The sequence below is a fragment of the Microcaecilia unicolor genome, chromosome 4 (genome assembly GCF_901765095.1).
Source record: "Microcaecilia unicolor chromosome 4, aMicUni1.1, whole genome shotgun sequence".
NCBI lineage: Eukaryota > Metazoa > Chordata > Amphibia > Gymnophiona > Siphonopidae > Microcaecilia > Microcaecilia unicolor.
Window position 1 is genome coordinate 24,580,517 of NC_044034.1, and position 50,778 is coordinate 24,631,294.

At 42.6% G+C, this 50,778-nt stretch overlaps 1 protein-coding gene across 1 annotated transcript; it reads left to right on the forward strand.

Annotated features, from left to right (window-relative positions):
- The first annotated feature begins 344 nt into the window (after positions 1 to 344).
- Positions 345 to 47,776, forward strand: DGAT2 (diacylglycerol O-acyltransferase 2). Its single transcript, XM_030200045.1, has 8 exons — positions 345 to 536; positions 23,726 to 23,854; positions 26,658 to 26,765; positions 28,918 to 28,988; positions 39,784 to 39,988; positions 42,369 to 42,543; positions 44,476 to 44,678; positions 45,887 to 47,776. Exons 1-8 carry the CDS (start codon positions 497 to 499, stop codon positions 46,039 to 46,041), a joined length of 1,086 nt encoding a protein of 361 aa, XP_030055905.1. The 5' UTR covers positions 345 to 496; the 3' UTR covers positions 46,042 to 47,776.
- Positions 47,777 to 50,778: the final 3,002 nt, after the last annotated feature.

Below are 50,778 nucleotides of genomic sequence, written 5' to 3' on the forward strand. Positions count from 1 at the left end.
ACTTTTTTTTGTATCTGAAAGAACCGTGTTTGGTGCGCGGGGGCAGTCTCGAGCCGTAAGAAGCCACAGCCCCGAAAAAAAAAAAATGAAGCGTTCAGTAGCCCATTTGGCACTGGGAACGGAGAGGGAGCTTCAAATAGAAAATTAAAAAAACAAAATACTGATAAACCCCCAGAGCCTTTTTTCAGATTCACGCCCAGCAGCCGGCGCAGGCTGTTCGTCTTCGTGCCGCCTCCGCCGTCCCCTTCAGAGCCCCGCCCCGCCCTGCTGCACCGTGTGGCTTCCTCCTCCCTCCTCCCCTGGCGGCTCTATAACTGCCAAGCGACAGCCAGAGCGCCCTCCAAACCAAACCGTTGGCGGGTGAGGAGGGCGCGCGCGCGCGGTGGTGCTGCTGCTGGAGCCTGTGGTAACTAGCGGCGCGCGCGACTGAAGAGCGAGAGCCTCAGCCCAGCTGCACGTTCTTCTCCCCCAGCGCGAGCGCCTCCAGCCAGCCGCCATGAAGACCCTGATCGCCGCCTATTCGGGCGTTCTGCGAGGTGAGTGAGCCCGGCGTTGATGGAGACGGGAGGGAGTGAAGGAACTGCGAGTCCATGATGATGTATCTCTTTGGACATCTGTCTTTGTGTTATCTCTGAATAAATACTTCTTTAAAAGAAAAAAAAAATTTACTTTCCCCTGAGTGGGGAAACGGGTTGTGTATCCGGGGCGGCAGGAGAGACATTCAAGTCTCTGCGAGAGAACAGAGACCCCCCCAGCCCGGCAGATGTAACGGGATAGGTTGCTTGATAAACATTTTTTTTTTCTATTATTGTAAAAAAAAAAAAAGTCGTGCTGTTTTTTTTTTTTAATTTGGGGTGTCGGGGTATAATGGAAGTATCAAGTTTTTTTTTCCTTTAGTGAGTGCGCGTGCCTCCTGAACCCCGCCCCCCCCCCCCATCCCCAAGAAGCTCCAGCCACATGGGTTCAAAGAAGTGTTGTTATTGCTTGCATTGCAAGGTGCACTTTGATCCTCTAGTGGAGATCTGGCCCTTGGTTTGTGTATTTCATTCTGTTGTCTAAAATTGAATGAGGAGCAAAGATGAGATTCGCTTAAGGCATAGGAGCACACCCCCCCCCCCCCCCCCCCCCCCCCCAATATTGAACAAACGCCTTGCTTGTTTCCAGGGAGAGAGAATTTCTGTTGGGTATAGCATTCTCAGTCTTTTTGGTTATCAATAGAAATCAAACAAAATAAAACATGGAAAAGAAAATAAGATGATACCTTTTTTTATTGGACATAACTTAATACATTTCTTGATTAGCTTTCGAAAGTTGCCCTTCTTCCTCAGATCGGAAATAAGCAAATGTGCTAGCTGACAGTGTATATAAGTGAAAACATTCAAGCATTACTATGACAGTAAAATAGATACCATTGGAGATTCTACATGGAATGTTGCTACTATTGGAGATTCTACATGGAATGTTGCTATTCCATGTAGAAGGCTGCGCAGGCTTCTGTTTCTGTGAGTCTGACGTCCTGCACGTATGTGCAGGACGTCAGACTCACAGAAGCAGAAGCCTGCGCGGCCACATTGGTGATCTACAAGGGCCGACTTCTACATGGAATGTTGCTAGTGGAATAGCAACATTCCATGTAGAATCTATAGAAATCGAACAAAATAAAACATGGAAAAGAAAATAAGATGATACCTTTTTTTATTGGACATAACTTAATACATTTCTTGATTAGCTTTCGAAGGTTGCCCTTCTTTGTCAGATCGGTCAGTCTTTTTGAAAAGTTGGCTGCCATGACTCAAGGCATTGTACAGCAGGTGTGTAGGTTGGCCTAAAATTTATAATTTACCGCTGTTGCTTATTTTGATAAGTCCATTGTGATAAAATATATATATATATATTAAAAAAAACTTCGTTCTTGCTTTCATTGAATGCAATATGTATAGACAACTTAAGGTGAGCTTGGAAATGTTTTGACCAAGATAGTGGTACCCAAAACAAATGAGTATTTCTCTTCCACCTTCTGCTGTACTTGAGGATCTTCTGTTTATGTATGCATTGTACAGAATTTAGTCCTACTACTACTACTTAACATTTCTAAAGCGCTACTAGGGTTACGCTGTACAATTTAACAGAGAAGGACAATCCCTGCTCAAAGGATCTTACAATCTAAAGGACAAAGTGTGCAGTCAGTCAAATTGAGGCAGTCTAGATTTCCTGAATAGTGTATAATGGTTTGTTGCCGAAAGCAACATTGAAGACAGCTGCTACTTTTTATCTTGGGTATCTCCTTGTGGGGTTCCTCAAAGCTCTCCCATCGCCCCACTTTTTTGTATAATTTATGGGTTCTCTAGGCCAACTTTATTAACAGCTGGTGAGATTGTTGTGCTATGCAGACAATGTTTTGTTTTTCTGTTCCCTGTTGGACAAGTTGTAGACGCTGTATCCTCTAAAATCGGTGGTTGTATAAAAAGACTAACATTGGTCTGTAAGGGCTAAATTAAAATTTAATGCTGTTAAGACCAAGATATTATGGTTTTCGATGGATTTAATTAAGATTCCCCAGACTATTGTGGGTGATGATGGGTGTCAGTTTAGTTTAGAAAGAACGTTTATTGTTTTGGGAATGGTATTAGATTTATATGATGGTGGAACCACAGATAAATAGTTTGGTTAGAAAAGCATATTTTAAATTAAACACTTATGTTTATTAAGATCTTACTTTTTAGACAGTCATTTTAAGATTATTGTGCAGTTAATGATTTTATCTTTACTAGACTATGACAACTCACTATATCTGAGTCTTTCTTCTGAATAGAATGCAGCCATTAGGCTAATTTCAGAAAAGTTTGCTGGAAACAATTCATTGGTTGCCTGTGGAATCTCAGGTTGTTTTTAAGACAACTTTGTTTAGCTTTTAAGTTTTTTGAATGGTTTGTGTTCTGAAAGTGGGTCCCAATTGGTGAATGTTTTGATTTCAGAGATGGTCTCCATAGAATGTAATTGCTTGCTGCTGGCTTTTCGTTCAACTAAGAATATTCAGTTTAAGGCTGCTTATGCTCGATTGTTCCAATAACGAACAGCGAAAAAGAGAAATTTATCTCCAGTGTGGATTATGTTTAATGGGAAATTTATATTATGTTTCATAAAGCTTTGAAAACATACTTGTTTACCAGGGATATTAATTTTTCCTTTATGTGATGAAATATGTTTTTGTACTTGTATCATTTATGATATTCTGTTATTTTACTAGTACTACTATTTAGCATTTCTATAGCGCTACAAGGCGTACGCAGCGCTGCACAAACATAGAAGAAAGACAGTCCCTGCTCAAAGAGCTTACAATCTAATAGACAAAAAATAAAGTAATCAAATCAATTAATGTGTACAGGAAAGAGGAGAGGAGGTTACAAGTGGTTACATTGACTGTTTATATTGACTGTAACGCGCCTTGAATCTAACTTGGAGTTGGTGAGAGATAAATCCTTGATAATATAACATTTCCACCTGATTTAAGTTTCTAACTTGGGACCTGATGATCAATTCCCCGTGCTATTCCGGAACAACGTGAGGAATTAATTCCCAAATGATCAATGCTAATAACATGCAAACTTAGGCGTGTTATTAGCATTAATCATCGGAGGAAGTGCAAGAGGATTGTGCCTCAGACACAATTCTCCCGCCCTTGTTTGATAGGTCAGGGCTGTCAGACATTCCAAGGGGCTACCCATGGACCCCCCCCCCCCCCCCCCCCACCCCCAAAAGCAAGACCGTGGTGTCCTAGTACCCTCCACTCCTCTCCCTGGACACCAACATTGGGGGGCTGGAGGTCTGGTGGACCTCCAGCCCCCCCTAACACCCCCCAACAGAAAAGGACTGAAGCCCCCACCTGGTGGTCTAGCCCCTCCCTCCTTGCTCAACCCCCCTTTTACCGTTAGATGATGGAGGAGGGAGTAGCATGGTATGGAAGCACTGCTCAGCACATCCCAGGATGCACTGGGCAGGGTGCTGCCATTTTGGAGACTGCGCTGGAAGGAGGAGGGATTGCTACTCCTCCTTCGTCATCTAAAGGTACAGGGGGGTTTGGGGCCACTAGGCCACCAGGTGGGGGCAGGAGGTTTACCGGACCTCCAGCTCTCTTCCATCGGGGGCAGGTGCGCGCTTGCACCCTCTGCAGGGCCTTTTGTCTGGGTGAGGGGTTGGGGGTCCACTGGACCCCCAGGATTGGTGGCAGCCCAGGCTAACAGTAACAGCTCGGACTGCCTGACCTGGACGGGGGGAGGGGGCGGAAGATAACCTAAACCCTAACGCCAGTTCTGAGCTGATGTAGGGTTAAGGCATTATTCTGCCCATTTGATCAGAGTGCAGTGTTCTGATCATATGGGCGGAATACCAAAGAGGTCATTTAAGTATAAATTAGCTCTGTGGTATTCCTTGCGTGCTTGCACCAGACCTCTAATCTGCACTGGGTAAATGCAGGCATTAAGCTGGCACTAGTGGCCTCTGGCACCTGCATTTACTTTTGATCATTGGGTCCATAGGTAGAGCCATCCTGGCATCAAGTGTCTCATGCTTTCATTTGTAACTTATATAGAGACTCCCCCTTCCCTCTTGTTTCCATCCCCCACCTCAGAAAGGAGGTATATCAAGTCCCATTTCCCTTCCTCCCTTCCCTTAAGTCCCCTATTTCCCTTAAGCCTCTCGTCGTCCTCCTTCTCCTCCACTGCTAACTCCAGGCTTCGCTCCTTTTCTCTCGTTGCACCTTATGCCTGGAATAGACTTCCTGGACCTATACGTCTAGCTCCATCTCTACCTGTTTTCAAATCTATGCTGAAAACCCACCTTTTCACTGCTACTTTTAGCTCCTAGCCACAATGGCCCTCCCCTTCTCCCTTCCTCCCTTCTCACCCATTACTTCCCTCACCCGTAACTGTCTTGTTTATCTCAGGTGTTCAGTGCTGCGTGCGTCTGGTAGCGCTATACAAATGCTAATAATAATTCCACTGACAACTCTTAGCCTGGGAAAACAGCAATTATGGGGCTGAAACCTGGCCACTAGGTGTTTATCATTGTGCAGTAATTGATTCCTTCCTCCTCAAGGATTGTTAACATTGCTTCCACAGTATCCCCAACTTTTCTACCTCAGATGATGGGAGGCTCACCTGACCCAGCAACTGACAAGATAACTTCTATAGTTAGGTTGCCCTGAAAACCAGATTTTGTTGGGTATTCAACTTGGGTTTGCTATAGATGCAACTTATGGTGCTTTCACAGTAGATCCAGTCGAAATCTGATATGTGGAGGATGCTGTAGCAGGTTGAATCTGCTCAAATTCTGATGTATATATGATTCTGCAAATTAATATTTTTTTTTTACCAAACTAATTTGAAATGATGCACTTTCTTGGAGGTCTCTTAAAAGATTTTTTTAATTTTATGTGACAGAAGTTTGCTCCCCTGCATTCCATCCTTGCCTTCCCAACTGGTTATAGGAACTATAGTTTAGCAAATTTTATTTCAAAGCCAGTATTTTTGATGTTAAATTTCTGTGAAGCCAAGTATGTTCAGTTATCTTTTTTTTTTTTTCTAAAAACTCTAGAATTTAGATTCTGATATTAAAATGAAATGTTTTGCTAAAATTCTACGTAAAACTTCCTGGAGCAAGAGTTGCTTAAGTAGAATGTTTCTAGGTCCTCAGTTTGAGGAAAAAGCATCTATTGCTGTCAAGCTTCAGGACTTACTGTTTTTGTTTTGTTTTTCCTTTTGTAAATATATAACAAGTCTGTTGCATGTGGATCTGTTCTGTTGCAATGCATATATGCAAGTACTTTTTCCTGATAAGTATTTGAGATGTTACTGATTATTTGCATGTGTATTAGCACAAACCAGGTTGCACTTTGAGACTAAGAATTCATTCTATTAAGTAAGCTTATAGGTAGTGCTACTGGTGAGCTTGTGAAGGACAGGTGCTGGTCTTTTCTATATGTAAGAGTATTTCATGTGTATTTCCAGTGTACATCGGTGATTTTTCATCACAAGAATGCACGTGTCTTTTGCATGAGTAGACAGCAGGCCCTACCTTTAGATTGTAAGCTCTCTTGAGCAGACACTGTCCTTCCCCATGTTTAAACTTGTACAGCGCTGCGTAACCCTGGCAGCGCTATGGAAATGCTAAGTAGTAGTAGGTATTGCCTGTTGACTTTGTAACACATTAGTCTCCCCCCCCCCCCCCCCCCAACCAGCCCCTCTCCCTCTGGATGTCTAGTAAGTGGCACATCTGCTTAGGGGAGGAGAGGAGTAGCCTAATGTTTAATTCCCTGGTCTGGGAACCTGGGGTACTGGGTTTGTTTACAAGTCCAGCTCCTTATGACTCTGGGTAGTCACTTAACCCTCCTTTGCCTCGAGTAGGTTGTGAGCCAGCTTGTATATTATTATTAACATTTGTATAGCGCTACCAGATGCTAATATGTAAACCGATTTGGTTGTACCACAAAAAGGAGTTATATCAAAACACATTACCCTTTGTTTAACCCTTGAACAGAGAGAAGCAGCTGTGGTTTGAGTGACTGACTGACTGGCAGTTGCCTACGGAAGGGCTTAGCTACCTTTTTGAATGTGCCTCTTCCCTTCCCCTTTGCTCCAGGTTTCTCAGCCCTTCCCCCACCCTGGATCTTGCATCTCTCCCTTTTTACCCTTCTCCTTTAATCTAGGCTCTCTCCGCTCCCAGTTCCAGCATCTGCCTACCTCCATTCTCCCCTGATCCTCGAAAGGCAGGTTGTGGCAGAGGCAGCTTTAAAGTTTCTCTCTTCTGCCATGTTCTGCCCACAGGAAGTTGCATCTTAGGTGACATAGCAGAGGAAAGGCCGTGCCGGACAGAGAGCAGCCTTCAATGCTGCCTCTGCGTTAGCCACCATCGTTTGGAGGACAGGAGGAGTTGGAATAGAGGTAGGCATATGCTGGACCTGTGTGGGTGCACTGGTGGGGGGGGGGGGGGGGGGAGGGGGAGAAGTTGCCAGACCCGGGTATGAGGGGAGGTGGCTCCTACCAATGGACAGCCCTGGGCCTAATGGTAGGAACCACAAGAAATTGGAGCCCCCTCCCCCCACCAGTGCACCAACACAGGTCCAGAATCTGCCTACTTCAAATTACCACTCCGCCTGTTCTCCAAATGCTGGTGGTTATTGCAGAGGAAAGGCCCTACTGGACAGAGCAACCTTCAGTTCTACCTCTGCCACAACTCGCCAGTGTTTGGAAGATTGGAGGGGGGGGGGGGTGGAGGTAGGCAGATGCTGGACCAGGTGTGGGGGGAAGAGGGGAGAGAGTCTAGATCAAAAGAGAGAAGAGGGAGTGATGCAAGGCCTGGGCAGATGCTGGACTGGGGGGTGGATCAGAAGGAAAAGGCAGAGGCTGGATTGGGGGACAGATGCCAGACTGCAGATGGTAGGGAGGGATCAAGGAGGTACTGGAGGAAGGGAAGATGAGAGAAGCCAGACATGAGGAGGGACAGGGACATGAGATGGCTCGGGAGGGGAGCATAGGGACACAGATGAGAGACACTGGACAGGACAGATACAGTCCACAATCCATCTTTCTTATGTGTCGTAAAGAAATGTCAGAAGGACTGAAGACCCTGGAGAGAGTTAATGAAAAGAGCAGAGACACGCTAGGACCAAAGCAACACTAGGACAAAGATAGGAGAAAAAAGTATTTTTCTTAATTTGTGAATTGTAATATGTCAGGTTTAGGAAATGTGCATCCTCCCTCTTCTCCCCCCCCCCCCCTCCAAACTATGTCCCCATTACCTTGGAAGTGATGATGTTATTGGGGGGTGAGGGGGCATCTCAATTTTTCTGCCCAAGGCCCATTCAATCCTAGCTATGCCACTGTTCCTACGTGATTTACTAACCTTGTGCTGAATTGAAGCAACCTAGAGCTTTTGAGTTCAAGGCAAAAAGCATCAGCAAGGATTAGACGGGTCTCTCGCACTCCTGTCTGGTGCTCTGCAAACAAGTCTGATTTGCAGGATTAAGTAACCAATAGTTACTGATCTGTTAGTGCACAGTTTTTAACTACTTGTTCTGGATATCCTGAGAACCACTTCTTTGCAGCAACCCCCCACCCCCCAATTCCACCTCCCAGCAATGGCATATTCTATAAAAAGCAGTGCTGTGTATTCTATGCATGTACAATAGCTGTGAATATTGGCTAGCTCAGGGCCTCCCAGACTTGAACTAGAGACCTCGCATTTAGTCAGACTTGTAGGATATAATCACTGGAAAAACATAAGCACAATAGCATGAGCTCATGCATATTCATTGTAGATATACTGAAAAACTGGTCCCAGGATAAGTTTGGGAAGCCCTGAGCTATTTTACTTTCTGTAAGAAAACACAATTAAATTTGTATGCCAGTGTAAAACTTTCTTGCCTGATATCCAAAGCAATTTAACTAGACAGGAGAGCCTCTTGTCTGGTTAAATTGCTTCTTCCTACGGCTGAGTTTCAGCTTTAACTGCTTCTGTACCATCTGGTTAGTGCCTGGGTGGTCTGTGGACGGAGCTGGTACTCAACTGGTTAGTGTTGCTATTCATACCACTAACTGGTTAAGAGGTCCAGCTCAAGAGAAAGTGATGCCATGAGCCAACTTTTTTTCCTGAATTGCATCGCTTCCGGCGCCCTCTGTTCCCCCACAGGTTTGGCATCTCTCTTCCCCCAGCCCCCGGTTCCAGTCTTTCCCTCTCATCTGTCTCCCCTTCCTGCTAGTCCGGAAGTGCTCCCTCACCTCTCTCCCTCCCTCATGGTCCTGTGACGTCTACATCCATTGCTGGCAGCAGCATGAGAGGCTGCCTTCGGCCAGCCCCTGGGTCTTCCCTCTGCTGCATCCCACCCACAGGAAATTGCATTAGAGAAAGAAGCACTCAGCAGAGGGAAGACCCAGGAACTGGCTGATGGCAACCAACATAAGACTTTATAGGACCTCCGGGGAGGGAGAGAGGTGAGGGAGCCCTACTAGACCCACAGGAAGGGGAAGAAAAGGCTTAGCCTGCAGACCAGGTGAGGTCAGAGGCTGCGTATTTTGCCATCCTTAATCATCAGTATTCTGGGCCAGAGCCTGCCTCACCTGGTGCAATGGTTAAGTCAGCCCTGCTGGTTAAGCAGCTGAAGTTGGGACAGCAAAAAAAGCTGTCCTAACTTCAGCTGCTGGTGCCTGGTTAACTTCCAGATGTACACTGGACCCTTCCCCCCCTCCCTTTAGTATCATTCGTGTTATAAGGGTCCAGTGGGCTGGAGCAGTGCCCACTTGCTCCTGTCCCTCACAGCTCCAGCCTGAAAATGGCTGCCACAAAATTTAGTGGCAGTCTTGTAGTTTTTCGTTGAGAAGGGAAGCCAGGATGACCTCAGTAATAACAGGGAGAAAATGGGAGAATACCACCTTCTGTCAATTTGGATAGAAAGCATAGATTAGAAACTGGGTGGTAATTAGCAGGAACATTTGTGTCAAAGAGGCCTCTTTCAAAATCGGATGAACTGCCTTTTTCCAAGGTGCTAGAACAGTACCAGAATGGAAACTGATAACCTGGAGTGCTATTGGAACAAGACAGGGCTGCTTCAGCCAGTCTGCTGGGATGGAATCAAGTGCACAGGTTGTTTATGCACGGACAGTAGTGTCTTATCTTAAGGCACAGAGGTAGTTTGAAGGCGTGCCAAGGAGGCATAGGTCAGAGAAGAGACGGCAGTGCCAACAGAATTGGTAACAAGCTGTTAAATGTACCTTGAATATGCCTGGAATAGACTTCTTGAGTCGGTACGTCAAGCTCCATCTCTGGCTGTCTTCAAATCTAGGCTAAAAGCCCACTTTTTTTGATGCTGCTTTTAACTCTTACTTGTTCAGTACCGATGTTTTATTATTCCCACCTTAGTAATTCCCTTATCCCTTATTTGTCCTGTTTGTCCTCATTAGATTGTAAGCTCTGTCGAGCAGAGACTCTGTGTACAGCGCTGCTCTCGTCAAAGCCATTTCTCCTCTCTCCCCTGCCCTCCCCTCAATGTCCAGCAATTCTGACCTCCCCTCCATGTGCAGCGATTCTCCTGTGTCCTGCCGTCCCCTCCATGCCCTGTGATTCTGGCCTCCTCTCCATTTCTAGCGATCCTGCTCTGGCCTCCCCTCCATTTCTAGCGATCCTGCTCTGCCCTGTCGTCCCCTCAGTGTCCTGCGATTCTGGCCTCCCCTCCATGCCCAGCAATTTTCCTCTACCCGGCCCTCTCCTCCATGTCCCATGATTCTCTCCTCTCCCATCCCCTCGTCTAGTGATTGTCCTGTGCCCTGGCCTCGCATCCGTGTCCCGCTTTCCATTGCCTTCACTTGTCGTGTTTGCGTTCGTAACATCCTGACGTCGGCTCGCCTCCATCGTTCCCTTCCCTCACTGTTCCGCCCTCTGACATTATTTCATCTTTACGTGAGGGTGGGACAGTGAGAGGGAATTGAACCCTGGAGGCTTGCTGATGTCACGAACCCAGCCAGCCAGCCATAGAACGTTGACTGTACAAATTGTTATATTAGATAAGTAGTAGTAGAATAGGACACTGAAACTAAATTTAAATTTCAGCCTAGGAGTTTTCTCTTTTGAGCTTGTAGCTTAGCTGCAGCTGAAAACTATTGGGTAACTGTGTGAGCCTTCAATTCAGGGCAGTTATCCAGTGGGTCTCCATGAGCTGTGTTCAACCTTCAGACAGGTGGCTGTTGATAGGAGTGGAATCCTCCTCAGCCGCTGCTGTTGTAGCAATTCATCACATTGATGGTCTTCCTCTGTTACATAGACCTTCAACCTTGCCAAACAGGATGTCTTTCTCTGTCTTTGTCATGACATGTCCAAAGTGAGAACGTCATTTGTCATTTGAGCTTTGAAGGAAAACTTAGATTCGATCTCCAATACCAACTGATTTGTTCTTCAGCCAGAACACAGTATGTCTTCTCCAGCACTATAGTTGGAAGGCATTTGTATTGTGTCTTGCTGTTTCACTGTCGAACTTACATCCATATGACATTATTGAACGTACTATGGCATGAACAAGTTGTCTTCATATGCAAAGAATCTCTGCACGAAGATCTTGTCTAGGTCCTTCATAGCCAGTCTGCTAGACAAGATTTCTTGATGACTTGTTTCATTATTTATTTATTTTGATCCTAGTACGTTGAAGTTTGTCTCTTTGATATTACTTCTCCATCAACAATGAAATTCCACCAGTTGTCAAGGATCTTTGCCTTCACTTTTAACATGCAGGCCCGTTTTTTTGACAATTCCTTGATCTTGACACTCCTATATTTTGGATTGTCATCGTTTTCAGTCTGCAGTGTGGTGGTATTAGCATAGTGAAGGTTGTCTTCTAATTTTCATAGCTTGGGTTTCTTCATATAGTCCTGCTTCTCTGACTTGTTCTCTGTATATAGTGAACAGGTATGTAGAAAGCAGCCTTGTACATATTTGCTGATTTTAAACTGTCCTGTTTTTGTTCTAAAACGTAACTGTTGCTTCTTGATCAGTGTAAAGGTTGTGCATGAGATCTCTTGGGTGTTCTGGTGTACCCGTGCTTAATGTATTCCAGAGTTCTTCATGATTTTACATAGTTGGGCCTTGTGGTAGTCTGTGAAATGCATGTAGATATCCTAGCATTCTTTTCAAGGATCCATCGCGCATCCATGATGCCCCTTGTTCCTCACCCTCTTCCTCAATCCTATCTGAACTTCAGGCAGTCTCAAGCAGAATCTTGTTAGCATGTAGGATCAGGGCCCACTCAAAATTAGCCATATGATTATGTCACCGAGTGGGACCCAATTGGTTTCATTCTGTACTTTCCAAATCTACAAATTAGGTAGTGCTCTATTCAAGGGGTGGACTGACCATTCGGACAGAAGGTGTTCTGTTGGTGATCTAGTGGCCTCTGCAAGGGGGGGGGAGGGGCTACATGTGCTGCCACTATTCCCCCTGCCCGGCACCGCTGTACTTTAAAACTGGCGGCCGAGACTCCCTGCGGAAATCTCGCAAGACTGTACAGACCCGGAATACTTGGCTACCGTTTTGAAAACATGGCAGCACCAACAGGTGAGGGAATAGCAGCAGGCAGGAAAGAACATGCTCCCCTCCCCCCCCCCCCCCCCCCCCCCCCCGCAGAGACCACTAGGGCCCTTCAGGTAGGACTGGGGCAGCGGGGGCATCAGCTGCGGCGGTAGGGGGGTGTCGGGCAGCATCCGGAGGGGCCTGGACCACTTTCAGTCCACCCCTGCTCCATTCAAACAGCACCTTCCCCTCTACCTCCAGATTACACACCAGATGCACAGTCACACTTACACAGAGAGGTCAGGAAATACCATAAGTGATGCCATGTATACTTTTCCCAGTGTTTTTGTAAGTCTGTTCTTTTAAAACTACTGTCTAAACCCTTACAGGATTAACTTTTCTTGCAGCTTTGGACTTTGACCCAAACAGAGTTCAGCTGGAGAGCACACAGCTTGCTGATCTCATGGAGCCTTGCATGTTTAGCTTGGATCAGCAGTTTGGGGATGAAAGGAGTTTACTTTTGTTACTAGTGTTTAATTTTGTAAACATGCTAAACCTTTATTTTATTTGTTCATATACTTGTATCCCACAATTATCCAAAAACGAGTTTTGGTTCAATGTGGCTTACATTTAACAGTTGTTAAGAGATTACATTTACAAGGTTGTATGATGCTGTTTTACAGTGGTTGGCAAGATAACTATTAGTGCGTATGGAATAGTCATTGGGTTTCTTGAGAAAGGTATGTCTTCTTTTCTTAAATGAAAAGATGTGTTACAGTTGGTGGTTGTGTTGTGTATTGTTCCAGAATGATTAGTCCATATTTTACTCATAGAATTTCCTGAAGAGTTAGGTCTTTAGATCTTTTCTGAACTGGAGGTAGTTTGTGATGCTTCTTATGACTATGGGAATTGAGGACTACCATTTTGAGCCAAGGTAGCTAAATCCCGCTGTGTAGGTGGACTTGTATGTTTTTTGCGGTTGGCTGCTTTGTGAATTAGCAGCTACAGGAGGAATACATTGGGCTGCTAATCATCAAGGACCCTGGACACACTAAAGTGAAAAATGATTTTGCAAAAGTATACATCACACATAACCGAATTCTATAAACTTGAACACAAAATTTACGCTTAGTGCGCAAGTGATAGAATATTGTCAGTTTCATAACTTAAAGTTAGGCACGTAACTTTAGGACTTAACGTTGGTAAAGACTTATGAATATAATTGCCAGTAGAATGCATGCTTATTGTACATCATCCTGGCACCTAACTTTGTGACCTTTTGAGAATTACCTCATAGCATGAAATAATAACATAGAAAATGACGGCAGATAAAGACTTGAACAGTCCATCCAGGATGCCCAACAGTCACGCTCATTATCGAGTCATGATTAAACCAATAATGATTGTAATATAAAATACTTAGATCATTGTTTCTTTGACATTTCTGGGACCTAGACCATTGAAGTCCTACCGGCCCTGTCCTTAGGTTACAACTACTAAAGTTGCTGTCAAAGTCCACTCCAGCCTATCCAAATCAGTCTTGTCACTTGCAGGACACAAACTGTAAAAGTCTGCCCGGCACTGTCCTCATGTTCCAATTTACTGGAGTTTGTCGAAGCCCTTTCCAGCCCATCCTAAACCAGATTGCTGTATATGGGACTCAGACCATACAAGCTTGCCCAGCACCTGCCTTAGCTCTTCATAGCCAGAGTTTCCATCTAAGCGCCACTCAATATGCAAACACACATTCAAATATTTGTTTGTTTTCATCTTCTAATTCGAGATCCTCTGTGTTCATCCAATGCCCTGGGACTTTTGTTCCATAGGTTTGAGCTCGGATGATGATTTTGCTATTTTTCATGCAAAGTGAGATTAGTCATGCTACGAAAGGGCACTTGGTGGTAAGCTTCATGTGAAGCATATTGTGTGGGAAAGCTTATATAGATTTTTTTTTTGCATTAATAGACCTTTCCTTAGCATCCCTCCGGACCGGACCAGGATTGGACTGTTGGGTTGTGCCCGCCTACCAGCAGGTGGAGACTGAGAAAAAACTCTGACTCTAGAGAGCCAATAGGAGCCCTGGCCATGTGACCTTAGCCTCAGTATTTTCTCAGTCTCTCAGCAGGTAGGAAGTGAGCCCATTAGTCTCTCTCTCTCTTTTTCTCTATAAGATATTACAGATATATTTATAATACTTCTTCTGTGCCTGGAATCGTAATTAGAGGCTTGACAGGGTTTCTTTTCTTTCTTTGACAGCCTCTGGGGTGTTAAACTCGAGTGTCTCGAGTCCACCCCCCTTCCTCCCCATCTCCCTGGCTTAGCAGGGAAGGGCCGTCCCTTTCTCTGGAAAGGTGTACCGTCTTTGGGAGAGGCAGCCACTTTTAATAGGCAGCTGTTTTTAAAGAATTAAATCAAGTAAAAGAAAATTTAAAAAATTAATTCAAATGAAAGGAATTTAAAGGAAGTAGTTTTTGCTTTCCCCAGTCTTATAACGAGCAGGTAGCTCTTCTGTCTTATTCTGTTTGAAGAGTCTTTATTTTCTTTTCTGGCGGAGCTATTTAAAAAAAAAAAAAAAAGTGAAAAGTCAGCGTCTGTGACTTTAATCGGTGGTTTTTTGTTATCTTCATTATTTTTCCTCTGCTATCCGGCGTTGTTAGCGGCGGTAGTTGTAAAAAAAAAAAAAAAAAAGAGAGGCGCGAACTGTTAAGCGCGTGCTCGCTCTTGGACAGGTCTGTATAGCTTGGGAGCTGTATTGACGGTTCCTGTCGGGCCAGAGGCTAAGCCATGTTTTGTGCGGCATCGGAGGTTATCTGTTTTTCAGCGGCACGGATTTCCTGCTTCTTCGTCGGTCTGGTCAGTGGTTTTCTCCCCCGAACTTTATTCTTCTCATTTTGGCGCGCTTGGCCGCCATTGTTTTGCCTGCAGCTGCAATTTCCCTTGATGCAGCAGCGTTTTTCTGCTTTTACTGTGTTTGGCTGTTTGTGCAATGAAAAGGAGATATTGTTTCTCCGGTAGTTGGGGCAATTGGTAGTATATTTTCCCCGCAATTAATTTTACATGTATTTTTCAAGCTATTAAAAAAAACAAACAAACAAAAAAAATGTTACGATGCGAATGGCGCTCATTTTGTTTTTCCCTCTGTTTTTTCTCTGTCGGGGACTTTTTGGTTGCTAACAATGTTGTGAATTAAAGTGCAGCTCAGTTGGCGATTTCTTTGTTCTTGGCAAGACTCCGATTCAAAGTGCAGCTCAGTCGGGAATTCTCTGTTTTAGACAATGGGGCGAATTAAATTATATCTCAGCTCCAAAATAACCAATCTCCTATTCCTTTCCCTTGTGTGTGATGTTTGGAGGAAAGGTCTTTGCTATTGTCTAGCGCAGTTTTTATGGAGGTCCAGTGTGTGTCACTCTGTGTCTTTCTCATTTCCTGGTGAATAGGACTACATTGTCTAATAGTCAATTGATTAGTACTTTACAAATCTGGCCATAATATCTTAGTTCCTTTCAAGCATTTCCCTTCATGGCTATGATGTTATACAGTGTTTTAAGAACTTAACAAACATTTTCTATGGCATAGGCTATCTGGTTCAGGTGCCATTGTTTGGTACTTTACAATGCTGGACATAAGATCTTAATTCCTTTCAGGAAATTTTCCTCCGTGGCTATGTTCTTATACAGTGTTTTAAGATCTTAACAAACGTTCTCTAGAGCGTAGGCTATATGGTTCAGATGCCATGTGCAATGAAATACATTGTCTGATACTCAATTGTTGCGTACTTTGCAATTCTGGACATAAGGTCTTACTTCCTTTCAGCAATTTTCTTTCATGGCTATGCGTTCTCTTTGGCATAGCAGATGACAGCTGCATAGGCTACATGGTTCAGATGGTTCTCATATTCTAGGAGACTCATATTCTAGGAGCACCCAGTTTTCTCAGATGCATTAGAAGGCATGTTTTATTCACATCTTCTCTACTTTCCAACTGTCTTGGAGTTTCTCATGTGTTATCTTAGTTTTCTTCTAGGACTTACAAGATATATGTCCACTTAGGGAGTAAAGTTATCCGGTCAATTTGCATTCCCACTTAAGGATAGTGGGAGGTCCTCATGCCATTTACTTGTATTTTTGTTTCCTCTATCTATTCAGCCTGGGCACATGGTAAACATTCTGGTTTTGTCCAGTATGACCATCCATAACATCTGCTATCCCTTTCTCTCCCTTACAGATTTTAGGGTCTTGTTTCAAGCTTTCTTGACGTCAGGTACAGTCTTGTCTCCTGTGGCACAAATTCACCACCTTTTCCGTAATAGGTATTTTCCAAGTCTATTCCTTTTCATTTTCATTTTATTCTTCCTCTCTCAAGAGTTTTTTTTCTCTTGGAAGGAGATTCACTCATTTTCTGTGCATTTTTTGCCATAAGGGCATAAGTGTTGCCATAATGGGAAAGGCCAAGAGTCCCCATCCTGTTTTCAGATGGGGTCAATCCAGATTGCAAATACCACATTCATATCTTGTGAGTGTGCATCTGTTCGTCTCTGTACATCTCAGTGAGGAAGGAGGCATGACATGATACGAGGTTTGGGGAGATCTGGTAAAATTAAAGGCCAGTGTGTCTCAGTCCACGCTCAACATATGGTGATCCTTTCATTTTCATTCTATATGTCCTCATTCCAGACCTTCCTTTCAATTGGAAGGGGATTCTTTCACTTCCTGTGCATTTTTGCTATTAGTATACGAGTATGGTCATACGGGGAAAGTCTAAGAGTCCATTAAGCCCAGCATCCTGTTCTCAGTTGTGGTCAATCCAGGTTGCAAGTACCACATTCATTTCTTATGGATGTGGGTAGGTACATCTTAGTACATCTCAGTATAGGAGGAGTAATGTCCGTGATACGAGGATGATAAGGTCCTCATTACCAGTTTTCTTGCCCTGCTCTTCAGTCTCGCGTCGGCTCCGCGCACTTTTTTCTTAAGTTATGGTCGTAGTAGCAGCGGCGCTCATGAAACTACGTCTCGTCATTTCATCCTTTCCATAGATGTCTGGTTCATTACAGACAGTCTTATTGGCAGAGTTGTCAGGTCAAGCAACGGGTGGTGCATTTCGGGCACACCCTAGGTTATGGGGTGCATGTAGCCAGGTCTCTCATTTGAGCTCTCTTTTGAGCTCTCGTGTGATCTCATTAGATTTCATAGCATGTTTCTATTTTTTCTCTCTTTGTTTAGTCAAGTTGGCGCAGACTGTTTTTGTCTTCTCTACAAGCGTCCCACTTTCTGTTTTCTCTGGATGTTCTTGGGCCTTCGGCCATTACGTTGCTCTATTTTGCAGAGTAAAATTTTACTTTCTAGCTCCCAAGAAGGAATTTTTTCTTCATTCGCTTTGGAGTCTCGGTAGTCTTTTTTGGGCAGCTTTTCACTCTGTCAATTTTGTGACCATTGAAGAAAAAAAAAAAAAAAAAAAAAAGAGTTCTCAGTGGATAGTACCTTAAGGGGAGGTCCCAGTTCTACAACTATTTCTTTTCGCTCTGACCTTCCATGTGCCTCGCTTACTCTCTTGCTAAAAAGACTTGTCAGCGGCAGAGATAGATGCCCTCTCGTATCCAGATATTTATCTCTGATGGAAGCCCTCCGCTCAGTTGGCCTCTGTATTCTCACTAGTGGTCTGGTGTTTGAGATTGAGCATTCTTCCTGCAGGTATGCCGGGAGCATATACACAGTGATCAGTTTTTTGATGGCTGCATCTGTGAAAATATATATGTATATTTATAGTTCTACTACATAAGTACATATGTAATTCCACACTGGGAAAAGCTCAAAGGTCCTATTGAGCCCACCTTTCTGTCCACGGCCAATCCAGACCATGAGCACCTGGCTAGATTCCTAAACGTACAAACATTCTATACATGTTGTTCCTGGAACTGTGTAGTGTTTTATGGACTTCTATATGTTTCTAACAGATGAAAGGTACTAACAAGTGTCTACTGTTGATTTATTCCCGTTTTCACTAATTGGGGTCTACGACAAGAGTCTCAGGTGATTGGCTTGCAGAGGCAACAGCTACAGATGATTCTTTCTCTCTCAGTTGAATTGCGCTCTGAGATGTTTTTTTTTTCATGTTGGGTAACTGCAGCGGCTGTCAGTTTATTTGGACCTTCAGTCTAGTTTGCAGCAAGGATTTAGGTACCTTCTTCTTCTGCATACTATTTAACTGCATTCTTGTTTTTACCTATTTAGCTTCTAGTGATCAGGTACTTTCTCACTGACAGGCTTTACATACTTCCAATTTGTTGCTAGGTCAGCAATAGTCTACAATATCTGGAGTATTGTACTTCAGGATTTCGGTTTCCACTTTCTCAGCTGAGGTAGATTCATTGCAGTTTTTTGTTGCCCGGCGGCTCTGCTTCTACCTTTCTCATCCTTCTTTCAGTCGTTTTTTCTCGAGTCTCTCTGTCCTTTGCGCTGCACTGATGCGGTAGGGGACAATATATAGCGGTCACTTGGTAGGGGATAATGTTCAGCGTCGCTTGGACTTTTTTCAGCTTCAGCTTTTTTGCTTTGTAGTCATTCTATTTAGTTTATTGGCGGTTCTTGGATCGTCACGCTTTGGCTTCGTATTCATCCTAGTTTGGGTGTCTTCAGGGACTCTACCACATTCTCAATGTCTGTCCCTCCCGTAAGATTACTGCTTTGGTACTTCCCAACAGTCCAATCCTGGTCCGGTCCGGAGGGATGCTAAGGAAGGAGAAATTAGATCTTACCTGCTAATTTGCTTTCCTTTAGTCCCTCCGGACCGGACCAGGCCCCTCCCATGTTCTATCAACTCTTTAGATTCTTTTATTAAGTTTGGAAGTGTATTCGTTCCTTTACCACAGGTGGAATGTTTAAAAAAAAAAAAAAAAAAGACTTTGCGTGGTCCATACCACTTCTCTGGTGGTTGCTGGTGAGCTCGGTTGCTGGAATATATATAAAACCTTAATGGGTCATACCACTTCTCTGGTGAGAGTTGCTGGTGAGTTCAGTTGCTGGAATATATATAAAGCCTTAAATATGTCATACCACTTCTCTGGTGAGAGTTGCTGGTGAGTTCAGTTGCTGGAATATATATAAAGCCTTAAATATGTCATACCACTTCTCTGCCGAGAGTTGCTGGTGAGTTCAGTTGCTGGAATATATATAAAGCCTTAAATATGTCATACCACTTCTCTGCCGAGAGTTGCTGGTGAGTTCAGTTGCTGGAATATATATAAAGCCTTAAATATGTCATACCACTTCTCTGCCGAGAGTTGCTGGTGAGCTCAGTTGATGGAATATATATGAAACCTTAAGTGAGTCATACCACTTCTCTGGTGAGAGTTGCTGGTGAGCTCAGTTGATGGAATATATATGAAACCTTAAGTGAGTCATACCACTTCTCTGGTGAGAGTTGCTGGTGAGCTCAGTTGATGGAATATATATGAAACCTTAAGTGAGTCATACCACTTCTCTGGTGAGAGTTGCTGGTGAGCTCTAATATGAATGGGCCATGCCACTTCTCTGGTGAGAGTTGCTGGTGAGCTCTAGTACTCGGTTTTGCCAAGGAATTTGTGGCTGCTAGGATTCCATACGGCACAGAAGTTCTTTCTTTCTTTCCTGCTTTGTTATTCAAATACTGAGGCTAAGGTCACATGGCCAGGGCTCCTATTGGCTCTCTAGAGTCAGAGTTTTTTCTCAGTCTCCACCTGCTGGTAGGCGGGCACAACCCAACAGTCCAATCCTGGTCCGGTCCGGAGGGACTAAAGGAAAGCAAATTAGCAGGTAAGATCTAATTTCTCCGCTGTGCACTATGAAATCATGCAAAGAGCTCAATACACAAATGTGAAAGAGCTGGGGTTTTGTTCCCCACCCCACCCCCAAAGTAAGAACTAGCCTGCAAATCCTTTTGCAGGCTCAAGTTGTAGTTTTTTGCAAAAGCTGTAGGAGACAAATAATGGCCACTTTGCAGTGGCACCAACAAAGTAAAGGATCCACTTTCCCAAACTGAAGGCCCCTTAGGAATCCCCGTAGAAGGTGGGGAGACCTCCATTCCCTGGTGACCTAGTAAACCTCATGCCTCTTCCCCAAGCCCTGACAAAGAACTAATATGATGGACATTGGTACCATATATTTATTAGGATTTATTTACTGCCTTTTTGCAGGCATTCACTCAAGGCGGTGTACAGTAAGAATAGATCAAACATGAGCAATAGGCAATTACAACAGTAAAAATATATTCAAGCAACGATACAAAGTATGGCATGGTATACTACTTGCAATGCCAACACAATATGTAATAGAACATTTTAATAGACACCGTAGGGTATCAGCAAAGTTAGAAAATAAGGTGATTAAAGAAAGTTGCACATGAGGTCAGAGAGACGGTTAAATATTATTTCAGCTAGGGTAGGAGTGGATAACCATGTCCTACTGCAGTATGTGCAGCCCGTTTCACTCCTTGTGTTGGTGTGTGAGATTAACAAGTTAGTTACTTCTTCCATTAAAAGCCTGATTGAAGAGCCGTTTGTGAACAAAGCAGAATTGAGCACATAAAATTTACATTGCATCTGATCTTAGTAGTTTTAAAATGTGAAAACAAAATAGTTGGACAAGGGGTGTGAAGATGCAAAGCGTACTCTTGGCCAGTCTTTAGTACCATCCTAATTATACTTGCTCTACCCAATTGCTTTCGGTTCTTCTTTATTTTTGCTGAGTTAGCGTGGTGCTTCATGAAGAGCTGCTTGAGAGAACCTGTGAAATGAAAGCCATCTTGAGTCTTTTGTGCCACAGGGTTGAGCTCAAATGTTCTTGAGCCTGCTGGGTTAAATTTTCCTCACTCTTCTTGGGATCCCTTATTCTATGCTTGCTGTTGTCATTGCTTCCATGGTATTTGTGATGTCACATAGAATTGGAATACTACCAAACTAGTGAAGCAAGAGTAGACTTTACTGAATGTGTCGCTGAGTTAAACAGGTATTTTGGGCAGGCCATGTCCAAAAAGTCAAGAGTCCCAACCTCTAAAAGTGTCAGGCAATGCCTGTGAAGACTACTTCTGATGTATAAATCAGAGTTTTTGGAACTGTTTGCAGAAGTGAGACTTCATCTACCATGCAAGTATTGTACTTGATATCCTTGTATACGTAAATTTGAGAGGAAGGTGCATCCTTTGAAGAGAACTTGTTAGTACAACAGGATCCAATTGCTAGTGGTCTTCAGTAGCATCTGCCGACCATCCTTTTACACTTTCATTTATGGCGTATGGCTCTTTATAATACTGCCTTTCGCTAGCAAATAGCAAAGCCGTTTATAATAAAATTAATAAGAGAAAGGAGCTCCAATTAAAACGGCAGATAAGAACAATTTAGTTTCAAGTAACGTTCAACACAAAACAGTTTTGTGTGTGAGGTTCTTAAAGACTTTTGTGTAGGATGTTGCTACCATGGGAGGGAAAGATTGATGTGAAACTTGGTCTATATCTGAATTTCACAAGTGTGAGCTTTGTAATGAATTTTATATAAGATACTTTTACTTCCTAATTCTATAAAAAGATGTCAAAATAGTGTGCACAATTTAATTGAACAAGCCAATTAGTGTCAATTAGCTTTAACAATTGGTGCTAATTGAATGCACATGCATAAATTTAAGCGCGTGATCCACTCCTAAATTTTACTGTTGCCCCGGAAAAGGGGGTGCAGAAATGGGAGGGTCATGGGCGTTTGGAGCAGATCACGGGCATTGATTCTAGTTACGTGTGTAATTATAGAAAAAGGGTGTTCGCGTAAATTTAGGCGTGGGCATTTGTACCATGTTTTTGTTGGTGCAAATGGACATACCTAAATTTTACGTGCGACCCCTGCGCTTAAGGGTGTTCTTTAAACTGTTCCTAACTTTAGGCATGGCGCTTAGAATAACACTTAAGTGGGGGGGGGGGGGGGGGGGGGGGTTGGCACCAGTTTTTTTTTTTAATATCCAAAAATAGTGGAAAAATGTACTTTAATAAAAGATGTCTTCAAGGCAAAAAAAAAGGGAAGTACTTCAACTAGGCAACTAAGACAATATATATCTCATAATTTATCAAAAGTAATTTTTGATAAATTACTGACCTATATGAGATATATAGTCTCTTGGTTGCCCAGTTGAAGTACTTCCTTTTTTTTAGGCACTATTTATAGAGTGCACCCCCTTAGCCCACAGTATCTAAAAATCCATGCAGGTTACAACACAAGCAATCGGCATCAAACAAAAATAGACCAAATTACAGTTTAAAACTAAAAATAGTAATGTAAGTGAATTCAAAATCAAAATATGCTAGTCAAAACATCTTTACAAAAATAGTAGCAGCTAAGCAATTGGGTGCAAATGATTATATGGCAGGTGGCTGGAATAAAAACCTTCAGTTGCTTTCTAAACAAAATGTATGTTGGTCACCAAATGCAGCTTTACAAGCAGAATATTCACTAGCATCGGGGTAGCTGGTGAGTGTATGGTCTCTTTCAAATGTGTTGGAGCATCAAGTGGGCCATTAAATTGAAGTGCCAACTCTTGTCCATTCTTAGAATACTAACTTTTAGTGTTCGTGCAGCCTGAAATTTACCCTGTGCTCTGGAAGACCTCTCTATAAAATATTGTATTTGTATGCTGGACAATGAAAATGGTTTGGCAGTGTAGAATTGGGTATGTGCCAAGACAATTGACTAACTGTAAATGTCTTAAGCTCTGTCCTCATCCTCCCATCACACCAATAACGTGGGGACAAGCTTGTCACTGGTATCTACACATTTGAGAGCTTTCCAGGGTCCAGTTGACAAATGTCAGCATGAACTGTGAAATTTGTTTAATGACTGGGGCCCAAAGCTGTATTCTGGAGGAGCTAGAATAGAGAACTAGCTTTTGTGTGTTTTCTATGTTAGTAACTTCAGCTATGTATCATGGCAGCTTGTGCTTCTAGTGGAACTAGCAAAGGACTGTGGAGCAGTAGCCTAATGGTTAGTGCAGTGGACTTTGATCCTGGCAACCTGGGTTTGATTCCTACTGCAGCTCCCTGTGACATTGGGACAAGCCACTTAACCCTCCATTGCTCCAGGTACAAAACTTAGATTGTGAGCCCTCTAGGGACAGAGAAAGTACCTGCATGTAATGTGTACAATGCTACATACATCTAGTATTATTAACATTTGTATAGCGCTACCAGACGCACACAGCGCTGAACATCCAACATAGAGAGACAGTACCTGCTCAGAGAGCTTACAATCTATTGAAATCAGTAGTAGTAGTAGTAGTAGTGATTGGGTGGGGGGAAAGATGGCTTAGTCTCCCCTAAAGAGCCCCAGTGTGTTTCTGTGGGGAAAAAAGCCATTCCAACAGCTGCTGATCACAGTAACAATGGCTAAGGAACTGTACCTGTCAAACAGCATTCGCTTATCCGCTTCCCACGCACAGACTTGGCTATTTTGTGTATGTCTGAGAGCAACACAAATGTGCATGCACTTCCCCTGAGGGATTAGAAAGGATTCCCATGAGTCATGCTCTGCATGCTTTTTCCACTTGTTACTAATAATTCAGTCTCTTGTAACAAGCTGCCTAGTATTTGATGTACTGCACTGTTTGAAATGTAGCAGTGAAGTAGTGTAAAGCACAAGTACGCTAACTTTCTTTTTTTCCCTTTGCAGGCACTGGTGCAAGCTTTCTGTCTGCTTTGCAAGAAATACCATCTCTTCCTTGGCTGTCCAAGTCCCAAATACAGAAGCAACTACAGATTATCTCTGTTTTGCAATGGGTTCTTAGTTTTCTTGCTATGGGTAAGAAGTCATTTCGGTGAAAAATCTGACTTACCAATTATCAGGCACCTGGTATTAAATCTCTAGAACTACTTCTGTATTGAGTCACAGGAGGGACTGCAATGCTTACTTGAAATAGAAGAAAATGAGGAAAATTGCAATAGGTATCCTATGAGCAGTGTGGGGTTTTTTTTTTGTTTTGTTTTTCTAGCGAAAAAGATGCCGGTGCTCAAATGTCAGGCCACCCTTCAGGGGTGGGGTGATTACTGAGGGACCCACACCACAATAGCCAGGCCCCCTGCAACCAGTCACAGAATCTATGACAAGACAGAATTTGTATGTAGAGCCTGAGCTCTATCATTTAAAATATGAGGACCATGTTCAAATTTAGCAGGCAATGGAAAAGGTGCCGGTACTGAGTACCCCCTCAAAAAAAAGCCCTGCCTATGAGGGTCATTCTATATACAGTCATGGGGTTTGCTCAAGTTATCCATAGATGCCAGCTCTGTGGATGCTTGAGCAAACACCCGGACTGTGTATAGAGAGGGGTAATTTCCATTTGTTTAGCAAAAGCTGACTTTTGTCTGCCACAGGTCCAAAATCTGATCCTGGAAGGGGGGGGGGGGGGGGGGGGTTCCCTTTGGTTCATGCCTTCCCTTTCCGATATCATCCATTCTAGAACTCTGTCCTACGTGATGGATGCATTGCATTGGAAGACCATACTATACAAAACAAGCATGACACAGCTCTGTCAAGAGTTTCTGCCTTTCCCATATTGCATCCAGTGGATGCTAATGGTGTCGCCAAAAGGGCACTTGACTGACTAAAAAAAAAAAAATAATTCTGATCCCCAAATCTGCACAGCGATGAAAATAAAGGGGATAGGAAGATTTCCCTATGAGGAAAGGCTGAAGCGGCTATGGCTCTTCCGCTTGAAGAAAACATGGCCGCGGGGAGATATGATAGAGGTCTATAAAATGAGTGGAGTGGAACGGGTAGACGTGAATCACTTGTTTACTCTTTACAAAAATACTTGGTCTAGGGGTCTTGCGATGAAGCTACAAAATAGTAAATTTAAAACAAATCAAAGAGAAGTTTTCTTCACTCAACATGTAATTAAACTCTGGAATTCATTGCCAGAGAATGTAGTAAAAGCAGTTAGCAGGGTTTAAAGGTTTGGATGGCTTCCTAAAGGAAAAGCCCATAGACCCCAGGGGTAGGCAACTCCGGTCCTCGAGAGCCGCAGGCAGGTCAAGTTTTCAGGATATCCACAATGAATATGCAGGAGATAGATTTGCATACCATGGAGGAGGTGTATGCAAATCAAGTTCATGCATATTCATTGTGGATATCCTGAAAACCTGACCTGCCTGCGGCTCTCGAGGACCGGAGTTGCCTACCCCTGCCATAGACCATTATTAAAATGACTTGGGGAAAATCCACTGCTTATTTCTGGGATAAGCAGCATAAAATGTATTGAACTTTTTGGGGATTTTGACAGGTATTTCTGACCTGGATTGGCCACTGTTGGAAACAGGATGCTGGACTTGATGGACCTTCGGTCTGTCTCAGTATGGCAATACTTATGTACTTTATGCATGTGGGAACAGCCCCTCCTTTTAACTGGGGTAAAGAAATAGCCTGCTAAGATGAAAATGCCAGCTTGTGGTACTTCTTCTTAATTTATTTTTAAAAAATTCCAACACTAGAGATTACACCTGACATGCGTGTTTGTGCTACTTAGTGCTCTGAATTAAGACTTGTTTGTGTTTAGAAACCTTGCACCGTACCTCTAGTTCTAAGGATGTATGTTCAGAGGTGCACAGCAAATGTAGTGTTCTGACACGAGTTTTAATGGGGTAGCAAAATATTTAAACTTCACTTAACCATTTTAGACCACTGTGTGTCAAGTTTGACTACGTGAAGCAGAATATAATGCTACTTTGAGTTAGGTGGATGGCATTTTTATGATGAAGACAGTAATAAGCACAGAGGCTGTCCTTTGTCCTTTTAATCATGCAAAACCAAAGGGACCAGCAATTGTCTTCAAAAAGTTTAATTGAACTTGGTTGACCCTGAGGGCAAAAGCACATTTGAAACTGGTAGAGATCACTATCAGGTCACCCAGTATAAGGAGGGGTCTGTCACATCTCTGCAAGGAAACTCTGAAAACTGGATTGGTTTCTCGGTTTCTTTTCCAGTGGTGGCCTTCTCTTCTGCAGGGAATCAAACCTATGCCAGCTGAGTCCCCAGCTGTTGCAAAGTTGGGTTGCTTACTATTGAGGCACCAGCTGGTAATGACAAATTAAGAATTGCTATAGTCAGGTGTTGGTACTTTTATATCTGTGCCAGCTGCCTTTTTATTTATTTACATTATTTACTACCCCGCACAATCCAGAAAGTTCTTGGTGGTTTACAGTAGTAACATGTATAGTTAAAAAATATAAATACAATAAAGCATAAAATCAACCTTAGTTAAACAGCAAGCAACAAACCTCCAAAATAAATAGGAGTAAAGTGTCAAGTCCTTCTCTAACCTTATTTCATGTACAGTAGGAGCGTCCAACACAAATTTGTAGGAAGAGGGATTTTCAGCATAGTAGATATCTGGCGTGGGACTGTTAGAAATAGCCTTAAACACAAGTAAAAGTACTGTATAGATAACTCTATGCTCAAAGGCAACCAATGTAACTGCTAAAAAAATAGATGCTCGTGAGCAGCCTACAATCACTCTAGCCTCTGAATTTCTGCCACTTGTAATGCCTGCAAAGTATTTTTTGTTTGCTATGTTGGACTTCTAATAGAGCTTCTCGCCCCACCGCAGGTATTGCTTGTACTGTAATTCTTGTGTACTTATTCTGCACCGACTACTGGCTGATCGCAGCTCTCTACCTTGCATGGCTGGTGTTCGACTGGAATACTCCAACGAAAGGTTAGGTTTGTTTTCTTGTCACCCTTTGAGCCTGATAGGTGCTCGTTTCAAATTCTTGGGCATATCCCATTTTATTACCTCTTAATATAATATGAACAAAGGTCATAATTCTAAAAAAAAAAAAAAACCCCACAAATTTCTCTGGTTTGGTCTTGAGCCACTGAGTTTGAAACTACACTTGGAAAGGGAATGGGCTACCTTTTTGTGCTTAGTCAAAGTGGTTTACGTATTATATACAGGTACTTATTTTGCACCAGGGGCAATGGAGAGTTAATTGACTTGCCCAGAGACACAAAGAACTGCAGTGGTAATCCTTACCTGAATTTAGTGACCTTAATCTCTGGATATTTGTTCTGTAAATGACTTCTATGCAGTATGCTGTACTAGAAGCCCTAATCCCCTGACTAGATTTTAAGGTTATTCTTGCATCTGTTTTTGTCAGTTCCTCCTCTGATCAGTATCTTTACAGCTGTTTACCTGGCTTTCCTTCTACCTGTATTTCTTTATTTTTATTTAAAAATATATATATTTCACTCAAAAGTAACAATTAGACCCTTGCTTGGTCCCTCTCCTCCATATACCCAACTCTTACACTAGTGGTTAGGGTGGGTGGACTTTGGTCCTGGGGAACCGAGTTTGATTCCCACTTCAGGCACAGGCAGCTCCTTGTGACTCTGGGCAAGTCACTTAACCCTCCATTGCCCCATGTAAGCCGCATTGAGCCTGCCGTGAGTGGGAAAGCGCGGGGTACAAATGTAACAAAAAAAAGTTTTTTTTTTATTTCTTGCAAATAATAAAGCAGGATTTACATTTGCTGATCATTGCAGTAGAGTACATTTTCAATTTGCAGTAGCTTTGCCCTGGCTTTTACTCACCCAACAATTGAAAATAAGGCTTTTATTTGTAATCTTGAAATTATGTAATTCTGTATAACGGTTCGTCTACATTTAGGTCCCTATTCTATGAAGGAAAACGGGTGCCTACTGGAGTGGAGGAGTAGCATAATGGTTAGTGCAGCGGGCTTTGATCCTGGCAACCTGGGTTCAGTTCCCATTATAGCTCCTAGGGGCTTATTTTCAAGGCACTTAGACTTACAAAGTTGCACAGTAACCTATGGTAATTTGTAAGTCTAAGTGCTTTGAACACACGCCTCCTTGTGACCTTGGACAAGTCACTTAACCCATCATTGCCACAGGTACAAAAAACTTGGGGGCCCCTTTCATGAAGCTGCGGCAAAATGGGATCTGCGCTGGCATCGGCGCATGTTTACCACAATGAGTAAAAGACAGGTCTTGTTGTTTTTTGTTTTGTTTTTTTCAGAAAATGGCCATGTGGCAAGTGAAGCGCTTGCTGTGCGGCCATTTCAGAGGGAGCACTTGCCACCACCCATTGAAACAGTGGAAGGTTAAGTGACATGTCCAAGGTCAAAAGGCGTGTCGTAGGATTTGAACCCTTACTTCCCTAATAAACCTTGCCTTCAGTATCTGCATTTTTCTTGTACCACTGCTGCTTGTGGATCTATCAAACCTCTCCTGTACCGATTTCCTGGTTCTTTCTGCTGCTCTGACCATGCCAGTATAGAGTCTGCTCTGGTTGGATCCGTGCCTTGTTAAAGGCAGGGGGAAGAAGGGGACTACGGAGCTTTCGTAAATAAGAAATGTTTGGATATTCAGTTCAGAAAGTAGAGCCAGTATATAAAATTAGATCATTCTCACTAAATATCCTGAAAAGCAAGGTTGTATTATGACAGAGAATAACAATGCTTTCCGCAGTGACACCTTGCTTTCCTGACTAGAGGACATCTGACTGATTTTGTTTGGTATTTAGCACATAGAAATGATTTTAATTAGCATGGTTCAAAGCAACTTAACAATGCAACATACAATCGTGTCTTTCATATGTTTTGTGCTTTTGTGCTAATTTGATACGGGTATTGTCATGTAATGCTGATGTTGTTCTGTCTTTTCATTTTTGTTTCTTTATTTGCCATGGATTGTTACTTTTGGTTTTTTTTCGTTTTGTTTTGTGTTATGCTTGAAAAATCTTAAAAATATGGAACAAGGCAGATGTGCATTTAATTTATCTCTGATTTTATGTAGTTCCACCTGTGCATATTAATCTATAATCCTTTGACTCTTAACACTTTTAACAGGTGGAAGGAGGTCTACGTGGGCTCGTAACTGGGCAGTGTGGAGGTACTATAGAGACTACTTTCCCGTACGGGTGAGTAATGACCTTGGCAGATTGAAACATAAATCTCTTGGCTTTTTTGGAAGGCAGCACTCGCTGTGTGTGGCAGCAAGTACTTGAGAGAATCTTTCTAAATGTTACAGAACATGGGAAATGTGTAACCTTCACTCAGGATGTTCCCCCCCCCCCCCCCCCCCCCCCCCCAAAAAAAAGCACATTTGGATTAAATAGACCACAGGGATTTTAGTGTATGTGTTAAAAGCCAATTAAGGGTTCTTTTACTGAGTGTGCGCTGAAAAATGGGCTGCGCTAGTGTAGGCGCAGGTTTTGGGTGTGCGCAGATCCATTTTTCAGCGCACCTGTAAAAAAAAGGCCTTTTTACAATAATTATTGCTGAAAATGGACATGCAGCAAAATAAAAATTGGTGCGTCCATTTTGGGTTTGAGACCTTACAGCCACCATTGACTTAGCGGTAAAGTCTCATGCAGTAATCATCTACGCACATAGAATGATTATTAGCGCCTGGTTTTTATTTTCCAGCGCAAGTAGCAGACGCGTAACAAATGAAATTAGCACCCGGGCCACGCTGTAGCCGGGCCGTAACTACAAATTGACAAGTGTAGGACACGCCTAAGCGGCTTAGTAAAAGGGCTCCTAAGTCCTTTAATTATTTCACTCTTTGATATTTATCCTTCTAAAATCACTTGAAGCAGGTTATAGCAGAGTGTAGTCATCCAACAGTGAGATCTGAGACGATTATTGTATGTTTATGCATATCAGAAAAAATACATACGGGGCAGAAAACTTTCAAAATATCCCAAAAAGAACATCAAACGAGCAGCTTGCTAATAGGATGGCTAACCCAGTCTGTGAGGAGCTATGAAAAATCCCACAATTTGAACAAACGAGGCCTCAAAACTCATTGGTCTGACCAAACGTGTCGGTCTATCCTCGGAGGGGTTCCCAGATATTATCATTGGCCCCACTAAATTATTTCCAGAAAAGAAAGCGACAAACTCCAATAAAATACAAAAAAAAAAACGGAGGGAAAAAACCCACACATCTGGTTTAGGCATAAAAAAATTCACAAAGTTCCAACACACCACTGGTAGTTCACGACTTTTATATCAAAATACAGTTCCAGAAGTACTTAGCTTGACTGAAGAGGTATCTTTCCCCAATATCAGCTCCTCAAATTTCTACCATTCCAGTGCATAAAGGAACTCTCCAAGTGCTGCAGAACATGAACAAATCCAGCGGCCCAAAACAGTGATGTGTGTTGGAACTTTGAGGATTTCATGTGGATATTATTTTTGTTTTTTGATGACTAAAACAGACTCTAGATTTTGGCTATTTTTTCCCTGGTTTCTTTTTATTAGGAACTTTTTCTCCGTTTTGGAGTTGGGGTTTTTTTTTTTTCTGGAGATAGATAAGTTAGTGGGGCCAATGATATCTGGGAACCCCTTTGGGGATAGACTGACACGTTTGATCAGATCATTGCTTTTTGAGTTTTGAGGCCTTGTTTGTTTAAATTGTGATATTTTTCATAGCACCTCACAGTCTGGGTTAACCATCCTGTTAGCAAACTGCGTGTTTCATGCTCTTTTTGGGATGTTTATGCATATAACATACACAAAATGAGTCTGTAAAATTAGTATAGCGTGCACACTCATATAACACATAGGGGTTGTGGCTGGTGCATAAAAATGCATATAACACACATGTTATGGGCCAGATTCTACATATGGCACTGAAAAAAATGTGCTTAGCGGTATTTTGTAAACCACACTTAAAGAACAGTACTGGGCAGACTTCTACGGTCTGTGCCCTGAGAAAGGCAAGGACAAATCAAACTCGGGTATACATATAAAGGGAAATGGGACTTGATATACCGCCTTTCTGAGGTTTTTGCAACTACATTCAAAGCGGTTTACATATATTTAGGTACTTGTACCATAAATTATCACATACCATGTAGAGTTTTATCTTGTTGGGCAGACTGGATGGACCATACAGGTCTTTATCTGCCGTCATTTACTATGTTCCTATATGTTTATGTAAAGTTAGGCGTGGTTTATAGAATACGCATAGTGGCCATCCTGCAACCAGAATTTAGGTGCAGCCATCTACTCCAGCTAAAACCTGGTGTAAATGCCCATGTCTTGTTTAGGCGCAGATCGGGCATATTCTGTAACAGTGCACGTAAATTTTCAGGAACACTCGTGACCTGGCCCCGCCCTCTCTTGTGATCCACACATTAGAATTTATGTGGACCAAATACGCTTGCATAAATCTAATGCCAATAATTGACCAATTATTGGCACTGGTTAAATAAGATGCGCATGCAAATCGGCTATGCGTGCAGTTTTGCATATGCACAATTTTTAGTCATCGTTTATAGAATCTGGGGATGTTTGAAAATAGGGTTTTTAATTCCCACTTTTAGGCTGCAGCTATAGGTGCTCCTGCACGCACAGCAGCCATAGTGTGGATTCTTAAATGCAGCAGGCATGTACCTATCTTAAGCAGGGGGATATAGAGCTAAATTCTCTATATATGGTGCTAAAAAGACCCCTTTTAAGCTGTGTTCTATAAGCCACGCCTAAAATTCTGTGCAGTTTATAGAATTAATGCCTAAGCAGAAAAGTTGCATGTAAATTTAGGGGCAGCCATTTGCACCAATGAAAATGTGAAAATCTACAATTACGTCTGTAACTCAAAACCATGCCCCCAGTTGCCCATGACCCTCCCAATTCCACACTTTTTTTTTTTTGGACCGCATGTAAATTTTAGGCACAGGTCCTTTACCTAACTTTACGCGGGTGAGTCCTAGTAGTGCCAATAATTTATTCATTGGTTACATTTGTATCCCACATTTTCCCACATATTTGTAGACTCAATGTGGCTTACATAGGGGCTCATTTTCAAAGCACTTAGACTTACAAAGTTACATATGTTATTGTGGAACTTTGTAAGTCTAAGTGTTTTGAAAATATGCCTCATAGTACTGGAGGGCCTTTGCAGGCTCCAGTGTGAACAAATACAAAGTGTTGTCGTGGTACAGCCACATTAGGGAATTGTAGAACTGAAGAGTTGTGTTGTGTCCATTGCGTGCTTTAGTTTGGTCGTGTTGCTGAGATTGGGCATTTAGGTTGAGTCGTTAGGGTATGCCTTCTTAAACAGGTTCGTTTTTAGTGATTTGCGGAAGTTTAGGTGGTCGTACGTTTTTGTTACAAAAAAAACCATTCTAAATTCCGCACACAAATCAGGAACATGCCTGAATTTGTGTACGTAATTTTTGGCGACCTTTGTAGAATCTGAAGGATAACTAACAGCTTATCATACACCTCCTTGCAAATACACACTTCATAGGATAGTTGCATATTTAAGGACAGCTCTTAGGCAGCATGCTAACATGAATGTATTTAAGTGCACACCTGTGTGCATTTGTTAGTATTCGAAACATTATGCACACAGTGCACCCAATTCATAGCATTGCCCTTTGTGTCTTCCATTGTGCAGTGATGAACCCACTCACAGGACTGAATGCCATCTCAACGTGTGTCCCAGCTGACCTTGTGAGTTGAAAGATGTGAACAGAGTTAAGGGGTCCTTTTGCTAAGGTTCATTGAAAAAATGGCCTGTGGTAGTATAGTAAAATACAAACTAACACACGCGACCAGCCTTTCCTACATAGGTATGCAGTTGTGGAATTCACTCCCAAAGCACTTGAAAACGATTAACGAATTAACTAACTTCCGCAAATCTCTGAAAACCTACCTCTTTAACAAGGTCTACCAGGAGAACCCATAACTATCTACGAAACAACACCTGTCTACCTTTATTCAGAATGTATCTTTCTATAACTGCTTGACCAAATCTTCTGGTTTTCCTTGACTTTTTGTATAACAACTGTATTCTTTACCCTGGTATGGCGATGCCATAACAGGTCTCTGTGAGCTACATTGAGCCTGCAAATAGGTGGGAAAATGTGGGATACAAGTGCAATAAATAAATAGGCGCAGGTTTTGGGCACGTGCAGAATCATTTTTCAGAGGACCTCTAAAAAAAAAAAAAGGCCTTTTTAAAATTTTTTGCTGAAAATGGACGTGCGGCAAAATGGAAAATTGCCACGCATCCATTTTGGGTCTGAGACCTTACCGGCAGCCATTGACCTAGTAGTAAAGTCTTGCATGGTAACTGGGCGGTAATGACCTATGCGCGCCAATTGCCACTTGGCATGCGTCCAATATGTGCATCAAAAAAAATTACTTTTCAGTCGCACGTATCAGACACATGGGAAAAATGAAATTACCGCAAGAGCCACGCGGTAGCCATGTGTTAATTCCATTTTGGCATAGATGCTTACGCACCTTACTAAAAGGGCCCCTAAATTCCCAATTCATTCTATATGGTGAGGCACAACACTGAGCCACTGGGGTGTCCATAATCTCTCACTAGGGGGAAGGGAACTGGGCCTTGATATACCACCTTTCTGAGGTTTTTGCAACTACATTCAAAGCGGTTTACATATATTCAGGTACTTATTTTGTACCAGGGGCAATGGAGGGTTAAGTGACTTGCCCAGAGTCGCAAGGAGCTGCAGTGGGAATCTAACTCAGTTCCCCAGGATCAAAGTCCACTGCACTAACCACTAGGCTACTCCTCCACTCCACTATCCCACTCATTTCTGGAGTGTGGAACCAACATACAAATGGAAACTCTGTTATTAGGGAATTAATTAATACTGGGGTATCAAATTAATGATTACAAGCCCACCAATATCTGAAGGCTAAAATAACACGTCAAAATAATTACTAAACAATCTAAATTAAAAGTGAGAGGTGCTCAGAAAAAGTGCAGTCATGCCAGAGGGGGCTACTGCTAAATCTGTCATCACTCATCACGCTTTGATAATGATTGCACATAGAAAATATGAAGTGAAATATTATTTTCTATGTACAGTTTACTTCTCCGATCACAATTATCAATAAGGCGCAATGATAGATTTTGAGCAGTAGCCCCCTATGGCATGATTGCACTTTTCTGAGCAGCTTTCACTTTTAATTTAGATTCAGTAATTATTTTGAAGAAGTTTTGTTTTTAGTTTTCAGATACTGGTTATGAGGGAAGAGCGTATGAAGAACATCTGAGATAATAGTACTGTTTGCAAAACGGTGGGGTGGGGGAAGAGGGCCGTTTTTGGTTAATATGGTGACTATTGAATCAACTAATTGGCCATAGATTGCAACAGTTTTTGGTTCTTATGAAAGTGTACTGACAATGGTCGGATCTGAACCTGTTTGTGTTGACATAAGCTAACAGTGTTTGAGGGAATTTGGACTGGGGAATCACCCTGGACTTGGTATCAAACCATTTAGCCTGGATTTCAGATAAAAAAAAGTGCTTTAGAAGAAATCCCTCCTGGTCAGAGTACATAGTAATCGTGCATAACTTTCAGGCTTAGTCAGTATTTGAGAAATTAAAAAAAATAAATAATCAGTGCAAAAATCAGGCTTACTCATTAAGCCAGTAGGAGACAGTTGTTTTCCTTGTAGCCTTGGTGCTGCCGTGTTGGTAGTTGGATAAAAGAAATGCACACGTGAACAGGACTTTGGCCTGCCAGTATATCCCATGTGTGCTCGGCAGTGATGTCAGCTTGGGACAGGTGTTCAGGCAAGAGCATGGATTCATTGGTTTGAACTTTGTCTGTTTTTGAGATTCTCTTGCTAGAATAGGCAGAGCTCACAGGTGTTGGATGCTCCTTAATGCCGGCCTTCTAATCTTCATACATTTACTTATCTCTCTACTGCTGTTTAGATAATAATAAATCTGCAAGAGTTAAAGGTTTAGATAAAAAAGGTAGTGGTAGTCAAACTTGTTTTGTTCCAGAATGGTGTCCCAAATAGCTAAACATGCTACATCAGCTTTCAGGAATCAATACTTTTCCTTCATGAAGATTAGATATGCTGGTTTTAAGAGAAAAAAAAACAAGGTAGCAGCTTTGGCACAGCAGGGTAATGCAGCTGTTTAAAGGTGTAGAATTAGCTCTACCTAGTAAATTACCAACGTAGATTTGAGAGAGAGAGCGAGCACAAATGGCATAGAAGTGAACCAAATGTATGCACATTGGAAGAGATGATTGGATGGCAGTGTACATGGTCACATTGTGTTGAAATATCAGCCAGTTAAGAACATGGTGCATAGAGCTTGAGCTACAGCCGTGCTGGTAGCCTCCTGCAAGAGAGCACCTGCATCTCTAAATTCCATCTAGCCAAGCAAATAGTTTCAAGGAAAGCTACTTTAAGAATATCTTTCATGGAGGCCTACCAAAGGGGTTCAAATAGTGCCTGATGAGGGCCGATGTAACCAAATTGAGATCGCATTGGGGCATCACCACCTGAATTGAGAGAGGTGACTCAGCATATCTGCTATGCCCCACCAGCCTTGCTGCTGAATTAGGGAGGGGCAACCTAGACCTTGAATGAAGTAACAGTATAGAGAATCAATAGATTGGAATAGGAAGGATAGATATTTGAGTGAGTTTTTGTTTAATATTATATTTTTTTTAGATTTGTATTTTTTTAGCTTTATGTATGTGATTTTGTAGATATAAGCAGGATTTATATAAATAAAAACCTAAGACTGGGTGGTGACAAGGCAGCAGCTGGTTGGATAACATTGCCATTGGTCTGGAGAGTTTTTATTGTTTTAATATGCTTTTTTCCCTTTCCCTTGGATAGGAGTGGGAATACAGTAAATTAATAAATCGGATCTTAAAGGAGCTGCAGCAGATTTTCATCCTCAACTTCAGTGGAGATAACTGGGGGAGGGGGGAGAGGTTTCAGCCACCGGCTTCTAAATCCAACAGTTCATCGAGGCCTGCCATAGACTGAGTACAGTTGGCATTGGGTGATGAGATATTTTATGGGAGCAACCAGGTTAGGTGGAGTGAAGCTGTTCTATAAACCCAAAAGGATGGCAGCCTTCCAAGTACCAAAGCTGGGCAATACAGAGAATATATATTAAGCCAGCACTCGGGTTGTTCTGCAGCTATGACCCATAGTTCACACTGCTGCAGAAAGCATGTGACCCCCCTCCCCCTCCCCCAAGGTGGTGCCGGACAATGACATCCTATAAAGCATCTGTCCAGGTTGTAATCCCTGTGATCCACATTTTGCTCTAACTTACTAGAAAATGAAATTTCTGCCTAGGCCAGAGGCATGCAACTCCTTTCGACAGTAGGCTGTATGATCAGAAATCTGTGTATGCAGGCTGCATAATTGTAAATTCATATTTTGTGAGCCACATGAATATTTTAGCATGACTTGCTCATCAGTGTTCTGTAATTCTGAATTCATGTCCACCTAATAGCTTTGCGGTGCTTCAACATGTGTGCTAGATAATGAGATGTAGACTTCTCTGCCCCCCACCCCCCGTTAAAAAAAAAAATCTCAAGGGCTGTCAAATGCCCAAACCTGTCAAACAGCATGCCGAACAACGAGGCCGCCGCACAAACCGTTTCCCATCCTCCCGCCCAGCGACGGGGGGGGGGGGGGGCTGGAGGTCCGGTGTGTCTCCAGCATCCCCACCCCACCCCCGAACCCAATCCTTAAGTGGCCGCCTCCCGAAAAACGCTGTCCTACCCTCCCACCCACCGACCGGGGGGGGGGGGGGCTGGAGGATGGTGGGTCTCCAGCCCCCAAAACCCCCAGAAATCGTTGATTGGCCGCCTCCGGCCAAAGGATCTTCCACTGTGATCCATCGACGGGGGGGTGGGGGCTGGAGGTCCGGTGGACCTCCAGCCCACCCCAAATCCTCCTCCCAGCATTGTCCTTAGATTCCCTGGTGGTCTGTGGTGTCGTGACACCCCCCCCCCTCCCGGCCCCCCTACCTTTTGTTGGAGGAGGTACGCAGCCTGCCTGCCTCCCTCCTCTTCGTCAGTTGACGCCCAAAATGGCGGCGCCCAGCCCCGCCCATTGCATCCTAGGATGCGCTGGGCGGGGCTACAGACCATGTAAGGGAATCGCTAATTGCGCTGGAAGCCCTGTTTAGCATGCATTTGCATGCTACTTGCGCTGAGAGCCCTCGAGTGCGCTGTTTCAGGCGCTCGAGGGCTCTGATCATGGGTCGGCTGCAAACTCTGGCGCTAATATGGCGTTAACAGCCTCTAGCGCCAGAGTTTGCTTTTGATCATGAGGGCCTCAGCCTTGAATCTGTAAAGAAAGGGGACCTGTGGGTCTGAGCTGGTGTACCTCACTGGTGGATTCTTACATATGTTTAGTAATAGGTTTTGCAGTCTGTAGAGAACTTGGCTCTGTTCTGGCAAGAATAAAAATAAAAACGATTTACGAACTAATGAACTTCCACAAACTACTGAAGACCCATCTCTTTAACAAGACATACCACAAAGATCCCAATGTGAATATACACAGTTCCTCCACATAATATTCAGAACTGTCTTATAATATTTGCTTGTTATACTACTATCATGTTCTCTCATTATGTTGCCCAAAATCCTTCTGTAACACTAAATGTCTATTTTCTAATATATTTCCACCCACATTGAGCCTGAAAAAGGTGGGAAAATGTGGGATACAAATGCAATAAATAAAATAATCATTCTTGAAAATGAGACCTTTGTTTAATGGAGCGTAATTTTATTATAGTTTCCTATGCGTTAAAGCCATGTTCTTTGAAACAACAGGTCTTAAATGCAGAACTCTTAAGGCATTACCACTGTATATGTCAGTGTTGTGCCATCATACCTGTTCAGATATGCCACAGAAGTCTCTACTAGGACATTAAACTTTACATAAGTTTTGCCATACTAGGACAGACCGAAGGTCCATCAACCCAGCATCCTGTTTCCAACAGTGGCCAATCCAGGTTACAAGTACCTGGCAAGATCCCAAAACAGTACAATACATTTTATCCTGCTTATTCTAGAAATAAGCAGTGGATTTTCCCCAAGTCCATCTTAATAATGGCTTATGGATTTTTCATGTAGGAAATTATCCAAACCTTTTTTAAAACCCACTAAGCTAACTGTTCACATTCTCTGGAAATGAATTAGAGTTCAATTACATGTTGAGTGAAGAAATATTTTTTTTTTCTCTGATTTAAATTTACTACTTTGTAGCTTCATTGTGTGCCCCTAGTCCTAGTATTTTTGGAAAGAGTAAACGAGCAATTCACGTCTACCTGTTCCACTCATTTAATAGACCTCTATCATATTCCTCCTCGGCCATCTTTTCTCCAAGCTGAAGAGCCTTAGCCGCTTTTAGCCTTTCCTCATAGGGAAGTCATCCCATCCCGGTTGCTTTTAGCATTTTTTCTTTTGTAGCAACAAAATACTGCAGTGGTTTTTAAAACATGCAGGAACTTCTTGCTGAGAATATGCTTTCCTAATGATAGCTTGTCAGAGTGCTGAAATCGACCAGCAGCATGCAGGGCACAAATAGTCATGCTCTTTGTATAAATAACACAGGGGTTGGCAACTTATTGTACATTTGTGTACCACTTTTTTTAGTTTAATTAAATCTGGAGAATCGTGCCACCACTCATTTCCCCTATGCTTCCCCCCCCTCCCCCCCCCCCCACCCCGGCCACATGAAAGTTAATACTTTTGGCTGGCAGGGATATTCAAACCCCAGCATCTGAAGATTTTCTCTGCCTGATTCCCTTGTGCCATCTGAACAGTGGGGGAAGTTGGTAGCACACTACTGGCTTCCAACTCTGGCACTTCCTGAACATACATGGTTCATGAACTAAGCATACGCAGGGCTTCATCAACAGCACCTGGAAGCATGCTGCCAACGTCTCCGCTGCTCAGACAGCATATGGGGGGGGGGGGGGGGGGGGGCTCAGTCACATCAGCTGGCAGGGCACCATGCATGCCATCCTGTGGCACATATGCCATAGGTTGCCAACCCCTGCTATAGCACAACATTGCACACAGCACTTCCTAACCCACAGACTGAGATGAGGGGGAGGGGGGGAGCTTCTATTGGATGTTACTTCTGGTGCTGGGATCAGCAGCAGTGTGCAGTAGACATGGCAGCCAAGGTTACCGATTGAGAACCGGCTCCCTGCACCACGCTGACTTCTCTTTTCTCCAGGACATGTATAGATAGGTAGTTGGCCCATTGTAAGAAGGTCAACCAGGGCCTCCAGAGAAAGAGTTACAAAAAGGTTTTGTCCCTTTTTAGTTATACAGCCTGTATCTCTGTAGGAGAGGATTCAGTGGCTTCTGCATAAACTTACATTGAAACAGAGGGATTACAGAACTGTTCCTTTAAAGCTAATAACACATCTACCCATAGAAACTGGAAATTATTCCATGAGAGATGATTTCCCTGCCAAGAACTCCCTCTGCCTGCTGTTCATATATGTTCTTTCTAAAATGTACTGTGAAACCTACCAACTGAACTGTATAGTTTGCTACTGATTGCTGTGTGTAGCTGTCCTGGGGTGAAGCACAGCAATAGACTGTAAAATCCATGCTTTGAAATATGACAGTAACATCTAATGGCTTTGGTTATGTTGTTACCCTTAATTTCATCTTTTTCTCTCCAAATCGATTGAATATTTGGAAGTGGCTCCATTAAACTTCCATCTCCTTAAACATACAGACACACAGAGGGGTTGGAAAGAACTGCATGAGCCATGCTCCGCATGCTTTCACCACTTGCTTGGAAGACTGGGCTTTTAGTAACAATATATGGTGTTTATGTATACTTTTTCTCCAAACGTTGGATCTGTTTTAATCAAATGGACATGAGCATTGAGTATGCTGCAAAATTTTTTTTTTGTTCTGTTTTTCAGTTGGTTAAAACTCACAACCTACTCCCTACTAGGAATTACATGTTTGGTTATCATCCTCATGGAATCTTGTGTTTGGGTGCATTCTGCAACTTTGGTACTGAAGCCACTGGGTTTTCCAAGAAGTTTCCTGGCATCAGACCTCATCTTGCAACATTAGCAGGGAATTTCAGGATACCTGTTCTTAGAGACTACCTGATGTCAGGAGGTAAGGATACAGAGCGCTCGGATTCCTTCTGGCCATCCTCAGCCTTTCTCAGTCTGGGTGACTTAAAGACCGGAGTTTACCAGCCACTAAAGAATCATGAGTAGTCTGCTATGAGGTTAAGTGGTTCCCATCTTCCTATTTTTGGTGGCTGCATTCTCGCAAGCGCATATAAAACTTTAAATAAAAAAATTGGGTGGGACAGACCGACAAAGAAATGGATTTCAAGAAGATATGGGATAAACACAGAGACTCCTTTTGATATCTGGGTGAGGGTAAAGCCTGAGGCAGGTAAGCTTTCTAGAATTGCATTCATAATATTGCAGTCCTTCTGTATCATGTCTGGCAGTCCATATTGGGATCACTTCTTCCTACTTCTGCCCCTTCTGTGTGGGTGTAGTGCCAAGCTAGGAAAGTCTGAGCCTGGAAATAAGTCCAAGTCCTTTGCACACCACTACCACTAAGTCACCAACCCAGCCAGAATATAGAACCTTTTTAGCAAACCATCTAATGGGTTCTGAAATGTATTGCATGTGGACCTCCAAAAGACTTGGGTCAACCATGAAAAAGAGCAGAACAGGAGGAGTAGCTCTATCCAACTTCTGTTCAGCAGGTTTTTGTTTTTTTTTTTTACAAGAAAAATAACATTGCATTGGATTTGTGTTTAATATTTAAGGGGAGGGTGCAAGTCACTGTGTCTCTGTTTTATGTAGCCTAGATCCCTGAAAGGTGCCAACAGGCCATTCCAGGCCGTGACTCAGATATTTTCTAAGTTATCTGTTAAAGTGGATTGGTATCCTGTTTGGATAAAACATCAACTAAACTTTTGAGTCTCTTTAAGTGGAACGTAACTGTTTACCATTTCGACAGACTTGATTGTGAAACTGGAGTGTATTGGAAGCCCTGAGTATTATACAGTGAACATAAACCATGTGGCCACCTGTTTGTGGGTGGGCACGAAGCCAAAATTCCCACTCAGATTCCTTACTCTGTGGTCCAGAGATCCTGTTGTAAACAGCTTGGGCACGCATTGACTGCACTTAAAAGATTGGAGGGCTCCAGTGACCAGTCAAAGATTACTTTAAATGCAGCTCTTTGTATCCGCTGCCTTGTTCAGAGCGTCTCAGTTTACAGTTTGAGTGCCTACAGAAAATGGAACTCAACCCAGGATGTTTGTCTTGAGCAGAGATGTCAATTACCAGATTAATTTCTTGGATTTTCTCAAAACATGGCATGTGAAATTTTTTTCATTGTATTCAGCTTTACTAAACCTAGGGCATGTGAGGTAGTGTGTGGTGTATTGGGTTTTTTTTTTTTTTTTTTTTTTGGGGGGGGGGGGGGTTGTTTCTTTTGGGGAGTTTTTTTTTCCTTTTTTAAGCAGCCATACAATTGATACAAATGTTTTTTGTGCACACTCATAGTAACATAGTAGATGATGGCAGAAAAAGACCTGTACGGTCCATCCAGTCTGCCCAACAAGATAACTCATATGTGCTACTTTTTATGTATACCCTACTTTGATTTGTACCTGTCCTCTTCAGGGCACAGACCGTATAAGTCTGCCCTGCCTCCCGATCTCATATGACTTTAATCCAAAATAAAAAAAAAACTAGGAACGGAGTACTGTGTACAACACCGCTATATAAATAATATATTGAAATTGGAGGAGCTCCCTCAGCCTTTTAATAACCCACGTGTTGGTTCTCTAGTGGGAAATAGTTCTTTCATTGGGAACTCGCTCACAAAGTGATATATATGTGCTATGAGTGTTGAAAATTTAAGTGCAAACACTACAAATACTTATATGCTTCAACTGCACTTGTAAAGGTCACTGAATCATGCTGGGGTACTAGCTGGATGGAACAATTGAAATATAAACACTTGATTGTATAATATAGATTGCTAATAAATAACTGACTAATAAAATAAGAGTACTTATCTGGTGAGCCCGGCGTTCACGAGATGCCAAAGGTTCCCAACAGTAGAACACTGTGACTGTTCAAAGGTGGATCGCAGCTGAAAAACTGCTTTCCCCTAGAAAACATCGGGCTCACCAGATAAGTACTCTTATTTTGATAGTAAAGCTTTGAACTGGGTTCATTTTCAAGATGGGCGCAAGTTCTGTATTTAAACCTGATTAAACTCGTTACTCTGAATCGATTGGCGATCCATTCCAACCCCAGGATGTCAAAGCTTGACGGTTCTAGTCGTGTTTTAGTAGACTGAACTGTATGTGCTTCATGGTCCATAGAATAAAATCCAAAAGTGGATTAATATGCAGGAATTCATCGCCCATCCTTCCCAGCCCGACAACCTAACAGCTTTTGACTTCTTTCACGTACTGCATAATCATTGCTCTGGCTCCTCTCTCGATACCTTTTAGGTATATGTCCTGTGAATCGTGACAGTATTGACTACATCCTCTCTAAAAATGGTACTGGAAATGCTGTGATAATTGTTGTTGGAGGAGCTGCCGAATCACTGCATTGCAAACCAGGGAAGAATTCGGTCACTTTAAAAAACAGAAAAGGATTTGTGAAGCTGGCACTGCAACATGGGTAAGAGGCAGCTTGGCTTCACTATCTTTCAAGGACAGTATGGATTTAACAGTTTGTTACAAATGCAGTTCTTATTTATATGCTGCGTGTTTTGTAACAAGAATATTGAGATGGCTAGTCTTGGAAGACTCAACTAGCAAGCTGAAATTTTCAAATTAAAACTTTTCACCGTGAGATGTTAATATTTGATTAAATTCTTATATCAGTGGAGGAAAAGACCTCAACAGTCTACGCTTGGCAGCAGATCAAAGTTTCTAAGTGCCAGCTTAATTTGGACTCCAGTATTACTGCTCAAAAACCTCCATATTTTATTAATTTTTTTGATATTTTGTAGTAATAACAATCCAAGGCACTTTATAAAATATACTTAAAGCACTTAGCTTAGGACTCTGCCCAATGGGGCTTTCTGTTTCACTCAGTATTAGAGCTTCATCAGGGGGGGGGGGGGGGGGAGATGCCAGACATGCAGGATAGAGGGCAGGAATGCTGCAGTTGATTAGGAGGGAAGGAATGGGGGAGGAGAATGCTGCACTTGGGAAGGAGAGGAAATGGGAGGCTGGAAATGCACATGGATGGAAGAAAAGTGAGTTAGTCAGGGGAAGAGAAAGGAAAGGATGCTAAGATAGAGGGGGGGGGGGGGGGGGGGAGGTTCCAGGATCTGCGGGGGAAGAGGGGAAGGATGCTGGACATGCAAAAGGGGAGACGGGAGTGAGGAAAGAGGGGCACTTGCTGGACGAGCAGAGGGGAGAGATGATGATGATTTGGTGGGGGAGGGAAGAGGGAGAGATGCTGGCACATGGAGTGGGGACATAGCGACAGTTATGTTGAATAGTGATACAGTGATGGGAGAAGCTCAACATGACAGAAAGATAGTGGCAATGACACGGGTGTTGCTGGGTAGGATAGATGGATGGGGTCACAGGGAGAAGATGGGAGGTGGACATTGAGAGAAAAGAAGTGCTAAATGGACAAATGAGACTACTACTACTATTTAGCATTTCTCTGGTAAGATATTTAAGAGGAGACAGAGAAAAGCAGAAACCAGACTAGGACCATTAGAAAAATGACCAGGCAAAGGTAGAAAATAATGTCAGTTTTTTTTTCTTTTGAAATGTGCTTCTTCTAGAACTGGTTTTAGATATGGCTGGGGTCTGTGAGAGAAACCTTGCTCTTTGGCTTTCAATCTCTAGCTTTGGGATGGGCCACCCTCGGCATCTATTTCTCATGCATATTCATTGGATATCCTGAAAACACTAGCTATGATGAGGCCCCCAGAGCAGATTTGGAAACCTGTGTTAGAGGAAACATGACACAGGCAGGCTATTGCATTCAGGAACAGATCCTGCTTAGCAGCAAAACTGATGAAACCTTGCAAAATAGCACAAATATGTCCTTGTGCTAAGTCACAATTACATATTCTGTTGAAAGCAGCTGCACTAGGCCAAAAAGCCAATTTCAGGACAAAATTTATAGACCCTTCTTTAATGTTTCTTTCCTGAGAGAACATTGCTAGCTGCATGTAGCTGCTGCTTGACCATTTTCTTTGTATGTGGTTGCATGCGAGTCAGGATGCAGCTATGCGGACATTCAACATAAGTAAATGCATCAGTCACTGATGAAGCCCAAGTGGGTGAAATGCGGACGGTTTGGTACTTTTTGTCAATAAAGGGATTTTTATGCAAGAACCATAGACTGGGATCTGCTGTCTTCTTGCATCTGTGTAGTGTGTGGATCTGAAGTCTCGTTTTTATTGTTTTGGAAAAAAAAACATAGGTTAAAATTGGAGCATTTTAGGCATATAGGGAGGTGGTTTCCAAATTATGACTGAGTGAAGTTTTGGGAGGGTTGAAAACATCCGAGGATGCACTGTCGTTTGTGTAATAATTGTAACAGATATGATTTTCATTTTTGTGTTTTGTTTTTTTCTGCTAGGGCGGATTTGGTTCCTTTGTACTCGTTTGGTGAAAATGAGGTTTATAAGCAGGTGACTTTTGAAGAGGGCTCCTGGGGTCGCTGGGTACAGAGAAAATTCCAGAAATACATTGGATTCGCTCCTTGTGTCTTTCATGGCTGTGGTATCTTCTCACCTAACAGCTGGGGTTTAGTACCTTATTCTAGACCCATCAATACAGTTGGTAAGTATGGGGAGGGGGTGTCCTTCCCCCCCCCTCACCACACACACACACTCCCATGCTTTGAAGCTAGATCTAGGGTGCAGGTGCTCAAAACTTCAGCATTGTACTAAAACAGCACCAGAAAAATACCACTACAAGTTCCTAATTCTCAACACCAATGACATGCAAACTTCGGGGCGTTGGCGCTGAGCATTAGAGACTTCTGCTGGAGGATTGTGCCTGGACATGCGCTGAAGAGCTGTGTTAAGAAAAGAGCACATGCCCAAAAGCCAGAGAGAAAGGCAGGAAGAAGAAAAGCTGCCAGTAAGTGCAGCTAAACAAGTGAACCTTCGCATTTCAGCCATGATTTTTAATTTAATTTCCCTTTTTGGGGGGAGAAAGGGTGGAGGGGGGGGGGGGTCCTTGTCTGCCAACTATTTCAGCTACATGTGGTTGGACACAGGGATGCATGCATGGAGCTTTCATCATTGTCCAGCCCTAGCAGTAAAAGCTGACTTTTTTAAAAGGGCTCCGGTCATCCGGGTTTCGCCACCACTGCTTCCATTCCTGTCAGCACGGCCGCCAGCAGCAGCAGTCTCCCTATTCTTCCCCTGCTCATCAGAACCCTAATGCCAGCTCTGAGCTGGTGTAGGGTTTCCCTTGTTTGGCCCGCTGAGCATTGAAGAGGAACGCGGAGGCCCTTTTTATTTTTTTAGCATGCATTTGCATTCTTATTGCGCCCAGAGCCAGCAAGCTCATTTCATGCGCTCGTTGGCCCTGAGCATTCGGCGGAAGCAAATGCAGGCGCTAGTCCAGTGCTTTTGCTTCTGAGCATCGAGGCCTAGGTTTTTCCCCTTGCCAGTGGTGCTATGTAAATGTCATACAAATTCAGTTATATGTTTACTGTGAGTTCAAACTCATTAACCATTTTCGTAGTTATATAAACTAATGGATTGTAGTTGGCCTCAACACTACAGTGCCCTTCTGTAAATGTAAGGAATTTGGTCTTTCTCTCTCCCCCTGCTCCCCCCACACCTCATCCCACAATACAATTTAGGCTGTGGCTGCAGAAATACACCACAAATTTGAAACTCTCCTTGGCATGTCTTATTTGTTACCAATAGGGCCATATAATACAAATGTTGTGGGTGAAGAGCAAGGAACTAAGTCTCCTAAGAAAGTTGACTGGGGCATGTACAAGATCTAAATGACTTGAATTTATTTTTCAGTTGGGGAGCCAATCACCATTCCTAAAATTGAAAACCCAAGTCAGAAAGAAGTGGACATGTATCACAGCATGTATATGAACTCTTTGGTTAAGCTCTTCGACAAGTACAAGACTAAGTTTGGCCTTCTTGAAACTGAGACCCTGGAAGTCATCTAAAGGACACGTCAACAGTGGTTTACTGGCAGCTCTTCAAGAACTAGAATCTCTAAGATGTCGTCCTCTCGTAAACTTTCCTTTTGGATACGAGCAGTGAAAACATTCAACTAGCCAGACCTATTGCACTGAATGTATCCTGTGTGAACTGACATTCCAAGACAGCGAGAGGAAAATATCCTATATTGCATATTTAACTACCCCCTCCCCCTTCTCAAAGCAAGTTTTAGGTTTTATTTTCGAAAACCTGGCTAGCCAACTGCTCTGGAAGAACTTGTAGACAGAGCATACTTAATGACTAAATAAAGCACTTAATGAATTTGATCATAATAGTAATTTTCCCTACAAGAACTGCCTTAGAGAATAATTTTGTAAGTTCATTATTACCTGCCTCTAGATTTTCCCAGTATTTGGGAGAGAGATATTAATTGTACCAGAAGTCTCTAATGCTTTTCCTGTCCCTTGTACTCCTGCTTCCAAGACAATAGGAGGGTGCCTTACTTCTCTTTTTCTCAAATTTGTTTTTTATCTACTGGTCCGTTTCTACAAATAGTTCTCTAAGTTGCTCACTGTGGTGATATCACTTTGCACTTTTTCTCCATTTCTAAAGGAATGGGTGCCTCTGGAAACAACCGAGCCCTTTGTGGTCATTCTGTGAAGACGGTACAAACATTAAGAAGTTGGAGGCCGCCTTCTCCTTGTACAGTAACTTATTGATGGAGTATTGGAGAGGGCTAGTTCAGCACTGCCTATGTGTAACGTCCCACAGATGTTCCATGATTTAGTGTAGTAATTGAGCAGTAACTTGTCTTTCCTTTAGAAAACTACATCTACTAATTTGATATTCTAATGTTCCCCCCCCCCCCCCCCCCAAAAAAAAAAAAAAAATGTAAGCTAAGAGCAAGGGGATGAGTTTGGTAGGGAAAAAAAACTGCAAAGTATAGCCCAAAACACTTTTGGGGCGTAAGGAAGGTTTTCATATTGCTAGTACACATGTAAGGCTTGGAAAGGGAGGGTTCAAACATCTTAAGAATTCCATTACTGTATACTGAGCCTGGAGTTCAGTAGCACAAGGGCATTTCTACAGAAAAGCCCCTTTTAAAGCACAAGCAATGCAATGTTGGTGGACTGCCCCATATTTTTCTAAAAAAAAAAATTAATATGTGGGTTGGAAACCAGAAAGTGTAGCTAATATAAAGCTCGTGTCACTTTCCCTATTTTTGTTTTCCTATAAGTTTTATATTTGCTTTTCATGACTTTTTGCTCCCTGCTTTTCAATCGTGCAGAAGATGTTAACGTGTGGATTTGGACACGATAAAGTGGGTGTAGGTACTCTGATTGCAATACTTAAAACAAAAATTTGATAGTATTGGGAGGTGCAATTTTATTATTTGAATATGAAGAAAAGTAAAATGTGTAGAACGGATTGTATCTAATACTTCTGTATTAAAAAAAATCTGTCGGCTTAATGTAAAATGGCCTTCTGCACAAGCTATACATTTTGACTTTACCATTTGTGAAATGTTTACATGAATGTGTATAGTGCTTAAAAAGATTATAGCTGCAGATCTTGGTACCTGCACATATGTAATTTTACCTGTTCAGCATTTGAGTGTACTGTCTACACTCTGCCTTTGCAGCACTGTGTCCTATGGAAGAAAAATCACCTTTTCAGAATTATTGTACCATATCATCATTTTTTGCACACATTTATGAAAATAAATGCCACTGAAAAAGGGCTGGTTGCTATATCATTTTAAACTTGGTACCTACCTCGAATTGCAATAAGGATCATATGTCAACACTAATGTAATAGGTGCCGATGAGGCATATTTTCAAAGCACTTTGGGAGGCTAAGTTCCATAGGTTTCTATGGAACTTTGGGAGGCTAAGTGCTTTGAAAATAAGCCTCTATGTGGTTTCGCTCGCAACCCCCCCCCCCCTTTTTCCCATCCCCATTTTGCCTATGTTTAATGGAGATACTTCTCATCTTAGTGGTGAACATTAACCTGTTGCAAAACAATTGCCTGCTTTTGACATGGCATGACGAAGGTATCTTGGGTAAAGACTGTGGCTTATGGCACAGCTACAGCGGAAACAATATTGCAGAAATGTTACTCCATTATTTCCAACCATTCTTCAACTCTAATTGAATTTCTGTGGCGAGAGATCTCTAGACAGCATTAAGATTGTAGTTTGGTAAAAAAAAAAAAAATTGCCACAGAACTGCACTTCATTGCCATTAGCAAAGATCTATTAGTCTTTAGAGTTGAAAAATGAACTCGTGGAACTATTGTTAGTAATATGTAATTTATCTTTAAAGTCAAGGATGTACCGGAAGATTGGAGGATGTTCAGTGTAACGCCAATCATTTAAAAAGGTTCCAGAGGAGATTTGGGAAATTATAGACCGGTGAGCCTGACATCTGTGCCAGGCAAAATGGTAGATACTATTATAAAGAACAAAATTACAGAGCATATTCAAAGGCATGGATTAATGAGGCAATGTGAATTTACTGAAGGGAAATCTTGCCTCACCAATCTATTACATTTTCTTTGAAGGGGTGAATAAACATGTGGATAAAGATGAGCTGGTCGATAAAGTGAGGTAATTATATTTACTGATGACAAAAAGTTATTCAAAGTTGTTTAAATCGCAAGAGGATTGTGAAAAATTATAAGAGGACTGGGAGACTGGGCATCTAAATGGCAGATGACATTTAATATGAACAAGTGCAAAATGTTGCATGTGGGAAAGAGGAACCTGAATTTATAACTACGTAATGCAAGGTTCCACATTAGGAGTCACCGATCAGGAAAAGAATCTAGGCATTGTTGATGATTCGTTGAAACCTTCTGCTCAGTGTGTGGCGGTGGCTTAGAAAGCAAATAGAATGTAGGAAAGGAATGGAAAGCAAAAATGAGGATGTTATAATGCCTTTGTATCGCTCCATGGTGCGACCGCACCTCTAATATTGTGTTCAATTCTGGTCACCGCATCTTAAAAAAAAGATATAGTGGAATTAGAAAAGGAACAGAGAAGGGCAATGAAAATGATAAAGGGGATGGGACAACTTCACTATGAGGAAAAGCTGAAGCGGCTAGGGCTCTTCAGCTTGGAGAAAAGACGGCTGAGGGGAGATATAATACAGGTCTATAAAATAGTGAGTGGAGTGGAACGAGTAAACGTGAACCTCTTTGTTTACTCTTTCCAAAACTACTAGGACTAGGGGGCACACAATGAAGCTACAACGAATCAGAGAAAATGTTTCTTCACGCAACGTGTTATTAAACTCTGGAATTTGTTGCCATAGAATGTGGTAAAAGACTGTTAGCAGAGTTTAAAAAAAAGGTTTGGATGGCTTCTGGGATAAGCAGCATAAAATGTTTTGTAGTTTTTGGGGATCTTGCCAGGTATTTGTGACCTGGATTGGCCACTGTTGGAAACAAGATGCTGGGCTTGATGGACCTTCGGTCTGTTCCAGTATGGCAATACTTATCTACTTTGCTAACTTTTTAGAGGTAATCTCTCAAACCCAACTGAACAGCTGACTTGTCATCAACTTGCAACACCATAGTGATTATGGGGAGAATTAGTTAAGGTGACCCAAAGTTCGCTGCTGGGATGATGTGCATGAATTCTATGAAAACAGTTCCCTGTAGAACGCTTCATAGGATACTAGCTTAGGACTAGTCTATATATGGTGCTGAAAAAAAATCGTTATTCTATAAGCTGTGCATAAAGTTAGGCATAGTTTATAGAATAGCACTTACACCCGAGAGTCGCACCATCTGAAATGTGGTGCAAATGTACACACCTACATTAGGCACTTATCCACTGTTCCCTCTAAGCTGAACTTTGAGTCCTCCACCTATAGCCCTGCTGGGGGGAGGGGGGGTGCTGTTTCATTATCACACCAGTAGTGAGGTACAGGCGAGTTCTGCAGGACTCCTAGGAACCTGCCTGTCCCTACTGCTTGAAAACAGAATATTGATGCACCCCCCCCCCCCACTGCCAGCAATTACTACTACTATTTAGCATTTCTATAGCGCTACAAGGCGTACGCAGCGCTGCACAAACATAGAAGAAAGTCCCTGCTCAAAGAGCTTACAATCTAATAGACAAAAAATAAAGTAATCAAATCAATTAATGTGTACAGGAAGGAGGAGAGGAGTGTAGGTGGAGGCGAGTGGTTACGAGTCAAAAGCAATGTTAAAGAGGTGGGCTTTCAGTCTACCTCTTTAACATTGCTTATGTGAGTCCAGCACTGCAGGACTCACTCAGCTTAAGAGAGAATAGTGGACATATCCCTATTCTGTAACGTGTTAATTTTAGGAATGCCCCTGTTAACACCCTTGCCCCTCCCATTTCCGTACCCCCTTTTTCCGATTGTACTTAAATTTTAGGCACAGATCCCATGCCTAAATTTACATGCATACATGGCAATTAAATCTGGTGCTAAATGCTTGTTAAAAAGCCAATTGGCACTAAGCTCATTTAGTTAAATTGTGAATGCACAATTTTTGGTGACCTTTACAGAATTAGGGCAGTGGATCCTAAACCTGGTCCTAGAGGCACCCCAGCCAGTCAGGTTTTCAGGATATCCACAATGTGTATTCATGAGAGAGATCTGCAGCAGAATAGATAATGAATACTCGTCGTGTATAGTTTGAAAACCTGATTGGCTGGGGTGCCTCCAGGACCAGATTTGGGAACCACTGACTTAGGGAGTTAATGTGC

Bases quoted from the DNA above. Each gene is read 5' to 3' on its own strand.
- DGAT2 (XM_030200045.1), top strand. From the start codon at position 497: ATGAAGACCCTGATCGCCGCCTATTCGGGCGTTCTGCGAG. The intron at 23,855-26,657 runs GTAAGAAGTCAT...GCCCCACCGCAG, and splicing joins TCTTAGTTTTCTTGCTATGG to GTATTGCTTGTACTGTAATT. The intron at 42,544-44,475 runs GTAAGAGGCAGC...TTTTTCTGCTAG, and splicing joins AAGCTGGCACTGCAACATGG to GGCGGATTTGGTTCCTTTGT.